We start from the raw sequence: 72,089 nt of genomic DNA, 5'->3' as shown, positions 1-72,089 counted from the left end.
GTTGCCCCACCCCCCTCACCAACCTAACCACGCCCCTTTCTGTAAAGTGGAGAGTGCAATGTATAAATGCCAATTGCGACAACATTTTGTTGCAATGGATTTTGGGTCTGCAACCTTTTGTTCTGCCAGAAAACTGGCAAAGGGGGAATGAGAAATCCTCCCCATCTTTACAGACAAATCATCATAGAAAGTCCTGCTTCAAGCTTTATACTGCTGTACATTTCTGCTGCATTGGTATATTTAGTGTTTCTTAGTAGTTTACAGCCCCCTCAGTCATCCTTATCTCTGTGTTTGTCATTGTTTATGGCTGTCATCATACATTTTACCTTCTCAAGTTTCTCACTTGACCTAAAAGTAAGAGTTTATCTATTCACACTTGTCTTGCTGTTTGAAAAGCAGTAAATATAGTTTATCCTCTTGGAAGTTTGTTTGACATATTATTTATACATTATGCAGAGATGAGCGAATTAAGAAAAAAATAGATTCCGCCGTTTCGGCGAATTTTTATATATTTTTTTGATTCGATCCAAATTTATTCGTGGTGAAACGCGTTAATAAACGGCTATTTCCTGGCTGCAGAGAGCCTTTATAGTGGTGTAGAACACTGTGACTTGCAGTAACACGCATAGGGAGTCTTCTGTGGTAGTGAAACAATACTGTGAGTCCCGTATGATATGCAGATGACAGGCGTCTCTCTTAGAATCACTGCACACTTCACTTATTTGGGCAATATAACTCAAGTGTGAACTCAGCCTTACAGGTCAATGAGGAAGTGCACTCCTTTTACACCGTCGGCAGCTGATTCCACATAGATGTCTACAGAACCTGTTCTATTAAACGCAGTAAGTTTGTGTTGACTTCACTGATTTTCTTGCCCTTCCTCTGATCCGTCAGAACAATAACCCCGAAAAAACAGATGCTGTCTGTGGAGCATCCGCCTTCACTTGGTCAGCATTTGGTCAGTAATCCATGAGTATTGCTAAAGCCAAAAAAAACAGGAGTGGATCCAAAACATAGATGACATGTGAATGGAATATTTGCATGTCTTCTGTGTTATCTACCCACTCCTGCTTTTGGCTACCAAATCATAAGCCAATTCTGATGCAAAATAGTCATGCAGGCCTTACAGCTGGTACACAGGCAGGATCCATTGTGCGTCTCATTTTTCCTTCCTTCTGACAGATCAGAAGAAGGGTCAAATAAATGATGATGTCAGCCAGGTCAAAATGCAAAATAGTGGCCCAGTTATGAAGTGGGGAGGATGGGAACAGCATGAGAAGTCCACAGAGTGGCCCTATGATATAGTGGTGAGGTGGAAGCAGAATGAGGAGACCATAGAAAGGCCCAATGACAGTTTCTGGAGGCGGGAGCAGCATCAGGAGGAGGCCACAGAGTAGCACAATGACAGTGTGGAGGTGGCAGCAGCATCAGGAGGCAACAGAGTGGCACAATGACACAGTATGGAGGTGGCGGCGGCAGCATCAGGAGGAGGCCACAGAGTGGCACAATGACAGTGTAGAGGTGGCTGCAGCAGCATCAGGAGGCCACTAAGTGGCACAATAACAGAGTGTGGAAGTGGCAGCAGCAGCATCAGGAGGAGTCCACAGGGTAGCACAATGACAGAATGTGGAGGTGGCAGCAGCATAATCAGAAGAAAATATAAAAGAGTCCCAATACGTATGACAAAATTGTCGCAGCGGTTCCCAATTGTGAAGTGGGTATAGATAAGATTATGCGTTTTTGAGGGACCTCGCGTTCCCTATCCAGAAGGTTACACCTCTTCAATCTTGAGGCATCCAAGATTTCTGACACAGGCAAATAAATCAGGTCCCTACTGCCAACACTCTAAGGCACCTGTGGGATATCATAAAGTTTGCATATAGTGAAGCACTGCAGGTCACCAAGAAATTCCTTGTGTGATTGTACTCACAAGCGCAGCTTGACATATAGGCACATAGTATAGCTCCACGGCTCTCTTTTTATCCATGTCTCTTTACCACCACTAAAACAAGGATTACTCCAAAAAAATCCTAAAGGGCTTGCATTCAGTGGATTAGAAGTGGGGAAAAATGACTGGCGGGGAGGGGATGCGGTTAAGAGGATAGATCAGCGGGAGGTCAGCTGGATCTATGAGCTGGATACTTTCCAGCCACAGGGACTTAATGTCGAATTGGATCTAAAATCATGCCTGGTGGAATAAAGTATTCGATTTTGAAAAAGTAAAAGATCGATCGTCGCTAGCCAATTAGGTGAGGGGGGTGTGTTATAGAAAGAAGGTTTGACAATCCAGACCAATCAAAATAGGGAGGTGTGTATTAGGGAAGTGGTTGTTAGAACTTAACGTCATGAGCTAGGATAGTAAGTGAGTGATTAAGAGCGGAGTCATGAATGAATGAACCTGAAATTGAATGCAAGTAGAAAGTGAGAAAATTATATTGAGGATGTGATTACAGGTGCTGATGGAAAAAGTTTTAAACTGGTTATAAGTGTTTTATGAATTTTATGGTATTTAATTTTATGATTTATATATGGGGGAAGGGAGGGAGGGTATAAAAAAATGTGGGAGCAAGATTATGGTGACGCCCCTGACGAAGCGTGGAGCGAAACCCGGGTCGGGCAGATTTGAAAAAGACAGCCTTGACTGCTTTATTTTACCTTATGTTTGTGAGTATAATAAATACTTTTATATAGCGATTTGCTAGCGGTGCTTCACTATTGGAGTAATCCTTGTTTTAGTGGTGGTGAAGAGATGTGGATAAAAAGAGAGCCGTGGAGCTATACTATGTGCCTATATGTCAAGCTGCCCTTGTGAGTACAATCACACAAGGAATTTCTTGGTGACCTGCAGTGCTTCACTATATGCAAACTTTCTGATATCCAACAGGTGCCTTAGAGTGTTGGCAGTGGGGACCTGATTTATTTGCCTGTGTCAGAAATCTTGGATGCCTCAAGATTGAAGAGGTGTAACCTTCTGGATAGGGAACGCGCGGGCCCTCAAAAACACATAGCATAATCAGGAGGCCACAGAGTAGCACAATGACAGATTGTAGAGTTAGTGGCGGCAGCATCAGGAGGAGGCCACAGGGTGGCACAAAGACAGTGTGGAGGTGGCAGCAGCAGCATCAGGAGGCCACAGAGTGGCAAGGTCACATAGTGTTGAGGTAGCAGCAGCATCAGGGGACCACAGAATAGCAAGGTGACATAGTGTGGAGGTGGCAGCAGCATCAGAAGACCACAAAGTGGCAAGGTGACATAGTGTGGAGGTGGCAGCAGCATCAGAAGACCACAAAGTGGCAAGGTGACATAGTGTGGAGGAGGCAGCAGCATCAGGAGACCACAGAGTGGCAAGGTGACATAGTGTGGAGGTGGCAGCAGCATCAGGAGACCACAGAGTGGCAAGGTGACATAGTGTGGAGGCGGCAGCAGCATCAGGAGACCACAGAGTGACCCGGTGGCAGAGTGGGGAGGTGGGTGGCAATACCAGTACCAGCTGAAGATAGTGGGTGAAAGAAGGAGCACTTGGCATCAGATGTGTGGCTGGCTGCTGATTGGCTGCATGCATGGCATTGTGGGTGATCCCTCGTTCCCAGAGTTCCTTGCTCCATGTCCTAACACGTGCAGCAGCCATTCCTGATATTCGGATTGAATTACACTTTATCAACTTAGATTCACTCATCTCTAATTATGTATCATTTTATGCATTGTGTGCAGTTTTCCCTCAAATACAAAATTATTATTATTATTTTAATTTTTTTGTGTGGTCATGATATATTGGATTGTAATTCTAGGTTATTTTTGCGTTTTTGGCAGTAAGAATTTGTAACTATTCCTTCCTCCGTATCTTTATGCTTGCCTTTTTATGGGGTCATCTCTCAGCACCATAAGCTTCTTATACCACTGCTTGCAGTGTTTTTTGTCCAACCTCCTCTCTGCATATTTGCTGTGCTGCAGCCGGCTCTCAGCCGGTCCCCATTTTAGTCAATGGAGCCGGACAGACTTCAGGCAGTGCACGGCTAAACACAGTAGTTATGGATCCGGCAGGTCTATCCTCTTCTGGAACTGCCACCAGTGTGTAACAGGCCTTACTAGGCAAGGGTAAAAAAATAATTAATTCTTATGACAGATATGTTCACCAAGCCTTTCTACTGCCTGAGGCGAAAAATGTAAATGCGCCTCTAAATGTGCCAAATTCTGTTCTCACCTACTTTTAGTATATTACACATGGGGACACATTTACTAAGAATTTGTGACTATTTTAGGTGTAAAATAGTCACAAGTCCCATTTTCTAACCGAATGTGCGACAATATTTAGTTGCACGACTGGTTTTCAGCCGTGTCCGCCACTTGGACGTGATGGGGGCGGGGGCATGTCAGGGGTCTTGCCGGGTCTTGAGCCCTAGAAAATTTGCTAACATTTAGGTGTACATGCTAAAAAAAAACTACACCAGCCAGGCGTGGGGACAAATATACGTAATTTATGATGAGATGCTTGTTCTTAGTAAATGTGCCCCATTGATAGATTATAGAAATAGATGATAGATAGATAGATAGATAGATAGATAGATAGATAGATAGATATGAGATGGAGAGAGAGATATGAGATAGAGAGAGATATGAAAGAAATAGAAAGATATGATATGAGATAGATAATGCCCATTATGCCTAAAGATGCCAAGAGTCTGGTGATACTTGTTGGGGGGCAGTGAGCAAAGCTGATGTTTTAATAGCAATACAGTGACAGCACAATGTAGGTGACAAATGTGAACACAAGTTTATTAGCCAATGGCTATGTGTGACATAAGTATTTTAATATCTCACACTTTCATAGGGTCTGCGCTGGGGCAGAGAGGAGACACAGGGTGGAAGGGTTTCTGTCTGGGGGCATAATGGAGATGGGGGCATAATGGAGATGGGGGCAGGGAGGAGACACAAGGTGGCAGAGGCGATGTTGGGGGCAGGGAAGAGATACAAGATGGCAGAGGCGATGTTGGGGGCAGGGAGGAGACACAAGGTGGCAGGGATGATGTTGGGGACAGGGAGGAGACAGGTCCCCCTCCTCCACAGGACTTCTTGCAGATTCTGTGCCTCCCTTCCCATCTTGCATGAGTGAGGGCAAGGTGGCTGATACAAGTCACAAAACTGAATCTGACACCTGTATAGAACAGCAGCAACCTCAGAATCAACCCCAGGATGTAAGAGTTAAAAGAGTGAGACTTACACACTAGAGTCATAAATCACAAGAGATGTTGCAGTGCTCCCTTCCTAGTTAAATAATTCACAGTCTGCAGTTCAGTTGGGCTTCACCTCCTCCATACATGCACATCAAGGAAGAGGGGTGAAAAGAGGGCAGCACTGAGACATAGATGCCTGACTAGGTGACTGCTCAGTGGCACTTGCACCTGACAGCCGCTGCCTGTCTGCAGAGTTCACACATGCTGCAGCACTGTCAAACACATGTAAGAAATGTTCAACCATTCCTGCTTAGGACATGCCCAATTCTCCTTAATAGCTCTGAGTAGGGGCGGCACTGGCACGTCCTGAGCTGGTCTTACACAGTGAAACAGCAAGTGCATAGAGTACGAATACTGCGCTGTTGTCACTGTTGATGGTAGAGTAATTAATACATCCAGAACTACCGCTCCTCAGTAGCACAGTGAGGGGAAGGTCCTAATCTGATCTTCCTCCCTAACACAGCTCATAGAGTACTGTACTAATCAGTACTCTATGTAAAGGATCAGCTGCGCAGCGCTACTGCCCCCCACTCCCCCCTAGATGGTGCCGCCTGAGGCAACCGCCTCACCTTGCCTCGTTAGCGATATGCCGAGGTAAATCCATTGAAATTTCCTGATCAGGACGGGTCTGGATGAGAATTATGGAACCTTATCTAACACACACCAAGAACATTCCTCTTGTTAGCAGTAGGTGTAAAATTTTCTTGGAAGAGGATAGAGTTTTTTATGAATTTCTCCATGGTAAAAGGTTGTTTTTATTTGCTATAGACAAAAGATTTTATGTTAAATGCTCAGCTTTTTCATGTAAGCCATTTTGGCAATGAACAAATCTCTACAAATGATTTTGTTCACCTAACACTAAAGCACAACACAGAATAGGATAAAGTTGGCTAAACCTGAGAACGTTAGTTGACATTGTGTATGGGGACTGTTTTTGTCCAGACATTTTGGACATTTTGTTCCCCTGGTAATTAGACATTGCTATCATTATCTAAACCTTATTTCCCTCTTCCAATTTAAAGGGTTTCTACCACCAGAAATACCGTTATGTAGCTGACTGACATTAGCGATGCGCTAATGTCAGCACTACATAACAGTATGTTTTTGACATTTCTCCCTGCAGTCGTTTTGGAAAAATAAGCACTTTTAGAATAAGCTAATGAGCCTCTAGGTGCTATGTGGGCGTAAAATCAGCACCTAGAGGCTCCGTCTACTCACCCTTTTTCCCGCCCAGGTCCCCTGTTCTGCCTGCCCCACTCCTCTTGATTGATGTGATGGTTCGCAGCATCGTTGATGAAATCCCACGCCTGCGCCGTTCACTTCTGTATTCGGCGCAGGCGCAGTGAGTGAATGATGCGCCTGCTCCGACTACGTCACAGTGAGGAAGCCTGCACCAGGAGAGTGGCCTTCACTCACTGCGCCTGCGCCGAAGACAGAAGTGAACAGCGCAGGCGCGGGATTTCGTCAACGATGCTGCGAACCGTCACATCAATCAAGAAGAGCGGGGCGGGCAGAACAGGGGACCTGGGCGGGATAAAGGGTGAGTGGACGGAGCCTCTAGGTGCTGATTTTACACCCACATAGCACCTAGAGGTTTATTAGCTTATTTTACCAAAACGGCTGCAGGGAGAAAGGTAAAAAACATACTGTTATGTAGTGCTGACATTGGCGCATCGCTATATCAGTCAGCTACATAACGGTATTTCTGGTGGTAGAAACCCTTAAAATAAACTTGTACACTTCACCCAATCCAGGCATGCATGTTTACTTCGAAGTCAGGAGAGAAAGTTATCTAATGACAAACTTTAGGTATAAAGTGGAAAAGAAGTAAGTATATCCTACTAATATCCTGATCACTAAGTGCCTATCCTAAGCATTCTAATTTTACATTATATAATATCACACAGTCATATCTGGCAAGGAATATGTTTGCTCCTTTCCTATTTTGACCATTTAGGGATGGTTTTCATGCTAAGTTCAAAATCTGCCTGAAGAAGAATTAAAATGCGTTTTGACAGCCTGCATTCCTAACCTTTGAAGTTAGACAATTGGGTATCACTTTAACTTCGAACTTTCTGCCTCATTGTTTCTAAGTGGTCTTATCAACTTGAGATGCCACAGCATGCCACAATTAAGGCCCATCATTAGCAGCCACTGCTGAACTGGAGAAAGCTGTCAGCACATACGAGAATGCTAATACACATTATACTGTTGTCAGCTGAACTATATTATAGGCAATTAAAATTTTCAGTAAGATTCTTTGTTTCTACACAATGTCTCCAAATATCATGGTGCATACTTATAATGTTGCAAAACTATTACTTTATGCTTTTTTCATTCAAGTTTTATCCTGCTGTTATCCCTCAAAATGTCTTTCACCTACTGTCACCCTGATGTTTACAATAGGGTGTAGCAGGATGTAAGTGTATGGGGCAGAGATATTTCTTTTTGGCTGTGTAATTGTACACATTTTTATTGAATTTTCAATGTAATAAAAGTTACAAACTTTTATAAATTTCAAACGTAAGTAGAATACTCAGCAAACAAACAAAACATTTATTGGTATAGCAATCTTAAAAGATATTCACCAAGTTAAGAGGGTTTAAAAGATACCACCATAAATAACATGTAACCAGGTTCAAAAGGGGGATAACCAGGAAAACTTGTGGGTGAAGGAGGAGTCTTGATGTTATCAAAATAGGACAACTGGCCCAGATATTTCTTATGGTAGCCCTGTGCCTAGTGCCAAGCTATAAAAAGAGAAGCTTAAAACTGATATGGACAATATGGTTGTAGTGTCAGCACTGCACTGGCACTGTTATGGAGTATCATGGATTGCTTTGCTATAGGAGCACTGACAATCTTTTGGAGGCACTATGGCTGTCACTGCTTTGTGGCACTGTGGACATCAATGGTATGTGTGTTTTACCATGTTTATGAAGGCACTTGATCCTTTGTTCCCTTTCCAAGCATTGGTGGAGAGTACTGTAAAGAGGATAGGTCTACATCAAGTCACTGGATACATCATGTGGCTCAAAATACAACCAGATCAAAATGGGTGCAACTTGGTTATTGCAAAAATGAGAAGAGATCACCAATCCAGGAGAGAGATATACCTTAGTACTTCTCCCAGAGCACTGCACAACTTGGGACAATCAAATTTAATTGGGGTGGGAGGGGGTTAGTAACGTATATAAAACATAACTTTTAATCAATCTAAATAAGAAAATGGCCCCTAGCAAAAGACAAATAGACAAAAACACACAACAAAGGGACCTAGCACTCGGCTCAAGGTACTAGTCAGAAGCCAAGTGCAGGGCCTGAGCCAGAATTGCACAAAGGTTTTGCTGGCGGGACAAAATGACCATAACCATAACGACAACCATAGGTGTCCAACATTAGGTGGATATACATTAAGACTGGTAAAAATGGGTAGATCTTACTGGTCCAGTCGGGTATCGTCACGGAGATATAGATGGGGTGCCAGTAGAATAAAAACAGCTCCAAGGTCTAGAAATCACATAGCAGTTCTTGATGTGGAGCCAGGGTAAGGGATCGGGTGCTATCTCTAATGTACCCCACTTGAACTGGTATTCCCTAGTGACCTCTTAATACGGAGTCATCGCCCGAAAGGGGCGGCCCCGTCCAGAACCTCACCCTGATTTAAAGGCCCTAGAACGCCCTGATTCCCTTAACATAAGGGACCCAGATCGGATGCTCCAAGGCATGCCTTAAATCTCCAAGGATTCACACAGTAAAGAAACTATTTTCCAACACGTTTCATCAATTTGAAGAGTCAGCCCCACGAATCATCAGGGGACACGGGGCTGAGGCTGTCAGGGTAGTGTGAAAGAATATGCAAAATCTCTGGGGGTTCTGCAATATTCCGGGGACGAGCGTATGGCTAGACTCTTGAATGCAGGGACACTGCAAGTAGAAGTGTCCCCATGTTGGTAAGCAGATCTGGCGTTCTTAATTCTTCAACCTGCATGGAGGTATTATTATTTATTTATGCACTTATATAGCACTTCTATATTCCACAGTGCTTTAGGGACATTAGCATCTAGCTGTCCCCAATGGCACTCACAATCTCAGTTCCCTATCAGTATGTCTCTGGAGTGGGAGAGGAAACCGGAGTACCCGGAGAAGACCCACGCAAACACTGGCAGAACATACAAACTCCATGTAGATGTTGTCGGATTCAAACCTAGGACCCCAGCGCTGTAAGGCACCAGTGCTAACCACTGAGCCACCGTGCTGCCCATGTGCTGCTGCAGCATTCAGTTGTATTTCTGTCCTGAGGATGGTGATACAGTTGAATTTAGGAGGCCACCTGTGGCCAGGTACGTAAGTGCCTGATGCTCCCAGCATTAATAAACAGTGAGAGTGTCAGATCATTACGTACTCAGCCAGTGGCAATGTGGAGGACTCAGGTGGCCCCCTGGAAAACTTCTGTGTAGAGTCTATCTATGTACAGTTGTAAGCAGAGGTCAGATGTGCAACAGGCAGAAGAACTTGGCCAGGATACAAATGCACACCAGAGAAACTAGAACTAAATAGACCTACAATTTGGCTCAAGCCCAGGGTACTACAGGAGAGATCCTAATAAAGTGTGTGACACATTGTAATTGGCAGGAGGCAGTGGCATTTATTGCATATTGGCTCTTTGAGGCCAGGGGCCGCCACATGTGCATGATCCATGAGCAGGGCTGAGTGATGCAAGAAAGTAGAGTGCCCCTAGAGAGGTGAGCAAGCAAGTTCTTACACATGCTTTACATTCTAGTGTTTGGAAACATCTGACTTTCATTATTTTGTAACATTTTTTTAATACAGTTTTCTAATGTTGTATGGAGAGAAATAAATGTAATTCTCATCTGCAAGTTAAATATGTTGGAAAAAGTTGTTAAAGAGCCAATGTCTGCTTCATGACAAGTACAGATTAAATAAATTATAAAAATTATCTTTGACTGTGATTTTGGAATAAATTTGGAAAGTGTCTGTCACACACTACAATACAATTTGTCTTTAGCCATTTTCTTGTAAAAGCAAATTTAGGGAGAAATGTATCTCTGCATATTTTACATAACATATTCATTTTCTTTCTTCTTACTAATCTGGAAAAAGCTACTTTGCAAGCAGTTGGACTAAATCTTTGTAATTATTGTAATTGCTGCCTTTGGCATCCCTTGATGTTTAGAGATGGTTTACGTGACTGCTGGTTTCTAGATTGCTAATGGCTTTAGGTGTGCTCACTAACCTCACACGTACTTTGGACTCAGGTTATTTTATGGCACCGCTTAGGCGTTTTATAACCTTTGTGTGGAGAAACTGGGAGACAGGGATAAGGCCTCATGCACACGTCAGTGTGTATTTTGCGGTAGGGCAAATTACAGATCTGCAAGATACGGATACTGTCCATTTTGCATCCACATTTTATTGTAGACCCATTGACTTCAATGAGTCCAGGTCCCCATTTTGTCGCCCAGTATAGGACATGCTCTATCTTTTTGCGGAATGGACATATGGTTGCGAGAAGCACCCAAATCATTTGTGTGTTTTCCTAATATGTATGTCCATTCCTTAAAAAGATAGAATATGTCCACAAACTGCAGACTAAGGACTCATTCAAGTCAATGGGTCTGCAAAAAATGTGGACGGCACACAGACTGCATCTGTATTTAACGTATCCGTGATTTGCGGACCACAAAACGGATACGGTTGTGTGCATGAGGCCTAAGCTGCATGGTAATGGCTTAATGTGTCTGCTTTTATCAATATATCAATCTCTCACCCAACATTAATATACAGACCTGGAATCTACATTAAAGAGGACCTTTCACTTGTATAAACTATGTGAACTGAGTATGCTGCCATATAGAGCGGCGCCCGGGTATCTCACTACACTTACTATTATCCCTGGGCGCCGCTCCGTTCTCCCGTTATAGGCTCCGGTACCTTTGCTCCTTAAGTTATAGTAGGCGGGTCTTCCCTTGTCCTGTGGGCGTCTCCTTCTCCTAGGCTGCAGCGCTGGCCAATCGCAGCGCACAGCTCACAGCCTGGGAGAAAAAAAACTCCCAGGCTGTGAGCTGTGCGCTGCGATTGGCCAGCGCTGCAGCCTAGGAGAAGGAGACGCCCACAGGACAAGGGAAGACCCGCCTACTATAACTTAAGGAGCAAAGGTACCGGAGCCTATAACGGGAGAACGGAGCGGCGCCCGGGGATCATAGTAAGTGCAGTGAGATCCCCGGGCGCCGCTCTATATGGCAGCATACTTAGTTCACATAGTTTATACAAGTGAAAGGTCCTCTTTAAGTTGCTATTTTGTCTGATGTGTATTCTGCTACATTTTTCCCAAAAGAGCAAACTTTATAAGTTGCCTACTGGAAATAACAATAGAAAACAAAATCTCTTGTACTCCGTCACTTCCAGGAAACTATTATAGTCTATGGCATTTCTGTCTATTAATTTCTGATGCCGTAAATCCCACACACCTTGCTGCACTGTCTGTACAGACAATACAGGATTAAAGCATGTACCTCCAATATGGCCGCCCTCACCAAAAAATCTAATAATTTATCCAATACATACTTAACCACCTCAGCCCCCATAGCTTAAACACCTTGCTGCTGACATTTTTACTTTTTTTGTTATTAATCGAAATTTAACGATTTTTTTGCAAAAAAAATGAAATTTTTCACTTTCAGTTGTAAAATTTTGCAAAAAAAACGACATCCATATATAAATTTTGCTCTAAATTTATTGTTATACATGTCTTTGATAAAAAAAAAATGTTTGGGTAAAAAAAAAATGGTTTGGGTAAAAGTTATAGCGTTTACAAACTATGGTACAAAAATGTGAATTTCCGCTTTTTGAAGCAGCTCTGACTTTCTGAGCACCTGTCATATTTCCTGAGGTTCTACAATGGCCAGACAGTACAAACACCCCACAAATGACCCCATTTCGGAAAGTAGACACCCTAAGGTATTCGCTGATGGGCATAGTGAGTTCATAGAACTTTTTATTTTTTGTCACAAGTTAGCGGAAAATGATGATTTTTTTTTTTTTTTCTTACAAAGTCTTGAGACAAAACTTGTGACAAAAAATAAAAAGTTCTATGAACTCACTATGCCCATCAGCGAATACCTTTGGGTGTCTTCTTTCCAAAATGGGGTCACTTGTGGGGTAGTTATACTGCCCTGGCATTCTAGGGGCCCAAATGTGTGGTAAGGAGTTTGAAATCAAATTCTGTAAAAAATGGCCGGTGAAATCCGAAAGGTGCTCTTTGGAATGTGGGCCCCTTTGCCCACCTAGGCTGCAAAAAAGTGTCACACATGTGGTATATCCGTATTCAGGAAAAGTTGGGGAATGTGTTTTGGGGTGTCATTTTACATATACCCATGCTGGGTGAGATAAATATCTTGGTCAAATGCCAACTTTGTATAAAAAAATGGGAAAAGTTGTCTTTTGCCAAGATATTTCTCCCTGCAATCCCTATGCTAAGTGTACCTGTGTGTGGTACTTCCGGAAACACTCTCCTAAGCATAGGGCAGGGTGGTCAGGACAGAAATAGCGGGTGTCACGCCTTATTCCACTCCTGCTACAGACACGACATTTTTTTCGGGGTGGCGGTTGGGTTGAGGTACCAGGAACGACACTGGGGAAATGTCGCTCGTGTAGACGGCTAACTACACTGGTGGTTGGGGCCACGGAACCTCCTGGATACAGGAGGTTCTCGATGATCTCTTCCTGGAATTTGAGGAAGGATCGTGTTCTCCCTTACTGTAGAGAACAAAACTATTATACAGAGCCAATTGAATTAAATATACAGACACCTTCTTATACCAGCGTCTGGTGCGTCGGGAAACTAAATAGGGAGCCAACATCTGGTCATTGAAGTCCACCCCTCCCATGAGCGCATTATAGTCGTGGGCTGAGAGGGGCTTTTCAATGACACGGGTTGCCCTTTCAATTTGGATTGTCGTGTTTGCGTGAATGGAGGAGAGCATGTAAACGTCACGATTGTCTCTCCATTTCACCGCGAGCAGTTCTTCGTTACACAAGGCAGCCCTCTCCCCCATTGCAAGACGGGTGGTAACGAGCCGTTGGGGGAAGCCCACGCGACTAGTTCGCGCGGTACCACAGGCGTAAATCTGTTCTAGAAACAAATGCCTAAAGAGGGCCACACTTGTGTAAAAATTGTCCACATAAAGATGGTACCCCTTGCCGAATAAGGGTGACACCAAGTCCCAGACTGTCTTCCCACTGCTCCCCAGGTAGTCAGGGCAACCGACCGGCTCCAGGGTCTGATCTTTTCCCTCATAAATTTGTGGGTGTAGCCTGTGGCCCTTTCACAGAGCTTATACAATTTGACCCCATACCGGGCACGCTTGCTTGGGATGTATTGTTTGAAGCCAAGGCGCCCGGTAAAATGTATTAGGGACTCGTCTACGCAGATGTTTTGCTCAGGGGTATACAAATCTGCAAATTTCTGGTTGAAATGGTCTATGAGGGGCCGAATTTTGTGGAGCCGGTCAAAAGCTGGGTGGCCTCTGGGACGGGAGGTGGTGTTGTCGCTAAAATGCAGGAAACGCAGGATGGTCTCAAATCGTGTCCTGGACATAGCAGCAGAGAACATGGGCATGTGATGAATTGGGTTCGTGGACCAATATGACCGCAATTCATGCTTTTTAGTTAGACCCATGTTGAGGAGAAGGCCCAGGAAAATTTTAAGTTCGGAAACTTGGACTGGTTTCCACCGGAAAGGCTGGGCATAATAGCTTCCCGGGTTTGCGGTTATAAATTGTGTGGCATACCGATTTGTTTCTGCCACGACTAAGTCCAAGAGCTCCGCAGTCAAGAACAGCTCAAAAAATCCCAGGGCCGAACTGATCTGAGCTGTCTCAACCCGAACTCCAGACTGGGCGGTGAAAGGGGGAACTACAGGTGCGGCTGAAGTTGGTGACTGCCAATCAGGGTTTGCCAGCACCTCAGGGACTCTAGGGGCTCTACGGGCCTGTCTGTGCGGTGGCTGCGACGGGGTAACTACTGCACGTGCCACCGTACCAGCTTCAACTGCCCTTTTGGTGCTCGCTACTTCACCATGTTGTACGGCAGTGCTGGTACTAGGTCCAGAAAGGGCTGCGCTGCTGTTGTATGCCTGACCACGTGATCCGGCAGCGACAGCCCCACTCTGCTGCTCTTGAAGCGGATCCTGCGCAACCTGTGGTCTAGCGACACGGGGCCGGGTACGCCTGGTTCTATCAGGGACCTCCACCTCCTCGTCTGAACTTTGGGTCAGAGAGCCACTGCTTTCTACAGGTTCATATTCTGACCCGCTAGATTCATCAGATGAGGGTTCCCACTCCTCATCCGACTGGGTCAGAATCCTGTAAGCCTCTTCAGAAGAATACCCCCTGTTTGACATTTGGGCAACTAAATTTAGGGGTATTCCCTGAGACTACCCAAGAAAAAAAGCAAGCCTGTCTTACAAAGGGGAGGCTAGCGAAGTACCGGAGGCCGCTGCGGTTGATAAAAAATATCAAAACAGATTTTTTTTATCGCCGCAGTGCATGTAAAGTGAATGTGCAGTGATCAAAAAAATATTTTTTTTGGCACTGCGGTAGGGCGGGCGTGGGTGAACGCACGTGTGGGCGACCGATCAGGCCTGATCGGGCAAACACTGCGTTTTGGGTGGAGGGCGAGCTAAGGTGACACTAATACAATTATAGATCTGACCGTGATCAGTTTTGATCACTTACAGATACTATAAAAGTACAAATGCTGATTAGCGATACGCTAATCAGCGAATAAGGGACTGCGGTGCGGTGGGCTGGGCGCTAACTGATCCCTAAACTACCTAACCAAGGGGCCTAAACTAATCCTAAAACCTAACAGCCAATACTAGTGGGAAAAAAAAGTGACAGTTTACACTGATCACTTTTTGTCTTTCACTAAGTGATTGACAGGGGGCGATCAATTTGGATGATGGGGGTGATGGAAGGAGATCTGGGGCTAAGAACAGTGTTTGGTGTGTACTCACAGTTCAGTCGGCTCCTCTGCTGGATCCAACCGACGAAAAGGACCAGCAGAGAAGCAGAGAAGCCATATAACAGATCATATCTGTTATATGGCTTGTGATCTGTTATATGGCTTGTGATTCGGTTTTTTAAAAATCAGCAACCTGCCAGCGACGATAATTGGCTGGCAGGTTGCTGATGCAATTCTCCTCGAACTTTTGCCGGCCCGCGATGCGCATGCGCGGGCCGGCTGTGACCGAAATCTCGCGTCTCGCGAGAGGACGCGCCGGCGCGTCCAGGCGGAATGAATCAACCACCTCCAGGACGCGTCGCTGCGTTCGGCGGTCCGGAGGTGGTTAAAGTTTGGATGGTTTACATGGATGGTTCTCAGAGAACCATTGTTTGGCTGACAACATATGGTATTAGCTTGTTGCAGTCACCATTTAAAGGGGTATTCCCATCTGAGACAATAGGGACCCGCACCTAAACAGAGAACAGAGCGGGGGAGGTGGTGGCCGGAGGACCCTGGGTTTTACCAGGTACGGCCATCCCTAATAGTACTGAATGGGAGCACACCGGCCACGCTCCCATTCATTGCTATAGGGCTGATGGAGAGCATTATGCATGCTAGCACTATAGGGGGGCATTATACTACCGGGGGCTATGGGGGAGTGAGAGCATTATTAATACTAGATACTACAGGGCGACATTATACTGCAGGCCAGAACACTACAGGGGGCATTATAATACAGAAAGAAGTATAATACAGGAGGTAATACAGGGGACATTATAAATACAGGGAGAAGTATAATACAGGAGGTACTACAGGGGGCATTATAATACAGGGGCCGGAGCACTACAGGGGGCACATTATAATATAGGCTGGAGCACCAGAGGGGCATTATAATACAGGGGGCATTATACAAATGGGCACTACAGGGGATCACAGATGTACTGGCACTATACATTATAATATAGGGTATACAACAGGGGGTCATTATCACTTTCGGGCCTCCGTTCTCAGTGTAGGTGACCTATTCGCTATGCTCCCATTGTCTGAGATGGGAAAACTCCTTTAAGGGCTATCGATCCTTTGGGGGCAATTTTTTTTCTATTAGATTTTACTTATTTCGGGCTATTTTGTTGTTTGATCTTTATTCACAGCTAATTATAGCTTCATTGTTATCAGTCTGATATAAATTTGGCCTAAATGAGTATTTATGACCTGTCATGAGTTAAGAGATAATGGCTACAGATAGCGTCAACATTTTAACTTCCTGATGGATTCAGTGTGAAGCAGAGAGTTTGCTAGATCGCATTGAAACTGAAAGCTGTAGAGGAAAGACTGCTAAAAATATTTAATAAAGACCAAAAAATTATCCTAAAGCAAGTAGAATGCAATAATAATAAAAAAAATCCTCAAAGGTGTCCATACCATTAAAATCTCACATGGGTTAACCCCTTACATCTATATAAACCAAACATTTTCATTTTTTTTTTATCAACCTTCTATTTTATTCAAGACCTTTCCCCCATTTCCATGTTGTCTAAAACATATTTTTATTTCAAAGCCTCAGAGTTTGTTGAGTACAATCTGTTAGCATCCATTTCATATACGAGTCATATTATTATTGCCTGAACGTTTTGAAAACTAATAAACATTGCTACTGGTGGTAATAGGTTGTGTTATTTTGCTTAATAATGGGTTGTGAATTGCTGCACACATTATGGGTGGTTGTTCTATGTTCTCGCCATGCATTTGTCATTGGTCTCTCGTGAATATTTTATCAGCATTTTTGTGGTTTAGCATGTTTGCCTTAATAATAGCTGGATAATAACCAGTTGGACCTGCCAGAATTGCCCGTACACCTGTTCACAAAAGCATGGAGACGGTATGCTGTATTTTGTGGTGTAACCATACTTTACCCAGTACATAATAATCATCAAATTTGGTTTATTATGTTAAAGGGATTGTCCCAAAAATAAAAAATCTTGGAAATGCCTCAAAATGGTATAAAATAAAGAAATAATGGTAATACTTCTTTCTTCGGTGTCGTTCTCTGCGTCGCCAGCCTGGTTCCCTTGTCAGCTCATGTTTACAGACACGTGATGGCAGTATATGGCACGTGATGGCAGCATCAAATCACTGTCCTCAGCGTAATTATACGCCATTTATTATAAGTAATGTACATATACATTTGTTATAAATAAATGTGGAGGTTTGGATAATACACCGGACTTATGAGTATAATATTGGTGCTCAAGAAATAAGATGTTTTCAGTGAAGTAAACCGCAGTCACGTGGGGGTAGATTTATCAAAGCTGGCTTAATTGCCCATAGCAACCAATCAGATTCCATCTTTTATTTTTCAGTGCTCTTTTGGAAAATAAAAGGTTGTTTCTGAATGGTTGCCATGGGAAACTAAGCCAATTTTCCTTTACACCAGTTTAGATAAATCTCACCCATAGTCTCACTTATATGGGTGGATCTGATTCCGTAGTCTTTGGCCCCTTTCACATGGTCAGTTTTTGATCAGTATTTGATCATTATTTGTTAGCCAAAACCAGGAGTGGGTTTAAGACACAGATGAGATGCAAATATTTCCATTACATTTTATTGCTGTTTTAGGACCCACTTCTGTTTTTGGCTTACAAATACTGATCAAATACTGATGCAAAATACTAGCAAAATACTGACCGTGTAAAAGAGGCCTTTATGTGCTGTACAGTGTTTGTGCTTTACATGCCTATTGGATCATTTGTATTTTAAAAATATGTTCTCTTTCTACTGGTGTGTCCATACACATAAAGCACAATTCCAGCTCACCTGTGGGTAATTCCTGGAAGCACAGAGGGCACCTGGATCAGGTCTTGACACCAAAAATATGGAGAAATCCAGCTTCCATAAAAATCTGTCGTTTTTTTAAGCAAAAAGAGAAAAAGACATACACACAGACAACAGAGTCTACGTGTTTCGGGTCATTGCATACAGACCCTTATTACGGGGCACTATACTACGGGGGTAGAGCATTATATATTTATGGGGGCACTATACTACGGGGGGAGAATATTATTTATATATGGGGCACTATACTACAGGGGGAAGAGCATTTATATATATAGGGTCACTATACTAAGGAGGAGAGGCCATTATATATATGGAGGCATTATATTTCAGGGGAAGAGCATTATATATATGGGGGCACTATACTACAGGGAGGAGAGCATTATATACGGGCGCACTATACTACAGGGGGGAGCTTTATATATATGGGTTCACTATACTACAGGGGAGCGCATTATATATATGTGTTCACTATACTAAGGGGAGAGCGTTATATAAACAGAGGCATTATACTAAAGGGGGGGGAATGTTATATATACAGGGGCATTATATATATGGGAACATTATACTACAGGAGGGAGCACATCATATAAATGGAGGCATTATGCTACAGGGGGAGCACATTATATATACAGGGGCAATATACTACAAGAGGAGAGCATTACACTATGGAGGGAGAGCATTATATAAACGGAGGCATTATACTACATGGAGGAGCATTATATATATGGAAGCATAATACTACAGAGAGAGAGCATTAGATATACTGCCATTATAGGGGGACATTGAGCATTATGCATGCTAGCAGTACAGGGGGGGGGGGCATTATACTACAGGGGGACTATGGAGGAGTGAGAGCATTATAAATACTAGTACTACAAAGTGACATTATACTGCAGGCCAGACCACTACAGGGAGGCATTATAATACAGGGAGAAGTATAATACAGAAGGGACTTCAGGGGGGCATTATAATACAGGGGGCATTATACAAATGGGCACTACAGGGGATCACATTAGATTTACTGGAACTACAGTCATTATAATACAGGGTATACTATGGGGGTTCATTATAACTACAGGGGGCACTGCATTTTAGCTTTATTACTACTGAGGCTACTACAAGGGGCATTATAAATACTAGGGAAACAATATGGGGGTTTTATTACTACTGGGGCTCTAAAGGGGTACCTTAAAGAGGGGCCTTGTTACTACTGGGGCACTATAGGGAAGGCCTTAATGCCATATGGGGGCATTATTAATATTGGGGGTACTGTAAGGGCAATATTATTGGGCACAATATGATGGGCATTACTACTAATGGGGTTGCTATTGACGGTACTGTAGGGGGCACTATTACTATTGAGGGCAATCTGTGAGCTATCAGTATGGCACTATTATTTCTGCATGATAGTGTTTGTGGGCATTGGGGAGAAAGCAGGATGACAATGGTGGGGCACCAGGAGGCAGAGGATGGTGGAAAAGTGAGTAACCTAAGATTTTTGTGTGTCAAACTCTTCAGAGACGAGACGCAACTGAAAGAAGTCATCATGGCAGTCTGATCTCCCTGAATGGAGAATATAAGGAAAGAGAAAGTCTATATCAGAGGAGACATTGCTGTAAGAGGTATGTGGTGATGTATTACCCTGTATGTTTTGTAGCGCTGTTAGCATGATATGGCAGATAACAGACGTGCAGCGCAGAGAGGAGGGAAAGAGGATACCCTTTCACTAGGGAAAGCGAGGAGTGGTGACCCCTAGCTCACCTAGCACTAGCACCTGGCTGCCCTGATGTCCCTAGATGGGCTGCTCACCCATACGCTGATCACGTGCCTCGTCCCTGGCTTACCCTGAAGTTAGCCCTAGGTAGTGAGTAGGGCAATGGGAGCATTAGTCCTCACCACTGACACCTAGGGTAACAACAGGGAAAGGACAAACAACACAAACACCACATACAATCCCCGAAGGGAGACAACAAACAGAAGACAACAAACAGGAGAGAACCGGAGATCAGACACCACCAGTTCCAACTGTTCCAACAGCTCCACAGCAACTCCAACTCCACCAGAGGTCAGAATAGAAAATCTGGAATGAATGTCTATATCTGGCAATAAGGGAAGAAGAAAGGGAGAATATATAGTAGCTGGGAATGGCTGAAATGAAAAGCTACCGATTCCTAAACGGGACAAAAAGGATTGCAAACCTAAGCAGGAAAACCTGGACCGGAATCTATTCCCACAACTAGGTCATAGAGCGATCCCTTGAAACTGTCACGGGTGTACCGAGACATACAGACATTCCCCCAACAGGTAGCAGGAGATCTATGAGACTGGCAACACATGGTTTGATCTGACATATTTTCCTTTGTGTTCAAATGAAGTCTGTGTTGTTTCTTTCCCCAGGTGTGGCTATTGTGGTCACTTAACCTTCTCTATTTATTGTTGTTTCTTCCACTATGCTATGCTGTTTATAGCTTCTGTTGAACTTGTGGTTAGCTTGTGTTTGGTTCTCAGCTGAGTTCCTGGTGCTACTAAAGCTTCATTAAAGATAAGTGTTTCCTTTCCCTATATATTTTGTATATATATATATATATATATATATGTGTGTGTGTGTTGCCTTTCCCTGTTGTTTGTCATGAGGCCTGAGGGAGACTCCTGTTTGTCCTTCCCTTTGGAGGAACAGGTAGACTCAGTCCTGACATTAGTTCCAGGGTGCTATAGGGTGAGATAGGATTCTAAGTATCCAGTGTATGAACTTGACTACCTTTGGGGCCTGTTCATACTGGTAGTCTATCAGGACTGGAGTTAGGGTTTTCTCTAGGAGGTGTTTATCTTCCTTCCCTAGTTTCCAGGCCTTATTCTGGTATCCCCTTTCCCTCCTATGCTCGGTGTGGTGTTTTCTTCTCACACATGAGCGTGTCAGAAACTGAGCGAGTAGCCACCCGCTGCGACCTTCTGACCCCAGGCACAGCAGAGTCAGTGATACGTTGTGACACCCTCATGACAGCTGTATGTAATGTCCATCCAAATATGTCCTTGAAGAGATTGTCTCACTTCAGCAAATGACATTTATAGAGTTGAGCGAACACCTGGATGTTCGGGTTCGAGAAGTTTGGCCGAACTTCCCGGAAATGTTCGGGTTCGGGATCCGAACTCGACCCGAACTTCGTCCCGAACCCAAACCCGAACCCCATTGAAGTCAGTGGGGACCCGAACCTTTCGGCACTAAAAAGGCTGTAAAACAGCCCAGGAAAGGGCTAGAGGGCTGCAAAAGGCAGCAAAATGTAGGCAAATCCCCTGCAAACAAATGTGGATAGGGAAATGAATAAAAATAAAAATAAAATAAATAAAAATAAACCAATATAAATTGGAGAGAGGTCCCATAGCAGAGAATCAGGCTTCATGTCATAGCAGAGAATCATGCTTCATGTCACCCACCACTGGATCAGGCCATTGTCAGATATTTTTAGGCCACGGCACCCAGACAGAGGAGAGAGGTCCCATAGCAGAGAATCAGGCTTCATGTCATAGCAGAGAATCATGCTTCATGTCACCCACCATTGGAACAGGCCACTGTTAGATATTTTTAGGCCCCGGCACCCAGACAGAGGAGAGAGGTCCCATAGCAGAGATTCAGGCTTCATGTCACAGCAGAGAATCAGGCTTCATGTCACCCACCACTGGAACAGGCCATTGTTAGATATTTTTAGGCCCCAGCACCCAGACAGATGAGAGAGGTCCCATAGCAGAGAATCAGGCTTCATGTCATAGCAGAGAATCATGCTTCATGTCACCCACCACTAGAACAGGCCATTGTCAGATATTTTTAGGCCCCGGCCCCCAGACAGAGGAAAGAGGTCCCATAGCAGAGAATCAGGCTTCAAGTCATAGCAGAGAATCAGGCTTCATGTCACCCACCACTGGAACAGGCCATTGTCAGATATTTTTAGGCCCCGGCACCCAGACAGAGGAGAGAGGTCCCATAGCAGAAATTCAGGCTTCATGTCATAGCAGAGAATCATGCTTCATGTCACCCAAGACTGGAACAGGCCACTGTCAGATATGTTTAGGCCCCGGCACCCAGACAGAGGAGAAAGGTCCCATAGCAGAGAATCAGGCTTCATGTCATAGCAGAGAATCATGCTTCATGTCACCCACCACTGGAACAGGCCATTGTCAGATATTTTTAGGCCCCGGCAACCAGACAGAGGAGAGAGGTCCCATAGCAGAGAATCAGGCTTCATGTGATAGCAGAGAATCAGGCTTCATGTCACCCACCACTGGAACAGGCCATTGTCAGATATTTTTAGGCCCCGGCACCCAGACAGAGGAGAGAGGTCCCATAGCAGAGATTCAGGCTTCATGTCATAGCAGAGAATCAGGCTTCATGTCACCCACCACTGGAACAGGCCATTGTCAGATATTTTTAGGTCCCGGCACCCAGACAGAGGAGAGAGGTCCCATAGCAGAGAATCAGGCTTCATGTCACAGCAGAGAATCATGCTTCATGTCACCCACGACTGGAACAGGCCATTGTCAGATATTTTTAGGCCCCGGCACCCAGACAGAGGAGAGAGGTCCCATAGCAGAGAATCAGGCTTCATGTCATAGCAGAGAATCATGCTTCATGTCACCCACCACTGGAACAGGCCATTGTCAGATATTTTTAGGCCCCGGCACCCAGACAGAGGAGAGAGGTCCCATAGCAGAGATTCAGGCTTCATGTCATAGCAGAGAATCAGGCTTCATGTCACCCAACACTGGAACAGGCCACTGTCAGATATGTTTAGGCCACGGCACCAAGACAGAGGAGAGAGGTCCCATAGCAGAGAATCATGCTTCATGTCATAGCAGAGAATCATGCTTCATGTCACCCACCACTGGAACAGGCCATTGTCAGATATTTTTAGGCCCCGGAACCCAGACAGAGGAGAGAGGTCCCATAGCAGAGATTCAGGCTTCATGTCATAGCAGAGAATCAGGCTTCATGTCACCCAACACTGGAACAGGCCACTGTCAGATATGTTTAGGCCCCGGCACCCAAACAGAGGAGAGAGGTCCCATAGCAGAGAATCAGGCTTCATGTCATAGCAGAGAATCATACTTCATGTCACCCACCACTGGAACAGGCCATTGTCAGATATTTTTAGGCCCCGGCACCCAGACAGAGGATAGAGGTCCCATAGCAGAGATTCAGGCTTCATGTCATAGCAGAGAATCAGGCTTCATGTCACCCAACACTGGAACAGGCCACTGTCAGATATTTATAGGCCCCGGCACCCAGACAGAGGAGAGGTTCATTCAACTTTGGGTTGCCCCGCAATATAATGGTAAAATAAAAAAAAAGAGGATTGAATGAGGAAGTGCCCTGGAGTACAATAATATATGGTTAAGGGGAGGTAGTTATAAATGTCTAATCTGCACAAGGGATGGACAGGTCCTGTGGGATCCATGCCTGGTTCATTTTTATGAACGTCAGCTTGTCCACATTGGCTGTAGACAGGCGGCTGCGTTTGTCTGTAATGACGCCCCATGCCATGCTAAATACACGTTCAGACAAAACGCTGGCCGCCGGGCAGGCCAGCACCTCCAAGGCATAAAAAGATAGCTCTGACCACGTGGACAATTTGGAGACCCAGAAGTTGAATGGGGCCGAACCATCAGTCAGTACGTGGAGAGGTGTGCACACGTACTGTTCCACCATGTTAGTGAAATGTTGACTCCTGCTAACACGTTCTGTATCAGGTGGTGGTGCAGTTAGCTGTGGCGTGTTGACAAAACTTTTCCACATCTCTGCCATGCTAACCCTGCCCTCAGAGAAGCTAGCCGTGACACAGCTGCGTTGGCAGACCAAAGTAGATTCAATGCAATTTAATAATTAGTTGATGTTTTACATCATTTCATATTTCATATGTTCACATATATGTGAACATATGAAATATGAAATGATGTAAAACATCAACTAATTATTAAATTGCATTGAATCTACTTTGGTGTGCCACGGATTTCTTCACTTACTACGTGACGACCCCTCGTCCGCCGTGGGCACCCTTCACCTAATAGGGTGTGCGGATCTCATTACCTCCTACAGCTGCGTTGGCGACCTCTTGCTTCTCCTCTGCCTTCGCATTGGGCTTTCACTTGTTCCCCTGTGACATTTGGGAATGCTCTCAGTAGCGCGTCTACCAACGTGCGCTTGTACTCGCGCATCTTCCTATCACGCTCCAGTGCAGGAAGTAAGGTGGGCACATTGTCTTTGTACCGGGGATCCAGCAGGGTGGCAACCCAGTAGTCCGCACACGTTAAAATGTGGGCAACTCTTCTGTCATTGCGCAGGCACTGCAGAATGTAGTCGCTCATGTGTGCCAGGCTGCCCAGAGGTAAGGACAAGTTGTCCTCTGTGGGAGGCGTATCATCATCATCCTGCGTTTCCCCCCAGCCACGCACCAGTGATGGGCCACAGCTGCGTTGGGTGCCACCCCGCTGTGAACATGCTTCATCCTCATCCTCCTCCACCTCCTCCACATACTCGTCCTCCAGTAGTGGGCCCTGTCTGGCCACATTTGTACCTGGCCTCTGCTGTTGCAAAAAACCTCCCTCTGAGTCACTTCTAAGAGACTGGCCTGAAAGTGCTAAAAATGACCCCTCTTCCTCCTCCTCCTCCTCCTCCTGGGCCACCTCCTCTTCCATCATCACCCTAAGTGTTTTCTCAAGGAGACATAGAAGTGGTATTGTAACGCTGATAACGGCGTCATCGCCACTGGCCATGTTGGTGGAGTACTCGAAACAGCGCAACAGGGCACACAGGTCTCGCATGGAGGCCCAGTCATTGGTGGTGAAGTGGTGTTGTTCCGCAGTGCGACTGACCCTTGCGTGCTGCAGCTGAAACTCCACTATGGCCTGTTGCTGCTCGCACAGTCTGTCCAGCATGTGCAAGGTGGAGTTCCACCTGGTGGGCACGTCGCATATGAGGCAGTGAGCGCGAAGGCCAAAGTTAGTTGTAGCGCAGACAGGCGAGCAGCGGCAGGATGTGAACACCGGAAGCGCACACAGACGGACCGCACTTTGTGCAGCAGCTCTGACATGTCGGGGTAGTTGTGAAAGAACTTCTGCACCACCAAATTCAGCACATGCGCCAGGCAAGGGATGTGCTAGTCCCAGAGCTGCGACGAGATTTCGCCCATTATCGCACACCACCAGGCCGGGCTTGAGGCTCACCGGCAGCAACCACTCGTCGGTCTGTTGTTCAATACCCCGCCACAACTCCTGCGCGGTGTGGGGCCTGTCCCCCAAACATATGAGTTTCAGAATGGCCTGCTGACGTTTACCCCGGGCTGTGCTGAAGTTGGTGGTGAAGGTGTGTGGCTGACTGGACAAGCAGGTGGAAGAAGAGGAGGAGGAAGCCGAGTAGGAGGAGGAGGCTACAGGAGGCAAAGAATGTTGCCCTGCGATCCTTGGCGGCGGAAGGACGTGCGCCAAACTGCTCTCCGCCTGGGGCTCAGCCGCCACTACATTTACCCAGTGTGCAGTTAGGAAGATATAGCGTCCCTGGCCGTGCTTACTGGTCCACGTATCTGTGGTTAGGTGGACCTTGCCACAGATGGCGTTCCGCAGTGCACACTTGATTTTATCGGATACTTGGTTGTGCAGGGAAGGCACGGCTCTCTTGGAGAAGTAGTGGCGGCTGGGAAGAACATACTGTGGGACAGCAAGCGACATGAGCTGTTTGAAGCTGTCTGTGTCCACCAGCCTGAATGACAGCATTTCATATGCCAGTAGTTTAGAAATGCTGGAATTCAGGGTCAGGGATCGAGGGTGGCTAGGTGGGAATTTACGCTTTCTCTCAAATGTTTTTGAGATGGAGAGCTGAACGCTGCCGTGTGAGATGGTTGAGATGCTTGGTGACGGAGGTGGTGGTGTTGGTGCTACATCCTCTGTTTGCTGGGCGGCAGGTGCCAACGTTCCTCCAGAGGCGGAGGAAGAGGCCGAGGCAGCAGCAGAAGAGGTAGCAGGGGGAGCCTCAGTGAGTTCCTTGTTTTTAAGGTTTTTACTCCACTGCAGTTCATGCTTTGCATGTAGGTGCCTGGTCATGCAGGTTGTGCTAAGGTTCAGAACGTTAATGCCTCGCTTCAGGCTCTGATGGCACAGCGTGCAAACCACTCGGGTCTTGTCGTCAGCACATTGTTTGAAGAACTGCCACGCCAGGGAACTCCTTGAAGCTGCCTTTGGGGTGCTCGGTCCCAAATGGCGGTGGCCAGTAGCAGGCGGACTCTCTTGGCGGTGGGTGTTCTGCTTTTGCCCACTGCTCCCTCTTTTGCTACGCTGTTGGCTCGGTCTCACCACTGACTCTTCCTCCGAACTCCATTCCATGTGGGGTCTAGGACCTCATCGTCCCCTGCATCGTCTTCCACCCAGTCTTCCTCCCTGACCTCCTGTTCAGTCTGCACACTGCAGAAAGACGCAGCAGTTGGCACCTGTGTTTCATCATCAGAGACGTGCTGAGGTGGTAGTCCCATGTCCTCATCATCAGGAAACATAAGTGGTTGTGCGTCAGTGCATTCTATGTCTTCCACCGCTGGGGAAGGGCTAGGTGGATGCCCTTGGGAAACCCTGCCAGCAGAGTCTTCAAACAGCATAAGAGACTGCTGCATAAGTTGAGGCTCAGACAGATTCCCTGATATGCATGGGGGTGATGTGACAGACTGATGGGCTTGGTTTTCATGCGCCATCTGTGCGCTTTCTGCAGAAGACTGGGTGGGAGATAATGTGAACGTGCTGGATCCACTGTCGGCCACCCAATTGACTAATGCCTGTACCTGCTCAGACCTTACCATCCTTAGAACGGCATTGGGCCCCACCAAATATTGCTGTAAATTCTGGCGTCTACTGGGACCTGAGGTAGTTGGTACACTAGGACGTGTGGCTGTGGCAGAACGGCCACATCCTCTCCCAGCACCAGAGGGTCCACTAACACCACCACGACCATGTCCGCGTCCGCGTCCCTTACTAGATGTTTTCCTCATTGTTACCGTTCACCACATTGAGAAAAAAATTATTTGGCCCAATGTATTGAAATCAAATTCAGGCCTTTTTTTACAGGCACCTAACACTATCTAGCTATCTACTTAGGTACCGTATTACACTAATACAGGCACAGCAGTAACCACAGATTTAGCTGAATATAAATTGTAGGCCTAGTATTTAGGCGGTGGATGACAGGTATATGTTTACGGACAGAATTAGACTTGGTGATGCACGGTAGCGTTTGAAATTATTGAGAATGACCCTATCCGCACCTTCAATCTAATATACCCTTTTATGGATAGATTTAAACTTGGCATGATACAGCAGAAAACAATTATTTAGGGATTTGCTAAGTTGGGAATTTTATTCAACCCAGAACAAAAACTGTGCTTTGGCGGACACTAAATAACTTTGCCAGGCACAGCAGTAACCACAGATTTAGCTGAATATAAATTGTAGGCCTAGTATTTAGGCGCTGGATGACAGGTATACGTTTACGGACAGAATTAGACTTGGAGATGCACGGTAGCGTTTGAAGTTATTGAGAATGACCCTATCCACACCTTCAATCTAATATACCCTTTTATGGATAGATTTAAACTTGGCCTGATACAGCAGAAAACTATTATTTAGGGAATTGCTAAGTTGGGAATTGTATTCAACCCAGAACAAAAACTGTGCTTTGGCGGACACTAAATAACTTTGCCAGGCACAGCAGTAACCACAGATTTAGCTGAGTATAAATTGTAGGCCTAGTATTTTGGCGGTGAATGACAGGTATACGTTTACGGACAGAATTAGACTTGGTGATGCACGGTAGCGTTTGAAGTTATTGTGAATGACCCTGTCCGCACCTTCAATCTAATATACCCTTTTATGGATAGATTTAAACTTGGCCTGATACAGCAGAAAACAATTATTTAGGGAATTGCTAAGTTGGGAATTGTATTCAACCCAGAACAAAAACTGTGCTTCGGCAGACAGCAGACAGTATTACAATTGGCTAGCCACAGCTGAAACACCAGATTTAGGGTACTGCTATTTTGGCAATTGTATTTTACCCCTCAATAAAATAGCAAGCACAGCCAAGCCCCTGATGTAGGATATAGCAAAAAAAACAAACACACTATTGATGGTTAAAAATGGACTTGGTGGCAGCTTGTGCTGGCGCACCACAAGACACAAAATGGCCGCCGATCACCCCAGAAAAAAGTGACTGAAAAACGCTCTGGGCAGCCTTAAAACAGTGAGCAATTAAATAGCAGAGGTTGAATGATACACAGCTGTACATCGATCACTTCAGTAAGTAAATCCCTGCCTAATCTGGCCCTAACAGCAGCAGCTGCATCCTATCCCTACACTGATCAGAGCAGAGTGACGTGCGGCGCTACGTGACTCCAGCTTAAATAGAGGCTGGGTCACATGCTGCACTGGCCTATCACAGCCATGCCAATAGTAGGCATGGCTGTGATGTCCTCTTGGGGCAAGTAGTATGACGCTTGTTGATTGGCGCCAAGAAAGCGCCGAACACCGAACCCGAACCCGGACTTTTACGAAAATATTCGGGTTCGGGTCCATGTCACGAACACCCCAAAATTCGGTACGAACCCGAACTATACAGTTCGGGTTTGCTCATCCCTAGACATTTATCATATAGAAAAAGTTAAGACAAGGCACTTACTAATGTATTGTAGTTACCCATATTGCTTTCTTTGCTGGCTTGATCCATTTTTCCATGTAATTATATACTTCTCATGTCCATGGTTACGACCACCCTGCAATGGTGGCCATGCTTGCACACTATAGAAAAAAACTTTGGCCTCTCTGGTGGCCGGGACCATAGGAACGTGCGTAGGCCGGTGCTTTTTCCTATAATGTGCAGGCACACGAGATGTGTATAATGTGATAGAAAAATCCATCTAGCCAGCAAAAGAAGCAATATGGATAATAACAATAAATTAGTAATTGGCTTGTATTAACTTTCTCTACATGATAAAGACTAGTTGCTGAAGTAATAAAACCCCTTTAAGGCTTCATGCACACGACTGTATTTTCAGTCCGCATCCGACAGATTAAATGTGGACCCATTAATTTCTAAATCCATGTGCTGTCCACATCGTCGCTGCCGGGCTGCAAATTATGGAACATGTCCTACTCTTGTACGTGTTGTAGACAAGAATAGATATTTCTACAATGGGGTCAACAAAAAGTGCGGGTGCACCAGGACCTCAACTGTATTTTATGTATCCGCGATTTGTGGACCACAAAACGGATATAGATGAGGCCTAATAGTAGAACTGGGAGGAGGGGTTGGATTGCGAATTTGTCAAGGGGTGGGGAGGGGGGCACCATTTCAATTTTCACCTCAGGCAGCAGAAAGGCTAGTGTCACAAACTTACCTGTCCAGGCTCTAGTGGCGAGATCTCCAGCTTCAGTGCGACTGCGCAAGGAGAGATGGGCTGCTAAACATGCCTCCTGGTTATGCAACAGCGTCATTAGCAACAGAATGCAATGCTCTTTCTTCCCACAGCAGGCGTGTGCTATAGGAGACTAGCAGTGGGCTGATTGCTCAGCTGATCTATTCCTGTGTGCTAGTGTTCTGGAGTGCCGAGTCATGACCTATCAGGTTCTGATTCTGTGACTCGCTCTATTTAAACCCCTTCTGGCCTTATACCAGTGCCAGTGATAGTCACTGCCTCTCTAGCTATGCTCCTGGTTCCGGTTCTGTGTTTGGATTGCTTCTATTGACCTCGGCTTTCCTTTGACCACTCACTGTCTCGTGTTTTAGTACTGTGTTTCTCATCTGGTTCTGAATTTGGTTTGGCTATTTGACTTCCCCCTTGTCTTGTGATTTGGTACTTTATTGTCCGCTCTGTTACAGCCAATTTCCATATGACTCCGTCTCTGTGTTGTTCTGTCTCTGTGTGAGTATGTTTTGCACTTTAGCAGAGTAGGGAATGTCGACCAGTTGTGGACTTGCCGCCTAGGGCTTGCACTGTTAGTAGGCAGGGAAAGCAGGTTGGGTTCCAGTTAGGGCTCACTGTCTGTGTATTCTTTCCTACTGTCGTTACAGCTAGAATCAACCCTGAATCAACTTGTGACTTCAACAATCGGCTATCGTTCCAGGTGGAAATTGTCCCCATCTCAAACGACCCTTAGTATGACCAGAGGCTTGGCCTGGTATTAATTTGAGGAAAGTAATACTTAATCATTAGGTATTCATTGTTTTAATACTAGGCCCTGTTCTGCACAGTCAGTAGTTAGTCCCATCAAGAACTGGCATCTTTTTGAAGGTGTCTGAACATTTCTCAGACACTGGGAAAAAAACATTCAATATATTGCTGCATTTTAATATCTGGACAAAATAATCTCTGTCTGAAAAGTTCAGTGTTATGTAAACTGGTAATTCTTAAACAGTATTGTGTTGTTAATTAATAGACATCTTTTATTTGACAATTGTCTGCAAAAAGTTTCTCTGCTGTAAGATTGCTCCATAAGCTACTATTTCCACAGATGTATTTATAACTAATCAAATAAAAATGTTAGGGTACAACCACATGGTCAGGTTTCCTGAAGCAGTTTTTGAAGCCAAAATCAGAAGTACATCATAAAAGGAGAGAAAGTATAAATGACAGGTACAACCTTCTCTTTCTTTAATCCGCTTCTGGTTCTGGCTTCAAAAACTCCATCAGGAAACCTGACTGTGTGGTCATACCTTTAGGGGGAGATTTATCAAGAACCGCACAGAAAGTCCCCTACACTGCTAGAGGCCGTTCATAAATTAGGTGCTTCCTCCTGCAGTCCGTGCTCCTTTACTGAAATTTACGGTGTCTCTGAGCTGCCATAGATTTTTGGCCTAATTTGAGACAGAAAACTGGTGTAAATGAAGATAAATTTGTCTTGGGTGTTGGCCGTGCCCCTTTCCATGTCTCATTTTGAAAAAGTGGCAAGAGCGGCGTAAAAAGAGGCACTTACAACTTTTTGTATTCAAAAAGTTGCATTTAAAAAGTCACAACCACGCAGCTTGCAACTTTTTAAAGCCACTTTTCTGGCGCAAGGGAGATGATAAATCTCCCCCTTGGGGTTTGTGTCCCATATTATATCAGTGCACTTATTTGTATTGTTGGGGCCCCATAATCTACCATTAAGGGTGCAGTGGCTGGGTTTGGGGTGGCCCCAACGCTACGCTGGGTCCGCCGGACACCGTCAAGGTGTCACCACATCTTAACCACCTCCCGTCTGCCCATAGACTATAAACGTCCGGGAGGTGGTTCTCTATTTCTGAATGGACGTTCCAGAACGTCCGTTCAGAAACTGCAGCTGCAAATCGTGCAGCTGCTGATCGGGTTGCCCGCTGTCAGTGACAGCAGGGCAACCCAGAGAGAAGGCAGGGACAGTTCCCAGGTGTCCCTGCCTTCTGGATCGCTGCATACACCGAGCGCTGTGTATGCAGAGCAGGAAGCGCTATGCCGTGTGACCGCCATGACCAGAGAGTGCAGGAGCAGTGTGAGGTCTTTCACAGACCTCGATCAGCCCTGCTCTGAGGCTGTACAGCACAGAATTATGCTGTACAGCCTCTCTGGGGGGTGTATTTCTCCTGTAACTGGGGCTACTATGTCAGCCCCAGTTACAGGAGAAATCAACAGTGAAAAAAAAAAAAGAAAAAGTGAAGTAAATGCTCAGAATCATTTTATACTTTTATATGCATGATACTTTTTATCTATGTGAGTATAATAAAACCAATTGTTTAATGAAGTGTTGCGGTACCTCACTATGTTCAGTCCTCTAATTTAACATCCAGGAGGTGAGAAACCTAAATGTGAAGGGAACCTTAAATCCAGTGATCGAGTGCATCTAAAGATACCATCCACCTACCTTATTTATCCATGCTCCTATGGAAAGAGTTTGAGCTGCGCAGTCTTTTTTTGTACAAAGGACTGAGTGTGAATTGGAACCTACTTCACTACAGACCTGCTGCACTCCAAGGGACTTTGTGGTTTGGGACAAATTTTATATACAAACTTTGTATATTTGTGTTAGGAGCTTCCATCTGAGACAAGTCAGCAGGAGTCTGAAGAGGAGTCAGAGGAGGATGATGGCTGGGGGGAGGAAGAGGAGCAAGAAGAGCAGGCTTTGAGGGGGACTTTAAACTTTTTGGGAATCCCTGGTGTTGTCCATGGCTGGGGGGAGGAGACCGAGAATTATATTCTCCTGGGCAATGAGCAGGAGCCAGGGCGCTCCACCTATTCCAATTTAATACAAATGGGGGCCTTCATGCTCCAGTGTTTGAAGAGGGACCCCCGTATAAAAAGCATAAAGGGCAAGGACCAGTACTGGGTGGCAACGTACTTAGACCCCAGGTACAAACACAAAATGGCGGACATTTTACCAGCATCACAGAGGGCTGGCAGAATGCATCATTTCCAGGTCTTGCTGTGAGAGATGCTGCATTCTGCTGTTGCGGGCGCTGGCAGAGGAATTTCCACCCACAGAAAAACAGTTGTGGGTACCAATCCTACCACGCCTGCAAGAAGAGGGCGGTTTGAAGATGTGTTGGTCACTTCGGATATGAGATCATTCTTGCAGCCAACCCATTGACAGCCCCCTCCCCTATTTTGTTAAGGTGGTGGGACCATTGTAATAAACAAGCATTTTTTACCTTTTGTGTCATCCCTATTTCCTCATAGATTGTAAGCACTTGTGATCAGGGCCCTCGGTCCTCTTGTTATAATTGTTGGTTGGTTTTTGTTACTATATGATGACTGATTTTGTTTATGTCCATTTACTGATGTACATCCTCTGATAAAGTGATGCCCAATATGTTGGTACTATACACATAAAGATTATTGTTACGATGCATTGCACCTTCTTTCCCTGTTTGGGAAGACTATATTATGCAAAGGGTTAATGTGAACTTTTTGTGCATTTCACTTATTTTATTCTGACGTGTACCTTCAATAAAAGATGCTTAGGGATGCTGATGTGGATGGTGGTTTTCCATAATTAGTTTAGCCATAGTTGGTGGCCTCTTGGCCGAGGAAAAGGGACTTCTAGTGGCTAGAGTCTATAGTAGTAACACTACTAGGAGATGGAGCTAAACTTTGGGAAACTATAATAGGTGTTACTCCTGATAAAACTGTCTGACAGAGGCATGGGATGATGTGTGTGAGGTATGAGACTTCTGACTAGCCCAATAATGCCCTAGTTGTGGCTTAAATGGAGGGCCAAGCCACAGTTTTGGAGTGTAAGTTGGCTAAGAGTTTGACTAGGAGGCCTAGTCAAGAAATTGACACCAAGGAAGACAGAAGTTCAGAGGACAGAGTGGGCATGCCTTAGAGAGTGGAGGAAGGTTTCAAATCGAAATGCGCGTCGGGGTGTGCAGTCTTCCTGTGGATTTATTATTACTTCATACACGGTATGTGACCTCACTCTATTTACCTGCTTACCTGTTATACCTTTTGCGTTTTTTTTGCTTTCTGATCAAACACTTACCATGTGTTTTTTCTTGTAACTATTGTGTAACTTGCACATGCACTTTACTATCCGCCTAGACTAATTGAATAGGTATAGATATATATATATTCAAAGACCCACATTGGAGGGTTACCTCTCCTCTCTTTTGTTTATATATATAAGCTTGCACTTGCACTTTATATCTGACGATATTATTTGTACTCCTACCAATAGTGGGTATTCTTTCAATATATACTTTATATGGTAGCTTTGCTCTATTTGGATGTATTTACATTTAGGTCATTTCTGCTTTTATATATTTTTTGTACTTTATCAACTCTCCCAGGATTGTGCTGCACTTTGTGCATTTGTCTGTCATCTCTCTGTATGTTTTTAATTACATATTCAATAAAATAATATTTTTATAGCTTATTAGTTCTCAGTGCTCTTTTGTAGGTTCTCTATTAGTTTCTGAGTTAAGCTCTTGTGAGGGGCCTTTACTACGGCTTTACGCCACTTCTTGTGTAATCTATTTTTGTACTAATTTGTGCCCTCTAATCCTAGAGTGAATTTTAACTGCCATGCTTATGCTCCGCTGTGGAGTAAAGTCTGCTTGTGCTTGAACTCTATTGACTGCTTATTACCACACTATTGCCATACCTCAACTAGTCCTGTTATCTTGTGGAGATGGTCCCACACTGCAAACCTGAGAGACCTTCTACACATGAACAGCTAAAGTCCATCAAAGCAAAAGCATCATATGCTGGCACATACAGGGGGTTTACAAGTGAGGGATGATCCCTCTGTCACCTTTAGAGCATATGGACAGGGGATGTCCTCATGAGACATCCTATTTAAAGGGAACCTGTCATCAGGATGTAGGCCCTCAAACTGTCACCAACCTGTTATGCAACCTGGTGACAGCTTCTGTCACCGCCAGCTCTCTGAGAAGCGGTGGCAGACGTTCTTCTGTACCTTTTGCATGATGTTCTTTGTTTTGGTTTCACTTTGTCATCTCTTTTCCTTCTCCCAGCTGTCATCTATTTACACTGATTGCCTCCCTTTTTATTCACTCCCATACTGCCTCACTTTGCGGTTTATACTACTTCCTGGATTGTGTTCACTGCAAGAGGCTGCAACTGCTGGTTCCTCAGATAAGTCTTTTCCTTTATTTGTGTTTCCGTGCTGGCTTGATTCTAGGTGACCCTTACTCCCTCCGTATTAAGTGCAGGGAGCCGGTGGTCATGTCCCCTCACTATTATAGGGTTTTCAGGTGTCACTCAGTCTAGGTACGAGGGCATGCAATTGTCTATCATAAGGATCTTTGCATGGGCAAAGCAGTCAGGGAGAGCTCTAGGGGTTTTATAGGGCTCACCCATATGTTCCTTAGTTTGGGATCAAGTCAGTCGGATGTTTATTTATAACTTCCAGTTTTCTGCAACACCATCCGTGACAGCTTCACAATGATGATCTTCTATATTCTGACTGATTTAGCATAATTCAGAAAAATATGTTTGTTGTATTCCAATGCATATCAGGAGTCATTTGAGATGGGCTGCTCTTTGGAATATTAAGGCTGGCTGGTCCTCCTCCTGCTTGTTTGACGTCTTGTAGGTCAGTTACTGTCACGGAACCATGAACCAGACGTACAACAAGAGATAAGTGAAAATAAGAAGGCTTTATTGAAAATAAAGCTGTAAAGCAAAAAGTCCAAACGGATGGTGAAACCGAAGCAGAGTCTTTGAGAGGCCAGGGGTCAGGAACCAGAAGGGTAGTCAGACGAAGCCAGGATCAGGAACCAGCAGGGTAGTTAGACGAAGCCAGGATCAGGAACCAGCAGGGTAGTCAGACGAAGCCAGGATCAGGAACCAGAAGCAGCAGCAGTCTTAGAAGCATGTGAACACAGGAGGACCAAGCAAGGAACTGAAGCCACAGACCTCCTATATATATGAGCTAGGCATCCAGCTCCTCCCAGTGGGAAGGAGGAGCCGCAGGGTGGAAGGCTACAAGAAACCCAGAAACCAAGATGGCCGCCAGCACATGTCAAACGAAGGAGAACAGCAAGAAGGTAAGACCATGACAGTACCTCCCCCTCAAGGGCCCCTCCTCCGCGGAGCAAAAAACGGTTTCTGAGGGAAGCGTGCGTGGAAGGCTCGGAGCAAGGCAGGAGCATGGACATCTGCGGAGGGAATCCAGGAACGCTCCTCTGGACCATAACCACGCCAATGGACCAAAAACTGCACCCGACCGCAGACCAGGCGTGAGTCCAGGATATTGCTCACCTCATACTCCTCACGATTGCCCACTCGGACCGGGCGAGGCCGAGGAACCGAGGAAGTGAAACGATTACACACCAGTGGCTTCAACAGGGAGACATGAAACACGTTAGAGATCCGCATGCCAGGAGGAAGCGCAAGGGCATAGGCTACCGGGTTTACCCTGCGAAGCACTCGGAAGGGACCAACAAAGCGAGGCGCCAGCTTGGGAGTGGGCACTCGAAGGTTGAGGTTGCGGGTGGACAACCATACACGGTCTCCGACCTGGTAGGAAGGAGCAGGCGCTCGTCTGCGATCAGCCTGGAGTCTCTGGCGCTGCGCAGAGGCCTCAAGGGAATTCTGGATCTGTACCCAAGAAGCACGTAGGACGGAAAGGTGATCCTCCACAGCCGGAATATCCTGGGGAGAGAATACCTCCGGTAACACGGCAGGTTGGAACCCATAATTGGCCATGAAGGGAGACGTCCCAGAGGAAGAGTTCACCGCCGTGTTCCTGGCAAACTCAGCCCAAGGCAGGAGGTCAACCCAATTGTCTTGGTGATCGGAGACATAGCAACGAAGGAATTGCTCCAAGGCCTGATTGGATCGTTCTGCGGCCCCATTGGACTGAGGGTGGTAGGCCGAGGAGAAGGAGAGATGAATCCCCAACTGGGAGCAAAAGGCGCGCCAGAACCTGGACACAAACTGACTCCCCCGATCCGACACAATCTCCTTGGGCAAACCGTGCAACCGGAAGACCTCCCTGGCAAAAATCGTGGCCAGCTCTTGTGCAGAGGGTAACTTCTTGAGAGGAACACAGTGGCACATTTTGGAAAACCGATCCACAATCATGAGAATGACCGTATGGCCTCGGGATGCAGGGAGGTCCACAATGAAATCCATCCCCAGGTGTGACCATGGGCGCTCCCCGGTGGCTATGGGTTGCAGAAGGCCCAACGGAAGGTGCCGAGGGGACTTACTCTGGGCACAAACGGAGCATGCCGCTACATATGCGGCGATGTCGGAACGTAGGGAAGGCCACCAGAACAGACGTGAAACAGCCCAGGACAGCTGATTCTTTCCAGGATGCCCCGCGGTCTTGGAGTTATGGTAGGTTCGCAACAACCGAGTGCGCAACTCCTCAGGCACAAAACATCTGCCGTTGGGTCTCCCAGAGGGAGCACCAGATTGAGCCGCCAAAATCTGCTCACCCAGGGGAGAGGTCAGGCTGGTGCGAATGGCGGCCAGGATCTGATTCGGAGGTATGACCGAAGTCGGAATCGACTCCTCCCTGGACAGCTCGGAGTACTGCCGTGATAGGGCATCCGCCCTGATGTTCTTGGAACCGGGTAGGTAGGAGACCACGTAATTAAAACGTGACAAGAACAGAGCCCATCTGGCCTGACGTGGTGTCAATCTCTTGGCCTCAGAAAGGTAGGTCAGATTCTTATGGTCCGTCAGGATGAGAACCGGAACCACCGAACCCTCGAGCAAGTGCCTCCATTCTTTAAGGGCCTGCACGATGGCCAATAACTCCCTGTCACCAATCTGATAGTTGCACTCCGCGGAAGACAGTTTCCGGGAGTAAAACCCACAAGGAAGCAGAGGACCCTCTGGTGTTCTACGCTGAGACAGAAGGGCGCCTACTCCCGTCTCAGACGCGTCCACCTCGAGGACAAAGGGCAACCCAGGGTTGGGATGCGACAGAATCGGAGCCGACACAAAAGCGGACTTTAGGGCCTCAAAAGCTCGGATGGCCTCGAGCGGCCAGACCTGGGAATTACTGCCCTTCCTGGTCAGATCCGTGAGAGGCTTGGCCAGCATGGAAAAGTCCCTGATGAACTTCCGATAATAATTGGCGAAGCCCAAAAAGCGCTGCAGGGAACGAAGACCACTGGGCTGGGGCCACTGTAAGACAGCCGAAACCTTCTCAGGATCCATGGAGAACCCCTCAGCGGAAATGATGTAACCTAAGAAGGTTACCTGGGATCGGTGAAATTCGCATTTCTCAAGCTTACCGAACAGCTTGTTCTCTCGTAACCGTTGCAACACTCGTCTGACATCCAGAATGTGGGCCTCCATGGATTCAGAATATACCAAGATGTCATCCAAATAGACCACCACACACTGCTGCAACAGGTCACGGAAAACCTCGTTGATGAATTCCTGAAAGACTGCGGGCGCATTGCACAACCCAAAGGGCATAACCAAGGATTCATAATGACCGGTCCTGGTGTTAAACGCGGTCTTCCACTCATCGCCCGCCTTGATCCTTACCAGGTTATATGCCGCCCTCAGGTCGAGTTTGGTAAAGACCGTGGCCCCTTTAAGGCGATCGAACAGCTCGGAAATCAAGGGTATCGGGTAAGCGTTCTTGATCGTGATGCGATTGAGACCCCTGTAATCGATGCAAGGCCTCAACTCACCGCCCTTCTTTTTCACAAAGAAAAATCCAGCCCCTGCCGGGGACGAGGATTTGCGAATGTGTCCGCGTGAAAGCGCCTCCCTCACGTACTCCTCCATGGCCTCATTCTCCGCTACCGACAGTGGATAGACTTTGCCACGAGGAGGAACGGCACCAGGTTGTAACTCTATGGCACAATCGTATGGGCGGTGCGGAGGTAGGGCAACCGCGCGCACCTTATCGAATACATCCCGGTACTCCTCGTATTCAGGAGGCAACAGAGAGTCCGAGGAAGTACACAGCAACTTGACAGACCCATGGATGCAACTAGCCCCACACTGCGGTGACCACGAGAGGATCTCGGCCGATCTCCAATCGAAAGTCGGATTATGCTTCTGGAGCCAGGGGTACCCCAAGACCACCGAGTAGTGTGGAGACGAAATAACCTGGAGGCAGACCGACTCTCTGTGAACGGCACCAATGGCTATCCCCACTGGAAGGGTCTCATGAGTCACGTGTGGCGGCAGAAGGGGTCTGCCGTCTATCGCCTCAAGAGCCAGTGGGGAACCTCGAGCCTGCAGAGGAATGGAATTGGCGGCAGCGAACACACTATCAATGAACAAACCACCAGCACCAGAGTCCACCAACGCCTGGGTCGTCACCGAGCCCCCGACCCAGGAGAGGACAACAGTGATCAGTGGTTTGTCAACACGGGAAACCGGGGACGAGGAGACTCCACCCAAGATCTGCCCCCGACAGGATCTCAGGTGCGAGTGTTTTCCCGGACGGTTCGGACATGCCAACCGAAAATGCCCACCGAGACCACAGTACATGCATCGGCCCTCGCGTCTCCGGAGTACCCTCTCCCCCTCGGACAGGCGAGCAAACCCCAGCTGCATGGGTTCACCCACAGACAAGTCATCCCCAGGAGGCGTGGGAGGAGAGGGAGGCACGGGTGGGACAGCAAACGTAGGCGCCAATCTGTTAGAAGACCTCCGCAGGCTCTCCTTAAAGGAAGGTCTCTGCCTGAGTCTGGTGTCAATCAAAATCAGAAAAGAAATAAGAGACTCGAGCTCCACTGGTAGGTCCTTAGCTGCAACCTCATCCTTCAAGGCATCCGAGAGACCATGAGAGAAAGCAGCGACCAGAGCCTCATTATTCCAGCCCACCTCTGCTGCCAGGGTACGAAACTCAATGGCGTATTCAGCTACGGATCGTGAACCCTGTCTGATGGACATAAGGAGCTTCGCAGCAGAGGCAGCACGAGCCGGCACATCGAATACCTTCCGAAGAGAAGCAACAAAACCGGAAAACTCGGCAACCACCGGATTGTTGTTCTCCCATAAAGGGCTGGCCCAGGCCAAGGCCTTGTCCGAGAGCAGCGAGATCAAGAAGCCCACCTTTGATCTCTCAGTAGGAAAGGCATGTGGCAGCAACTCGAAATAAATGCCCACCTGGTTAAGGAAACCTCGGCACTGAGTTGGCTCTCCCCCAAAGCGCTGTGGAAGAGGGGCAGAACCGGTCATACCCCGAAACACCGCAGGCGCAACAACAGGTGTCGGGGTAGACTCTGGCGCAACAACCGGAGCGGCAGTAGGAGCGACAACCGACCCATCGGCAACGGGAGCGAAATGAGCCGTGCGTTCAAGCAGGGTTAGCAACGCCACAGCGAACCGACCCAACAGGTGATCCTGCTGATCAAGTCTGGCAACCAGCATGGGTAGCGAGGATGGCCCTGTACCGTCAGAATTCATGGCTTGGTCCTAATGTCACGGAACCATGAACCAGACGTACAACAAGAGATAAGTGAAAATAAGAAGGCTTTATTGAAAATAAAGCTGTAAAGCAAAAAGTCCAAACGGATGGTGAAACCGAAGCAGAGTCTTTGAGAGGCCAGGGGTCAGGAACCAGAAGGGTAGTCAGACGAAGCCAGGATCAGGAACCAGCAGGGTAGTCAGACGAAGCCAGGATCAGGAACCAGCAGGGTAGTCAGACGAAGCCAGGATCAGGAACCAGAAGCAGCAGCAGTCTTAGAAGCATGTGAACACAGGAGGACCAAGCAAGGAACTGAAGCCACAGACCTCCTATATATATGAGCTAGGCATCCAGCTCCTCCCAGTGGGAAGGAGGAGCCGCAGGGTGGAAGGCTACAAGAAACCCAGAAACCAAGATGGCCGCCAGCACATGTCAAACGAAGGAGAACAGCAAGAAGGTAAGACCATGACAGTTACATTATCAGAAACCACTTTCAGTGGCATAAGGTTCCTGTGCGGTGAAGCAAGGGGACCTGGAATTCATCTGCGAACTGCACATGCACTGGATTCTGCTGGTGGTGGCTTGTGATGACATACCTGACATATCCAGCCTGTGGGCCAACTGACATGTATTGGAATTCAGCAATCAAACTTCTTTTTCTGACTTAGGCCTCATGCACACGACCATATGTATTTTAATCCATGTGCTCTCCACATTCGTACTATTCTTGACTGCAAAATGCGGTTCATGGACCCATTGAAGTCATCACATGGATGTCATTTGTATTTTGCATGAGGCCTTATGTCATATTGCTCAGATTATACAAGATCATCATTGTGAAGCTGTCACTGACCTTAATATCAAGTTATTAGCAATTTGGGCACCCTTTAATATCCAGTAAACTAAAAAGCTATTCAATTGTTTTGTAGAATAGGTGGAACTCTTCCTACAACAAAATTGGCATAAGCCAAAGCTACTGAGCCAAGCAGAAGCTAGAGGTTATTCATATTTCTCTCTTACTAACAATATAAAGTAGGGCTATAAAAGAGATCTTTGCCAACTCTGATTTCAACACCTAACACTAGATTTGGCACAACCTGTTTGTTATCTGTCATTACACCATATCTGACTTATAACAATATCCAATGTCAAAATGGAACATTTTATTCTTTGTATTTTTATGAGGACACATGAAGTAGGGTTAATGCCTGGGATGTGCCTCTATTATCATATGTTTTCATTTACAGATTGATCAAACTATTCTTGTACTGTAGAGTAAGAGGGGGGAACTCCCTCACTAAAACTTCCATCTAGTTATTTTGGCAGTTTGCTCCCCATTTTATCTATCCAAATCTAAAGTCATATGTATCCAAATCTAAAGTAGTGTACACAGTGCCAGTAAGTCCCAAGATATAAGATTTGATGATGATCTCACAGTTTTGTCTCTCTGTTAGGTGTTTTTGGAAACAAAAGGACTGTTCCTTTCATCTATCTCTTCAGCTCTCTCTAAGACAGGTTGGATTTCTGCGTGAAGTATTACCTGAGGTTGTACAATTTGGGTGTGTAAAAGGAAGAACAGGAAAACGAGTGGTCGCAAAAGAGGCAGTATATTATATAGTCAATGCCAGGCCCTAATGAGTACCAACTGATGATAAAACAAGTCAACCGACACTCATTTAAAGAACCTTTACACAGTTGGATGGAGACCATATGACAGACAAAAGATAATTACTACGTTTGTTCGTCTCCATACAGTTTATATTATGTCGTCAGCACATCTGCTCTTTACACAGGAAAATGTGCTGCCAATTAGTGATGTGCTACCAGTAAAAGATCTGATCAGGGACAATCGATGGGGTATTTAGCGACAATCAGCCTACTGAGTGCACCTACGAGTGCTCTTTATTGATTTTCAGCTAGTGTAAAAAGCCCTTACATGACTCACTTCCATTGGAAGAAAAGATTTCGGACATGCTTAGAATTCTTGTGATCATAGTAAGTCACTTGTAACACTGTCTCTCATAGAGAAACTCGGAAAGACATGCGAAATTACATACAGTTTATGCCATGAATTTACTGTAATTTGTAGGCAACTCCATAATGGAACTGTAGCCTTTTTGGGGGCAATAATTGACTGGGCTGAGAATAAGCTACTCTACATTTGGCACCCAGGCCTTCCTGCGGACCTGGTGTCCCACATACTCTGTGAATAAACCACACATTGGGACGGTACTCTGCAATATGAAGATAAGTTCTTTACACTGGTCGGTCAATTTGTCAGGAAATATGATTTAGGAGACAACAAGTAAATAAATTAATTCAAGCCATATTCAAAAGCCAATTAACCTATCAGTAGGTTTTAAGTACGGAAGGAAACTGTGGTTTACATATTTCTCATTGCTTATATTCTGCCATAGTGTGGTGTACAAAACAAATCAGTCACATAGTTAAAACGTTATTAGTATTAACTTATACTGTATCTCTAAAATCAAAGATTATACATCTATATAAAAATAATTTGTGTCCCCATTAGAGGATTTATTATAAAAGGGTTAAGAAATCTAAACTCTCTCTATATATATGGATACTGGTGCTTTTTCGACTTAACATCTTGACTCTCTTTTCTCCCTAGGGTCCCTTGGAATGCCTTTAATCCCTCTAATTCTCAAACAACATGGATGCCTGTTACGTGCCTTAATAAAATATCTCCTGACATAAGTTTTGACACTTCTCTTTGTTGTGTCTGGAGCTCTGCAGGAAGGCGACTTCTTTTGGTCACAGCAAATACCGTAATATCCAATGGCTTTTAAATGAATGCTGTGTAGTTTTCAAGCTCCTATTTGCAGATAGTATGTTTTTGCCAAAGCAATTGTTTCCAGTTGTGCATTGTTAAAATATACAATTTAAATCCATAAGTGATGGCAAGCTATCCAAAAACATGCTGTATACACATATAGGGAGACATTTATCAAGATCAGCATTTTCATTGCTGGTCTTGATTCCCCCTTCGCAGCCAGAGGATGCACCAAAGTTACGTTGTCATAAATTTGGCGCATTATCCTGCACGCTGTGCGAGAGACTAAAATCTATGGCAACCTCCCAGAAAAATGGTGTGGATGAAGAGAAAAGTGCCCAGATCGTATTCTCAAATTGACGAATTCCAGAGACCCCTGATGATGTGCTTTAAAAGAGCAGATAATCTGCGTGATAAGATAATCAGAGCAGATATAGGCAGTAACCGAATTAGCCTGAGACAAACTACACTATCCACCCCGAGACAAGGCACATTCCCATGCTTAAATTGTGTGAATTGTTCGAGTGTCATCAAGGGTAGCTATTTTTCACATCCGCATTCTGGTGAACAAATCCCAATCAGTTTTCACCTGTGATAGTCGATTTGTAATTTACATCCTTAAATGCCCCTGCGGTTTATTGTATGTGGGGAAAACTTCCATGAGAATCAAAGATCGATTAAGCAAGCATAAATCGACAATCAGAAAAGAGAATCTGTTACTCCCACTACCGTACCATTTCCACCAAAAGGGGCATACTATATCACAATTACGCTATCAGGTCATAGAAAGTGTTTCATTACCTCGACGCGGTGGTGACAGAAACAAATTGGATCCATCAATTACAAACCATGGATCCGAAAGGCCTTAATCGAGATTACAATGTTAGTGGTTTCATATGATGCGATTATCTGTAACCATGTTTCCCTTTTGTTTTTTCTATAGCGAAACTAGATGTTTCGGAGAATACACTTCACCTGTGGGATTGTATTGATTTACGTATACTCCGTAGAAATTCAGCTGTGGGAGGAGTCTAACAAAATAATGTGATGTCATTTCCTTTGTATTTACTTGTATATATATCAGAGCTAGTGGTAGGATGTATACACACAGTCTGATGAAAACACTTAGTTGCTGAAACGCGTCACTATGATGTAATATGTGACTGAATAAATTTGCAAGTTTATTCATCAGTGCGAGTGGCGGTCTTGTTCTTCACAAATTACTCACTGGGATTCCTGCCCGCAGACACGTGCACCGCCAAACTACTCGAGCAGTGCCGACCTTTTTTGGATATACGCTATTCTCTGGATAGATCATCAATATCTGATCGGGTGTTGTTTGACGCCTGGCATCCCCAACGATCAGCTGTTTGAAGAGGAGGCGTCACTCCATGCGAGAGCTGCTTTTTCTTCATTACACTGCTCATCGTCTTGCAAGCAAGTGTAACTACAAGTACTCGCTCCATTCACTTGTATAATATGTAGTGTAATGAAGAGAAAGCAGCACTCACACAGAGCGCTGACTCCTCTTCAAACAGCTGATCAGCAAGGGTGCCGAGTGTCAGACCCCAGAAGATCAGATATTGATGATCTATCCTGAGGATACGTCATCAATATAAAACTCCTGCACAACCGCTTTAAAAACAGCCATTCTATTAATAAAAAAGACTTAGACTCCTTAATATTTTATGGAAACAATCTATAAGCATGGCACATCCAAATACAAAAAATGTATTATGGCCATTTTTTCCCTGCTTAGTAATGTTCTTAGTCAGTCTGCTGTGCAAAGCACTTCCAACAAAGAAACAGTCACTTATGCACAGCCCCATTGGCTTGTGCAGGGAAAAAGCTAAAATGACCCCTGTTCTCATGATTTGCGGGGGTTCCAATAGTCAGATCTCAACTAAACTTAATGTTATGTCATATCTCAGTGATATTCCGTAAAACATAATTAAAGGATACACCTTTACCTATGTTATACTATGCTAATTTATCAGAATATCATAGGATGCTGTGTCATTCTATCCTTAAAAATATACTGTAGATAAATGAAAGAAAAATGATATGCTTTTATAAAAGCAAATGAAAATACATTTAAAAAAACTGATCATAACAGATCATGGTAGATCAGACATATAGGCCATAGCAAAACAGGACAGATTATCAGTTGTGCACTCGGACGGACGGCAGTGTGAGTCTACAGACATGTTTACCTAAGGAGGTGGCCAAGGCAAAGAGATGGATCATTTTAACTTCTCCTTTTTATATGGAAACATTCTGAACTAATGTATTTGGGCTATTTAGCATGACCAGTCCTGCACAGGCCTTTTACTACAGAGAGGATAGATTTTCAGCCATAGCATTAACAGCTGCTTTACATACGTAAGAGTCAAGGGAAGTGATGGTATGAGTCTTCTGCCAAATTAAAGCATATTAACACTAACTGGGAAGGGAAGCACCTGTGAGGGTGTTCTGCCAATGGCAAACAGCTTTTGCTTCCTCGGATATCACACTCCCAGTTCAGGGGGTTGGAAAATACATGTTCATTAGACTTCATCATCTGTCAGTGACTATTATACCGGTTATGATGGTCACACAATCTGAATACAATAGTACTCTGAAACTATAAGTAATGAGCAAAAGTTGGTAAAAAAACATCACTGTTAGGGTCCATTCACGGATCTGCAAAACACTGACACTGGCCATGTGAGCATGACCGGCACTATAATAGAAAATACCTATTCTTGTCTGCTATTACGGACAAGAATAGGACATGTTCTATTTTTTTGTGGAGCTACGGAACAGATGTTCGGGGCCGCGGAACAGAAGAGCGGATGCAGACAGCACACTGTGTGCTGTGTGCATCTTTTCCAGCCCCATTGAAAATGAATGGGTCCACACCTGTTCTGCATAATTGCGGAACGGATTCGGACCATTCAAACGGATATCTGAATAGAGCCTAACTGCATTAAATGGGTATTCCGGTTGTGACAAGTTATCCCCTATGCACAGAATAGGGGATAACTATTGGATCGGTGGAGGTCCGACCACTAGGAAACCCACCAATCACAAGAACAGGGTATCCCATACCTCTCAGAGCCCCCAAAAATGAACGGAGTGGCAGGTCGAGCATGCGCACTGCTGCTCCACACATCAGTGGGGTGCAGGGTCCCTGCTCTCGTGCTCAGTGGTGGTGCCAGAGGTAGGACTGTACCATTCTAATAGTTATCCCGTATCAGGTGGATAAGGGAAAACTTGTAACAACTAGCCCCCTTTAACCCCTTGGTGACCACCCATATGTGTTTCTACAGCGGTCACTAAGGGGCTTTAGGCTGGGCTGCTGCTTTTTTACAGCGGCCCAGTCTAACGGAGACCCGTGCAGCGGGGAGCGGGGACCCTGCTCTAACAGCCCGGACCAGCAGGAGTGCCGATCCTGGCTGTTTAACACTTTACATGCCACGGGCAATGGCGCCCGCCACATGTAAAGTGCTGACAGAGGGAGCGGACTCCCTCTGTCTCCCATCGGCACCCCGCAAGTGTGATTGCGGGGTGCAGATGTGTGTGAAGGCTGCCTAGGGTCTGGTGTAGGCCCCAGACCAGCCTTCAGTAATTTGCAGCAGGCTGCGCCTCTCTGGCGCAGCCTGCTGGTCAATGTCAGAATATATGGGGATAATGCATTGCATTGCATTTCATTTTAAAAGCAATCAAAAAGCTGTCTGTTATAGTCCCCTTGTGGGGCTATCAAGTGGTAAAAAAAAACCTCATTTATTCAATAAAAAATCTTCCCCATATGTTTGGTATTGCCGCATCCATAATGACCCAGACTACATAAATATCATGTAAATCCACTATGGTGGACGCCGAAAATAAATAAATAAATAAATACAGAATTGCTAATTTATTCTTAGTTGTCATCGAAAAAATTTAATAACAAGCGATCAAAAAGTGCCATTAACTCCAAAATGATACAAAAAAAATATATACAAGTCGTCCTGCAAAAATCAAGCCTTCACACAACTCCATAGTAAGAAAAAGAAAAATTATGGGTCTTGGGAAGCAGCAATGCAAAAACATTTTTTTCTTTAAAAAAAAAAGGTGTTTTATTGTAAAATAAATATATGTATTTGGTATCACTGTAATTGTACTGACCCAGAGAAGAAAGATATTATGTTATTTATACCGAAAAATGAACCTGTAAAATTTATAACGTAAAAATGCAGTGACAGTATTGCTGTTTTTCCCATCTCCCTCCCAGAAAGAGTTAATAAAAGTTAATCAGAAAGTTATGTGTACCCCAAAATGGCACCAATAAAAACTACAGCTTGTCCCGCAAAGAAACAAGCTGTCATAAAGCTATATAGACAGAAAAATAAAAAAGTTATTGCTCTTGGAACGCGACGATGAAAAAAAGGAAGAAAAACGCTTAGTAAGGCCCAAAACAGGCTGGTCACTAAGGGGTTAATAAGTCTTATTGGATGGCTTTAAAATTGTAGCTATTATTGCTGTCATTACCAGTGTGAAATAATATTTGCAACAGTGGGACCAATTACATTCGAACAACAATGGAAACAAAGAACATTCAAATCATATCCGTACTTGATGCCTCTATGTCCCATTATACATTGGTGCCCAGGTTACACAATCATGGGATGCAGGATGGATGGGAGGGAAAGAAATCTCATCACTTATGGTCAACTTTAACGATTGCACAATGCAAATTTTAACAAAAGAAGCTAAAGGGGTTCAATGAATAATCAGACAATAGACAATTTCAGACATTCGACAAAAGTGGACAAACTATAAATTCTATTCTAAAGGGTTACTAGCTTTTCAAAAAACATTTGATATATCATCAGGGGCGGACTGGGAACTTAAAGTGGCCCTGGAAAATAAAATTAAAGTGGCCTCATGTTGTAGGCGGATCCAAATTGACAGAAGGCGGGGCAACACAAGTAGGAAGACCAGCAAAACTATATCACAAAATACCATCTAATCAGAGAATCATATACCACAGTGCAGCTCAATATACTCTGCCCCAGAAGCTGTCCCTTTGTGGTGGTCATCAATAGATGCCATATTCCGTCCTTCTCCTCCAGTTGTCTCTGATTAGGATATGGAGCAGGGGGCATACTTTAGGAGGTGAGATGTGGGCCAAAGTTGAATTCAGGAGGGCTTGTGTGATGGATGTCCGGATACATGAGTGCCTGATTCTCAAAGCTTTAATTACCCCTTAGAGCTCATTATGTACCCGGCCAGCGGCAGAGAGAAGGGCTTAGATGGCCTCCTAGGCATCGGCCCACCGGGAAATTTACCTGTAAGGTCTATGGCCAATCTGACCCTGTATGTCATAGAGACATATCAAAGGTTTAGATCAGTGGGGGTCTGAGCGCTGAGGGTCCATCTTAATTTGGTCCTCAGCAGCAAGGAGAGAGAGTGCGATATGAGTGTGTTTCTCTCCCCTTGTTCTAGGGACAAAATGCAAAAACGTTTCTGATGTTTTTCTTCCCTGACATCATCATCTACTGGGAGTGTTTCAGGTCACCATACACATAGGCTGTAAATCGATATTGTAGGTTCAGTAGTATAATGTTTTACATTGTAACACCCGGCATCAGTGTTCACCTTCACTCATTTTCTTGTGGTTGTAACGACATGAAACCTAGGTCCAATTCTAGTTGAAAACTTTTCCAGAGGAGTGGTGAAAGTAGAGAAGATTAGCTGTAAATTTAGTTTGTTTCCTTGAATCAGTACATAAAGCTAATTCTTATTCATTTGCCTTTTGCTCCAAGGATTCTCCATAAGGGATTTGCCCAACCCTGCACATTATCAGTAACATCTGGGCCCTCGTCATCATGTCAGGTTACTGAGATTACAAACACATGTCATTCCCGATTGTATAACAGTGGGTGGAGTGCATTAGCTGATCGTTGACTCCTATCTGAAAACTGATAGCGATGGATGATTTGTATCTGTTTTCGTATCCTTTGCATGATGCAAACATAATAAAATAAGTAAAAAAGTATGAAAGTTCATCATTGTGTGCCAGGTTAATCTTTGATTACAAGTGCTTGATATATCACAAAACCTCACCTTTCTACAAAGCCAATGTTCCAGAAATCCTTTAAGTCATGTTTAATCATTTACAAAATGTTCCTTCCAAAAAGTTTTATGACATGAGTTATTTTGTCACTGACAGTGTACTTAAAGTAGTAGAACTGTCACACACTTTATTGACTGTGCGGGACTCATTGTTTAAATTTTCTTTAAGCATCTGCTCTGCTTTCTTAAAGGGGCTTTCTGAGATTTTAATATTGATGGCTTATCCTCAGGATAGGCCATCAATATTTGATCGGTGGGGGTCCAACACCCTGCTGATCACCTGTGTTAGTGTAGCTCCAGGGCCAGAAGTCTCTTCAATGAGATCAGCACTGCAGTTTTGGCACCAACTTCCTGCACCATTACTTTGAGACAGCTGATCGTTGAGGTTGCCTGGTGTCAGACTCCCGACGAGCACATATTGATGGCCTATAATAAGGATAGAAAACCTCTTTAAGGCTCCTATAGACACTTGGATTATTATTTGCAAAATCTAAATACTCAGCAGATTTGCACTGTACAACGGACAGAGCTGTGTAGTTTCAGCGCCAACTTCCAGCGCCGGAGTTACTCTGAGGTGGCTGACCGGTGGGGGTGCTGGTTGTCAGACCCCCACCAATCAAATGCTGATGGTTCATCCTGAGGATAGACTATTAATATTAAAATCCCATAACATTTCTTTAAAGCCCCTTTAGACATTTAGATAAGTATTTGAAAAATCATAAAATTTGATGATTAAATGCACAAGTAACAAGGTTGCCAGACATACGATCTGTTAAGCGTTCGAAAGAGAGGAGAACATACACAATAATCCACTCATATAAAAGGTTGACAACTCACTCATCGTACAGTGGCATCAATTTTCCACATGTCTAAAGGGGCTTTTTATTTCACATTCAATATATAGGTCATTGATTTATGGCTATTGACTCCAAGCTGCCAGGAGAATTTATACTGAATACAGAATTTAAAAAATATATATATACAAACTTAGTATTGTCCTTAAAAATTTACTATTGTTACTTATTATGTCTAGAGTATTAAACACCACAATGCCCCCCCCCCCGCAAATCCACTTCTTGTACTGATGTGCTGTGATGTGTCATTCACTGTGCCAATAAAACACAGCTAATCACCATTATTGGCTTGCTGTGGTCATGTGATGTTTAGTCAGACTTCAAGTCGTATCACACCTGTGTAAACAGAGGAGTGGCAGGGGAAATTGCCAAAGATAAGAAATCAGTAAGGTAATTGTATGACGAAATTGTTATTTCATATTTTAAAGAGATGATCTACTTTTTTTATTTTTATTTCCACTACCTCTAAAAAACGAAGCAACTCTGCAAAACCTTGTAATGATTTGTGTCTGCTGCTCTTGGTAACAGACTACAAAACAACTCTGAATAGCGTGATCTTGTAGTCGTATTGTCTTACAGCTAGCCTTCCTGATGTAACTTATCTGATTACTACCAATATTAGGCTTTTCACATGAGCAATACTGAATGAGTCCGGTTCTGTTCAGGGAAAATCTGATAGCTTGGCATGCAAGTCTAGGTACGATTTAGACGACTGTATGGCCACGGTGCTCGTACGGCAGACCATAAACAGCCATTGACTTGAATGGATAATGGATCCTGGATCAGCAAAATACGGCAAAACATAGTAGAGTCCTGATCAAAAGTTTAAAGGATAACTGTCACACTTAGACCCTAATTTCAATTTTCATATATGTAGTTAGTAATAAGATGATATTCCAGAATCAGTTACTATTAGACTGACTTACCCCATATTTAATAAGATTCAGCCCATAGCAACCAGTCTGCATAAAACTGCAATTTCACTATTCAGTTAAGATGGCCGCCACTGCCCTCACCCTGAGGCTAATCCTGCCTGCCCTCACTAGCCAGTAACAATAGCCCCCCAAAAGTGTCAGTAACCAGAGCCCTCCCCCCTATAGGGTTAATCTGCAGCACAAAGGGGTCCTCTTACCACATGTTGCTTTCATTTATACACTGAGCAGATGGCAGATCTCCCTTCCCTGGTCTGCGCTGCACCAACTCTACTTCTCCAGCTCTGCTGAGTGAGGGAGTGTCTGCCAAGCGCAGGGACAGGGAGAAGTGCACACAGCCCAGGCACTGTTATCAGCTGCTGGAGAGGACCTGGCTTTAATCATTTGCTTACAGTCCCTGGCTGTCAGTAATGTGATCCTGCACGCAGCCTGCTTCTGCGTCCTCCGTCCTTCAACAGACAGACGGACCATGCCTAGCAACCCTATTTTAAGCACAGGTAAAAATAGGCAGTACAGGGAACAAAAATGTGGAATTAAGGGGTAATTGAATACACAGTGAAAAGTTGAAATAGGGCCACCAAGGAGATATTAATCACCACAATCCAATACTCCAAAAAAAAAAATAAAATACGACAGTTATACTTTAAGACCACTTGAAAAATAGCAAAAAATCATATTTTACATTGTTGGATCTTAACAAGGTTCCAAGTAGAGCTTCAACATGCAACAAGAAGAAATGAGAGTGAGACAAAACATTTTTTGAGCATTCAATTAATTGAAAATAATGATTAAACTGAAACAGGCTATTTTTCAGCTGATCCAAATTTTAGGACCACATGACTTTAAAGGGCCAAATCTGTGCAAAGATGTGGATTCATTGTAATTTTCTGTTAGGTAGTCACACGTTGTGATGGCAAAGGCAAAAGAACTCTCCCTTTTTGAACGTGGTCGGGTTGTTGAACTGCATAAGCAAGGTCTCTCACAGCGCGCCATCGCTGCTGAGGTGGGACGCAGTAAGACAGTCATTTGGAATTTCTTAAATGATCCTGAGGGTTATGGAACAAAAAAGTCAAGTGGAAGACCCAATAAAATTTCATAAGCACTGAGCCGGAGGATCCAATTGGCTGTCTGTCAAGACACTGGACGACCCTCGACCCAAATTAAGGCCCATACTGGTGCTGACTGCAGCCCCATAACCATCAGACGGCATCTGAGACTAAAGGGCTTCAAAAACAAAAAACGCCTTCAAAGACCTCGTTGTCACGAGGGTATCAAGAGCCACGTCTGACTCCGTTATACCCGGGGTCAGGAAGTCGCAGCGGGTGGCTGCGCGCTCTATATCTAAAGATCACGTTGTTCTTTAGTGATTGTTTTCTGTGTTTGCCTTGCTATCCTTTTTGTCTCTCTCAGGGATCCGTAGCTTCTCCTCCTCAGCTGTTTCTTGTCTGCCACTCCCTACCTCCTTATATTCTCCCCTCACACTTCTCTAGTTGCCAGTTATAGAGCTTCCTGCCTGGACATCTATACTGACCCACTGGAGTGGTGAATCCTGCTTGTCGTTCCTGAGTGCTACCCTCCGGATCCCTGTTGGGCTTATTGTTGTCTCCTGTTGTCGTCCACCTGGGAATATATGTTGTGTCTGTGTTGTCTGTCCTCCCCTTGGTGTTTTCCCTTAGAGTTAGTGGTGCGGACTAGTGTTCCCATCGCCCTGTTCACCACCTAGGGCTCAGCTCAGAGAAAGCCAGGGCTTTAGGCACGTGATCGGCGTACGGGTGAGGAACCCATCTAGGGACGTCAGGGCAGCCAGGTGCCAGCCGCCAGGTGAGTCAGGGGTCACCATCTTCCCTCTCACTTGGGCAGGGCCTTCCTCGTTCCCTCCCTCTGTGTCACGTATGTGATAGCCACGCCGACCGTGATACTCGTCTCCTTGAACGCCACAGAACTGCTCGTTTGGACTTTGCAAGAGAGCACCAAACATGGGACATTCAAAGGTGGAAGAAAGTTTTATTCTCTGATGAGAAAAAATTTAACCTTGATGGTCCTGATGGATCCCAACGTTACTGGCATGACAAGCAGATCCCACCTGAGATGTTTTCTACGCGCCACAGTGGAGGGGGCGCCATAATGGTCTGGGGTGCTTTTTCCTTCAGTGGAACAATGGAGCTTCAGGAAGTGCAGGGGCGTCAAACGGCCGCTGGCTATGTCCAGATGTTGCAGAGAGCATTCCTCATGACTGAGGGCCCTCTTCTGTGTGGTAACGACTGGGTTTTTCAACAGGACAACGCTACAGTACACAATGCCCGCAGGACAAGGGACTTCTTCCAGGAGAATAACATCACTCTTTTGGCCCATCCTGCGTGTTCCCCTGATCTAAATCCAATTGAGAACCTTTGGGGATGGATGGCATGGGAAGTTTACAAAAATGGACAACAGTTCCAGACAGTAGATGGACTTCGTGCGGCCGTCTTCACCGCTTGGAGAAATGTTCCCACTCACCTCATGGAAACGCTTGCATCAAGCATGCCGAAACAAATTTTGGAAGTGATAAACAATAACGGCGGAGCTACTCATTACTGAGTTCATGTTTGGAAGTTGGATTTCTGTTTTGGGGGGGTTTAGTTTTTTTGGGGCGGTGTGGTCCTAAACTTTTGATTAGCTGAAAAACAGCATGTTTCAGTTTATTCGTTGTTTTCATTAAATTGAATGCTGAAAAAATGTTTTGTCTCACTCACTCATTTCTTCTTGTTGCATGTTGAAGCTCTACTTGGAACCTTGTTAAGATTCAGCCATGCTAAATATGATTTTTTGCCATTTTTCAAGTGGGCTTAAACTTTTGATCAGGACTGTATATGTTCTATCTTTTGTGGGGTGGACCCGGAAGCACATGGAAGGGCTTCTACGAGTTTCCATGTGCTTCTGATCTGTACCTCCGCACTGCAAAAGATTGAGCATGTCCTATGTTTTGCTGTACATTGTGAATAGCAGTCCACACCGCAGTCCGCAGCACAAGCATGGCACCCATACCATTGTCTGAATGGGGCCTTAATCAGTTTCATTTGTGATTGCGTTCAGTGTTTGTTTTTTTCCGCGCAGATGCAAAAAGTCTTTGATGCGTTTTTCCGAAGATAAACTGAAGACTAAAAATATTCAACCATCAGTAAAAAATGCATTGCATCCAGATGCCTTCTGTTTTTCACGCAGCCCCATTAATTTTTATGAAGCCAGGGCTGCATGAAAAACCCACAGTATAGGGTTGTTGATCAGTGATAAACAACCCTCATGTGCACAGACCCTTTAAAATGAATGGGTCAGGACTCACTCCAGATGCTATCTTTTCCCACCACGGACTGAAAACTTGCTTGTGTGAAAGAGGCCTTAATCTAAAGGCTAATTTACAGCCATTAGAAAATGTCCTCCCTGAAACATGTTTGCCAATTAAGAGACACATTGAAGTTAGTATAATTCGAATCAGACTACACAGGCTTTGTTGTCTGTTACCATGGAGATGCATAGGTCTGCATAAGAGCTGTGGATACAAACTCATAGATTTTGGATGCATTGAAACAATTAAAAACAATTATAGAGGTGGTCCTTCATTTTTAGTCCTCTTCACCAATGCATAAAAACCCTTTTCATTTTTTCCCCTCATATGGACATTTAAAGGGCTTTTACCAGTTATATATTGATAACCAATGCTGAGGATATTTCGGAAGCCTATTTTTGAAGGACTTGTCCTGAATGTCTGGTACCTATTGAAAAAAAGAAGGTCCCCCAAACTCCCTTTCTTCAAGTAAAGGCAACCTCATCCAGACAGAAACAGAATTGAGATGTTCTCCTGACCCTTTTAAAGTTTCTAGATCATACCAGAAAACCCCTTTAGCTTCCTCTTTCAGTTGATTGCCATCATTCAGACAAAACATCAAAACAGAACAAAATTGCAACTAAGTGCAATTACTATAAAAATAGAACAAAAATGACTGTACAATGTATGGTATCCACGTTTATGTAGGACACATATCTCACTTCAGGTCTACAGTCTGTAAGCTTTCTTTCAAAAGTCCCACAGGTTATTCATTTCCTGCCTCTGAAGCCAGCCAGGCGGCCTAATAATGAGGCTGAGGAAGCATTCAGAAGGATGATATGTCAGCAGCTGCACAGTGAAAGACTTTATCATGGATGTTCTGGTTGCTAGGAGACCTGGACTGGCATGGCTTGTTTCTCAGACTTGGATTGGTCAAAATACACCTGCCATTTGCAGCTTAGGCCCATTTTCAAAAAGCTTCATTTGCATTTAAGATATATGGCTAATGACATGTATTTACTATGATATAACTGCTCTGTCTAGTCCGATAACTGTGCTTTGGATCTGCCTGCTCAGAGCCAGGGTGCACCTGAGGAACACAGATTTACTTTTCCTATTACTCATCGGCAGCAATCACACATCACCACACAGAACCACATACTGCATGTACTTACCTGTCTTTTCTAAAATAATTGTAGTGGTAGAGAGATTGATAGGGGATAGATAGATATGAGATAGATAGATAGATAGATAGATAGATAAGAGATAGATAGATAATAGATAGATAGATAGATAGATAGATAGGAGATAGATATGAGATGGATAGATAGATAGATAGATAGATAGATAGATAGATAGATAGATAGATATTAGACAGATAGATAGATAACAGAGATAGATAGATAGATAGATAGATAGATAGATAGATAGATAGATATGAGATAGATAATAGATAGATATGAAATAGATAGATAGATAGATAGATAGATAGATAGATAGATATGAGATAGATAGATCATAGAGGATAGATAGATATGAGATAGATAGATAGATAGATAGATAATAGATAGATAGTAGATAGATAGATACCGTAGATAATAGATAGATAGATAGATAATAGATATTAGATAAATAGATATATAGATATATAGATAGATATTAGATAGGATAGATAGATAGATAAATAAATATATATTAGATAGATAGATAGATAGATAGAAGGGATGAGTGAGCCCGTGGAAGTCCGGGTTCGCCAGGTTCAGCCGAACTTCAAGTCAAAGTCTGGTTCGGGACCTGAACTTTACCCAAACCCCATTGAAGTCAAAAGGGACCCGAACTTTACTTTATTATTTTCCGTTATAACATGGTTATATCAGAAAATAATGGCATTCTTAAGACAGAATGCAAAACAATATGGCCATTTAGGGGTTAAAAAAAACCCTCACATCATCCACTTGATCGCGCTGCAGCAGCTTCTTCTATCTTTACTGAACAGGACCTGCCAAAAGACCTGCGATGTGAACGATGACGTTACCACGTGGGAGAGCTGTGCAGCGCGATCAAGATCAAGTGGATGAGGAGAGTTTTTTTTTAACCCCTAAGTGGCTATTTTTATTTTTTTGCATTCTGTCTTAAGAATGCTATTATTTTCCGATATAGCCATGTTATGACAGAAATGACTAAAATCCCCCGAACACTGAACCCGGACTTCTGTGAAAAAGTCTGAGTTCGAGTCCGGGTATCCAAACTTGCAAAGCTCGGTACGAACCCGAACTTTGCAGTTTGGGTTCACTCATCCCTAATAGATAGATAGATAAATAATATAGATACGAGATATATACAGAGATAAATAGACAACATATACATTGGATAGATGGATCAATGGATGGAATGATATATACAATAGATATAAGACAGATTGATAGATACACAGGTAGGTAGGTAGAATACATAGACAACATATTGACAGATTATCTATCTATCTATCTATCTATCTATCTATCTATCTATCTATCATAGAAAAAAGAGGCAGCAATCCTAAATAGGTGAGTGGGTGGTGGACCCACCTTAATAACACCATACAAAGTTTCAGTTCAACACAATAAGGCCTTTCTGAAGCCATGTAGCGCGTGCCATTGTGAGGTATATATTGTACAAGCCTGATAGTAGTGTTTGTGACTTTTTAGACACCATTGCGACAACTTTTTTACACCTCCCTCAACACTTTTCCTAAAGAGGGGGTGACAAAGTTATCTTCATTTTCACCAGTTTTCTAGTAAAAATGAAGATGGGTAGATTTTTGTTTGAGTGAAAGGACTTTTGGAGGATGTGCCTTGTCATAAATTAGGCGCAGGGGATATCAACTTAGATTGTGATCCCCACTGGGGACAGCTGAAGTATGTAAAGCGCTGAGGAATATAGCAGCGCTATATAAGTGTATAAAAGAAATAAATAATATCAAGACAAATCGCCCCCATAATGTCTATTTATGTATTAACTGCAGATTGGGGGACAGTTATAAAGACCGGTGCTTTCTGCTCCAGTCTTGATTTCCCCGGCGCTGCCGAAGGATGCACCTAATTTATGGCGAGGCGTATGTCTGGTCATAAATTAGGCTCATCCTCCTGCAGTCCATGCACCTAACTAGAAATCTACAGCAGCTCAGAGCTACCGTAGATTTCTGTCTTCATTTACACCGCAAAACTGACATAAATTAAGATAAATTTGTCGCTGCGTCTGACCTTGCCCCTTCACTGCCCTTGTCACACCCCTTTTTAGAAAAGTGGCAAGGATGGCAAATTTTTTTCACACCTGTGACTTTTTAACTCCACTTTTCTGGCGTCAGTAGAATGATAAATCTCCCCCATTTTGTCTATTTACGTATTATTGGCACAATTATTATTATTAACTATTATCATGTGTATATATAACTCACAATGGCACTAATTGTGTTAGGAGATGATGTGTGGGGTGAATAAAGCGGGTCCACCACCCTACTTCGGAGTGCTCCCTCTTATTTTGGATTATCTATTGATCTACAAGACTATGATTTTGGAGGGATTGCACCCATAGTCCCATGTATTGACAGTGCTGCTGTATTATCTATCTATCTATCTATCTATCTATCTATCTATCTATCTATCTATCTATTTATCTATCTATCTATCATATATTATCTATCTGCCAATCTATCTATCTATCTATCTATCTATCTATCTATCTATCTATCTATCTATCTATCTATGATCTATCTATCTATCATCTGTCTATCATCTATCTATAAAATATCTATCTATCTAGCTATATGTCTTTGGAGTGTGGGAGGAACTCGGAGAACCCAGAGGAAACCCACGCAAACATGAGGAGAACATACAAACTCCATGCAGATGTTGTCCATGGTCTGATAGGACCCCAGCACTGCAAAGTGATGAATGGATATCTATCTATCTCATATCTATCATCTATCAGCTAAACTTTGAGCAGAAACGAAAAAACGATTTTGCCTGTAGTCAACTTTCAGTTGTTTTGCTGAGATCTTCAAATTTCTTCCACCCAGCTGCCTCCATTGTATGAGTACTAAGCAGCATGGGAATCTACATAAGAAACATTCCTTTGCCAGACCCTGTGCTATCCAGCAGAGGGAGTAGTTTTTTGCAGACCTAAAGGTCGCACATAACAATGCCCCCCAGTCCAAATCACTCATTAGTTATGCATGGAAGGTAAGTGGCACCCCATGAAAGTGAAACTTTAGAAAATGTGAGAGGGGGATTTCAGAACTATTCATTCTGTAGTGCAATTCCTTTCCAGAAGGATTTTGTAGCTATTACTGGTTGTTTAATAGCGGTTTCACATATTTTTTCTGTTTGGTCTGTGATTTATAGACCAATGAATACTAGTGTTTTGTTACTATATGTTAATAATTACATGTGGAGTTTTAGGCCATCTGTCTTTGGTCACCTGAAACATACATGAGCGGAGAGAGGCAGTGGAAGCGGTGCCTACATAATATATAGGTGATTGATGACTGTCCAATGGATATCTAAAATTTATGCTATATTCTAGTCTTAATCGTGAAGCCTAGCAAGAGCTTTTAGATATCCTGCTATTTTATATATTATTCAAAATGACCCATATTATCGCAAAAGCACAAAAGGAGTTATGAAGATGGTCACAGGTATGTGATTTATGATGGTGAATCCACAAGATTTTTGTATTTTGATTTTGACCTGCCTAGTTCTATGTTTCCCCCAAGATATATGATGCCAGTGGTAAAATCAGGGAGATAGTTGTGTCCTATGTAAAGGGACACTACTATCAAAAATTTTCATCACATATTCAGAACCGTCTGTTTTATGGATATCATTTTTTGAAGTCACTCCATGTAATCTGCTTCCTGTCCTGGCTTTTAATTTCCTATTTCATTTGGACTTTATGCAGGTCAAACGCAGCCTAGCTTGACTTTATCAGTCAGACCATTCACAGTGGTCAGAGAGAGAACCCCTGTAGTGGCTCAATTAGAGCTCACACTTTACACTGATAAGTGCAGTACTCGTCTTTGGGCTTCATTATCTAAGCCTACTAAGAGAGCAATAGAGCTGGTATACTGTTCTCCCATTCTATACCTACCATTATATTGAGCATTACCCTGCAGATAATAATAGCCTCCCCTTACAGCAGCCATAAACTGACAATCTGGATTGCCTATCTATATAGGAGGTCTTATCATTAGTATTGACTGCTACAAAAGGACACTGTTTTGTATTTCATTTTCAATGGCAAAGTACGGCCAAAATGAAATAGAAAAACAGGCAGGAACAGTTATAAAAATTGAGTAAAAAAAAAAAAAAACTGCTGACGGAAGTGTCCTTTTAATTAAATTCAGTAGCAAATAGTGGTAACATGGAAGGATTGCCTACTTAATTGTGTAATAAAAGCTAAAATGAAAAAAAAAAAACAACAACATGAAAATTTTAAATAGGATGACAAACTTGCCCAAAAATTCTAACATGACATCATCTTACTTCCAATAGAAAATCTGCATTTGCTTCCTAGGGGCATGTCAGTTTATACAGTGGATGGAAATTGCCAGAAGACCAATGCAATAAATACCATATTTATTCACCTCTGAAAACTGATTGCATTGCCAAAAAATGATATGCCTCTCTACATGACGTATTATGACACACAACTGACTGGGTAAAGGAGTTGCCCCACTTTTGATGAGACATTACAATTACAACTACATATATAATATTTAGTAAGGGCCAGTTCACACAGTTTTTTGGCGCCTCAAAGTCAGCTTAAAAAATGCCTTAAAACAGCCTCCCATTCATTTCATTAGTGAGCAGCACTTTTCCATATGGAAAAAGAAGCAGCATCTTCCATTGACATGAATGGGAAGCATAAAAAACCTCTCCATATGTGTCCATTCCGTTTCTGCAGGGTTTTTGGCATGAATGCGTGCCAAAAACCACAAGCTGAAACTTCCATTTTGTATTGTTAAAGTAAAACATGATGAAAAACCACTTTAAAATGCGTCAAAACCACATGAAAAAGCACAAAAAACAGCACTGAAAAAAACCATATGCAGATTCTGCATAGATTTTTTTAGGTGGTTTTAAAAAATCGGTTGTGTGATACGTAGGGCTTTATTTTTGTAATTTTTATTTTAGTATTTTTTTTATTTGATTTCTTATAAAAAGAAAAAAATTACAAAGGGTGAAAAATAAGTCTGTTTTTATTTTTTTTTATTGTTTTTGTTAATAGCTCAACATGCAACTAAATTTTTTTTTTTTATTATTTCCACTTTCCATGACAGGCATTTTGATATATGGGATATATAAATTGTGGTCGCCAGGATCAGGGTTAGAAGCTGCGTTGTTGAGTGTGGTGGAATTTTTTTCATTTTTTTTAATGTTTATGAGGTTCTACCCCCTTAGAGAGGTTGTACATACTTTTACAACTTCTCTGAAGATGTGATCTGGGTCTGATAGGACCCAGCCAAGTCCGCAGACTCCTGGCTGTCCGATGACCACTAGGACCAGAACAGGAAGCGGTATTGCTGCATCAGTGTGCCCGCAGAACGAGCGTTTGCTTGTAAATTGGGCATTAAGAGGCAGTATTAGACTGCCAGATGATCACTAATCAGCGTTCATAGGAACGCTCGTTAGCAATCATCTGCCAGAATATTTGGCAGTCTAATACACCCTTAAGTTAATGCCATCTATAGGATTAGTAAATCTGCCCCATAGTGTCTAGTGCAGGGGAGGTGCATGACACAGGGATACAACTAACACCAAACAGAGAATCCCCGTGTTATGCACCACTCCCTGAAGCTCAGCACTAGGCATGACACAGCATTTTACTCAAGGTGTTCCTTCAATACTTCTATGTTATACATTGAGAAATCCATTGTTCTCACTATGTCTATGCTTCCACTGTCGTCGTAAAGTAGTGAACATGTAGGATCAGATAGCAATTGTTCTTCTAAAGACATTTTTTTCTATTTAGACCCTAGCATATTGACCAAAAATTATAATACCAAACTGCCCATTACAGTTGAAGAAGAGGTGTAATTTCCATATACTATTCATGTACTCGTCTATTGGAAAACCTGGCAGTAACCCAAGAAGGGACAAGTCTTTATTGATTCCACCTGCCGCAGAGCTCTAACATTCCAGATGTATGGTTTTTGCTAGTCTCACAGACACTCTTTAAGCTTAGCTTTTGTTGCTGTAAGGATCAGTTTCTGCTATCGTAAACTTTAGCTGCCATTGGAAAAGTCAGCTATGAGTGTTATTACAACAACTTAGGGTTACATAACCTCAGGCTTCACAAAACTGCAAAGCATACAGTAAGTATGATCCTACTAGTGTTTATTAGTTATATGGTAGAGAGGGCACTGGGGAACAGTTTTTGATTGAGTGGTCTCCAATAAACAGTCCTGGCCACATCCTGTCACATGATTAATTATGGATCTGATGATTCCTTCTGGCGGTGTGTCACTCAACTTTCTCTCACTACCATGGTAGATCTGACCATTCTCCACAGTCATGGTGTGTTGTTGTGACAAGTGGCCAAACCTGAAGACATCAGCAAATTGTGCAGTGTCAGTTTTTATGTAACTTCTGTTCTGTCTCTTGACATTCAGCTCTCGTTTTAGTTCCTGTCTAGTTTTCATCCCAAAAATGCTTTCTTTAGGCAATTCCGGTACAATGCTACTTTAGTTCCTGATGCCAGTTGACTCTGCATACTGTATATGACTATACCTGTGATAACACACGATGTTCCTCTGTCACGTTGTAGCCACTACCAGACAGGTAGAATACTGTATGTTGCTGGCGAGCAATGGGTATACTTGTAGAGATGAAGACCAAGAATATTTATTACAATGTTGACCTTTAGTTTTTCCTGTACAGTATATACTTTTTTTTTTCTCTGTTTTGGGGTAAACTTTTACATTTTATGTATGATTTACATTTTCCCACTTCTTTTGAGATATATCCCAATTCCTTTATGTTGTGCACAGAAAATACTGTCAGGAACCATCCAAGCTGGACACACATATTTCACAATTGATAGCTAAAATTTTTTATTTTTTATTTTTTTTTAAGCATATTTTGATGTATAGAGCTTCAAGTTCAAGTCATACTGATTTGCAAAAGATGGTGCCTGTTGACCAGATGTATCAACCAAAACACATTCTTTAGTTATTGTCTTGGTTTGTGCATCTGGAAGTCAGTCAAGATATTTGATATTCTGCAATACTTGACCTGAAGTAGAAGTAAATACTTGAATTTTTTTTTAAACATTCACTTTATATAAACAAGTTTTTTAATTAACGGAAATAAGTTTTATACATGCTCTCTAAATAATTTCCAAACATCATTTTTTAATCGGTTTAACTTAATTTTATACTTGTTAAATTGATTATATATTTTTTATCTTTAATAAAATGCTTATTTTACATAGTGACTGGCTTTATTTTTTATATCTTTTATCTGACATCTCTATCAAACTGGTTGGCAGTAGCAATTGCTTTAACAATGAAAAATCTTTCTTATGTAAATTAATATATTAATCATATGTAAAGACAAAAGGAAGGACAGAAATACAGGGAGTGCAGAATTATTAGGCAAGTTGTATTTTTGAGGATTAATTTTATTATTGAACAACAACCATGTTCTCAATGAACCCAAAAAACTCATTAATATCAAAGCTGAATATTTTTGGAAGTAGTTTTTAGTTTGTTTTTAGTTTTAGCTATTTTAGGGGGATATCTGTGTGTGCAGGTGACTATTACTGTGCATAATTATTAGGCAACTTAACAAAAAACAAATATATACCCATTTCAATTATTTATTTTTACCAGTGAAACCAATATAACATCTCAACATTCACAAATATACATTTCTAACATTCAAAAACAAAACAAAAACAAATCAGTGACCAATATAGCCACCTTTCTAAGGACACTTAAAAGCCTGCCATCCATGGATTCTGTCAGTGTTTTGATCTGTTCACCATCAACATTGCGTGCAGCAGCAACCACAGCCTCCCAGACACTGTTCAGAGAGGTGTACTGTTTTCCCTCCTTGTAAATCTCACATTTGATGATGGACCACAGGTTCTCAATGGGGTTCAGATCAGGTGAACAAGGAGGCCATGTCATTAGTTTTTCTTCTTTTATACCCTTTCTTGCCAGCCACGCTGTGGAGTACTTGGACGCGTGTGATGGAGCATTGTCCTGCATGAAAATCATGTTTTTCTTGAAGGATGCAGACTTCTTCCTGTACCACTGCTTGAAGAAGGTGTCTTCCAGAAACTGGCAGTAGGACTGGGAGTTGAGCTTGACTCCATCCTCAACCCGAAAAGGCCCCACAAGCTCATCTTTGATGATACCAGCCCAAACCAGTACTCCACCTCCACCTTGCTGGCGTCTGAGTCGGACTGGAGCTCTCTGCCCTTTACCAATCCAGCCACGGGCCCATCCATCTGGCCCATCAAGACTCACTCTCATTTCATCAGTCCATAAAACCTTAGAAAAATCAGTCTTGAGATATTTCTTGGCCCAGTCTTGACGTTTCAGCTTGTGTGTCTTGTTCAGTGGTGGTCGTCTTTCAGCCTTTCTTACCTTGGCCATGTCTCTGAGTATTGCACACCTTGTGCTTTTGGGCACTCCAGTGATGTTGCAGCTCTGAAATATGGCCAAACTGGTGGCAAGTGGCATCTTGGCAGCTGCACGCTTGACTTTTCTCAGTTCATGGGCAGTTATTTTGCGCCTTGGTTTTTCCACACGCTTCTTGCGACCCTGTTGACTATTTTGAATGAAACGCTTGATTTTTCGATGATCACGCTTCAGAAGCTTTGCAATTTTAAGAGTGCTGCATCCCTCTGGAAGATATCTCACTATTTTTGACTTTTCTGAGCCTGTCAAGTCCTTCTTTTGACCCATTTTGCCAAAGGAAAGGAAGTTGCCTAATAATTATGCACACCTAATATAGGGTGTTGATGTCATTAGACCACACCCCTTCTCATTACAGAGATGCACATCACCTAATATGCTTAATTGGTAGTAGGCTTTCGAGCCTATACAGCTTGGAGTAAGACAACATGCATAAAGAGGATGATGTGGTCAAAATACTCATTTGCCTAATAATTCTGCACGCAGTGTACACTTGGTAAAGCTAACTCCAAATCATGGATACCGACTGTGTGCGCTCCACATATTCCCATTCCAAACGTCCCGCTTTTTGTTAAAAATGCATACATTTTTTCTGTTTTGTGGGGTGACAGAATGGACACATGGATGCAGAAAGCACACTATGTGTTCTGTCCGAATTTTTTGCAGCCCCATTGAAATGAATGGGTCCACATCTAAACTGCAAAAAAAAAGGGGCATAAATCTGTAATTTAAAGCATTTGCCATAGATATCTTTTAAAGCAAATTTAAAAGGGTTTTCCAGGCTACATATATCGATGACATCCTTGGGTGGGTGTCTGATACCTGGCACCCCCACCGATCAGCTGTGTCAGACTGCTGTGACTCTTGTGACTTACAGTGTACAAAGTGGAATTAGAAGGCTCTGTATACTGTGAAATTTTCAATGCTGGCATACTGAACCTTAGCTCCTATCCACTTGATCTGCAGTATCTTGACTTGGCCAATACACAGTGTATGGAGATGTTTGCTTCCAGTTCTGTAATCTGGTGCATCTGCAGCCTGAAATAGCTGTTTGGTCAGGGTGTGAGGTGTTGAACCTCCACCGATCTGATATGTATGACCTATTCGGTGGATAGGTCATCAATCTGTAGCCCGGAGAGCCCCTTTAATGATATTACTATATAGGTCCAGCCATATATGAATGTTTCAGCCATATATCACTGGAGTAGCATCATATACTTATTATCAAATACAAAGGTGTTAAATAGACACTTCTGTCAGAAAGGGGTATTTTTTTTAAACTCAATATTCATAAAAAACTATTTTTAAATAATTTCTGGCTGTTTTTCATTTCTGCAGTAATACACCATTAAAAAATTGAAAATTAAATTAAACACAAAATACTGTCCTTCTGTTGCAGTGAGCAATCAGAGAGAATAAACTACTATATAGATAGGGATCCCATTGTTATTTTAGTGCTGGTGAGAGGGAAAGATGTTATCTGCCACTCTAATAGTAGATGTATAATTTAGGATGACAGTATGAAGGCTCTTGTTTTCTCTAGATATGCATAGCTATATATCCACTGTAGAGCATTGCACATATCAATGTATTGTGTGAGTCAATATAGTGGAGAAGGGGGTGAGGGCAGCATGTATCAGGACAAGTGCCCACCATAGCGCCGGAGCCCTAGCACACAACAGTGCGGGGCACTTGTCCTGATACAGGCATTTCTTAATTAGCTCCTGAAGATACGTGGCGAACACATGTCACGTGGAAACGCGTAGAGCCGATGTCATTGTTCAGGACACGGTTCTCTAGGCAGAGTGTGCATGAGCTGTGAGAGTTTACCTCTTAGCTAGGTGATACTGACCGCAAGATAGTGGCTGTTTGAGAGGTTGGCCTAAACACTGACGTGTATGAGGGTATGCATGTGTCCACATACATTGAACGTGAATCACACGGTGCATTGTATCCTGGATGAGTGGTGTTATAATCAAACCGTTCCAGACATAGCCGTGTGGTGTGTGTGTGAGTGCTGTCTATTGAAAGTACTATCTCCAGTTCAAGTTGGCTTCAAATGGACCCCACTGTGGACACCCCACCATATTATTCTATATTTTTTTTATATAATATCTTATTATATTATATCATATCATATCTTATCATGTATCACCTAATGTTGTATCCCTTTGCAAATTCCTGCATTATACAATGATCATGTCCTCCTAGGGATTCTGTTAATTTCTCCACTAAAATGAATCTTGTTAAATTTTATGTAACATTTAATTTCAATTTGTGAATCTTCCTTTTTGATTTGTACCAATATTTTCCTTTTGCTTCTATGCACACCCCAGGCTGTGAACAAGGTCTAGATTTAGACCGAAACGTTGGCTAGTGGCTGCAAATATTTTCTTTTGGATGGATAAAATAATTATAATAAAACACGAGAAGTTTATGCAACAAAACCAGTGAGTGCCGTGGTCTTTCGGAATATATTTCTCTGTGAACGGTCTGAGTAAAAAAAGTAAAGCAAGGATGTTGGTTGAGCTAAAAGTTCAAACAAAAGAGGAAGTTAAAGAGCCACGACAAGAAGTATAATACATGGAGTGGCTTCCAAAAATTATATCCAGAAAAACAATTTCATAGGATAGTCACATAAAAGCTCTTAATGTGTGATAACATAAATGTCGATGGTAGTGTCCCTTTAACAATGAACATACATTGAACCATGTTGTCCTTTGGCCGTTCATAATAAAACATCATCAAATTTTCAAATAAAGGTAAAATGTTTAAACCAAAAAGAAATACATACCCGTGATACATGTATCCCATAGCCCTTGTCTCATATCTCTTGAATTATATTTTTAATTAAAAAGTAATTCCGTCAATAACTTTGTTGTTGAACTTTTGACTTCCACACCCTTTCTCCTCTTCTTACCCCCTGTGTCATAAGTCAAATATTTGCCGGGATCTTTCTCTTCAAAATTGCTGTGATCAATGAGTTCCTCTCTTCCTTCCTTTATATCCTATCATCCCCTCTGAGGAAACAATCTTTTAGTGCCTTTCAAATGCAACAACAGAATCATGTTCAAATTAAATGTTCATCGTTTAAATGCAGCAGCCCTGTCCTTGTCATGTATTTAACTCATTAAAATTTTACATGGATACCTTTCACTATGAATAAAAGCTTTATGATGCACGGAAATGTGTTTGCTGTGTATTCCAGATAACAATAGTTTTTTATGTTCTGTTTAAAATTATGCCCCTGCTAGCCCTTGCCAAAAAACATAAGCTAGACATTCTCAAACTATCTCAAATCCTATGACATATAATACAGTTAGTGTATTGTATACTGGGCTTGTAGATCACCTGCTTACAATACCCTCAACCCCTTTACTACAAGTCAAGGATGTACTATGGGATTCCACCTCGGAGTTTAGGTCCACATTAAATGAGTGCTGCAAAAATAATACAACAGCGATATGGGACATATTAGGAACAAACAATAGTGCAATACACCCCAGTGCTGAACCTTCTTCATGTTCAGGTCTCACTAGTTTCCATCGATTACACCTTTCTCAGACTCTTAAAAAGACACATATTCCTAGTGGAAATACTCCTACGTGCTTTGAGCAGATGGCTATGGGTAATAAAGAACCTATTAGGAATAGTTATATACCTACCTCCTCCCTAGGGACATACTTCAGAAACCCCTGTTTATTACTCACTGGGAGAAAGACCTAAAAATCACATTCTCTGACGATGAAGTGAGATCGCTGCTAGCACGTACCTCTAAGGTTTCTAGATGTGCCCGTCTCCAGGAAAACTATTACAAAATGCTTACCAGATGGTATTATACGCCGGAGAGACTGCACAAAATGTTCCCTTCTACTTCCCCAATCTGCTGGAGGTGCCGCCAGGGAGCGGGCACTTTCCTCCATATTTGGCGGACATGTCCGCTAATAGTTCTTTTCTGGTCCAATGTATGTGACACATTGGCCAAAGTGCTCACAACACATGCCACAGTTCTGCCTTTTGGGGATGATGTCGCTGGCCATGTGTACCAAACTGGAGGAATGCCTGTGCCAGCACTTGTTGGCGGGAGCAAGACTACTAATAGCTACGAACTGGAAGGTGACAGCTCCCCCGGCAATATCACATTGGGTAGTTAAGTGTGACCAGATCTACCGCTTGGAGCAGTTAGCCCATTGGGAATCTAATACCTCACACCTTTTTGAACGTATATGGGGTGCTTGGAAGTTTTACAGAAAGCTTTGATAACTGCTAGTAATAAAGACCCGATTCGACACACTTACCCCATTATGTCACTCAGCTGTTTCAGTTTTAATTGTTATTAGTTCATGTATAAATGAAAATAAATGCTTTAAAAGACTCTTACAGCATAGTAAAGTACAATTGTAGTAGATTGTTAACGCAAATATGTACAGACAGATAACCAAGTGTTTGTATGATCTATCCTGTATTTCTGTACTATTGTGGTGCTGATATATACTATGTTTTCACTTTGTAACATCAATAAAATGTTTTAAAAACTAAAATTATGCCCCTGGAATACTGGAGTGAACACCATTTTCAACTGTATCTGCATTCTCAAAAAGGCTCCTTACCATGCCATTTTTTGTCTTGTAGTCCATAGGCTCTCTAGGTCTGTGGTCTAGAAGATGTCAGGACCACGCTCATGATGTTACTGCATTGCAACATCTGCACTAGGCCACTAACTTTATGGGTATCAGCTTCTCCAACTGTTGAATTGAGGTTAGATTATTAGATTATTTTTTTTCTGGAGAACAAAAGTGGGATTTTTTTTCCATTGTAGGAAGGTGCAAATTACTCTTTTGGGGCACATGGGAGATGTTAATTTTAAGGAGCACACAGGGGCCATTATAACTTTTCAAGGAGCATACAAGGGTATTATCACTAGTGTTGATCGAGCATGCTCGGCAGAACACCAGTTCGGCTCGAGCATTGCGATGCTCAGCACATGACGGTGTTCGGTCAAATACCACGTGTGCTCGAGCGTGATGCTCGAGTCTCCTTCCCGAACAATTGTTGGCTGCTACACAGCCAATAAACATGCAGGTAAGTAGTGCCACTCACTGTAATTCCGTAGCCATGTTGCGTGCAATTGTAGAGACCCAAAAGGACTATTGTTGTATCTGGCAGCAATATATATTTTTTCGCAACCTGTGCTAAATAGCTTGCAATTGTTTGGCCCCTGCAGACAGCAACATTATCTGCGCTACATCTACTGTGTAACGTGTGCGCAGCCTAAAAATATCTGTGACGTCCAGTGTACTTTTTCCGTAGATGATGCGGGCAGTGACATTATCTGTGCTACATCTCCTGTTTAACGTGCGCGTATACTAAAAATATCTGTGACATCCAGTGTACTTTTTCTGTAGACGGTGTCTGCTGTGGACAGCGACATTACCTGCGCTACATCTCCTGTATAACGTTTCCGCATCCCAAATATCTGTGACATTGACTGTAATTTTTTCTTAGTCGCTGGTGACAGCAGTGACATTACCTGCGCTACATCTCCTGTATAACGTTAGCAGCTGATGACAGCAGCGACATTAACTGCGCTACATCCCCTGTATAACGTTAGCCACTGGTGACAGCAGCGACATTACCTGTGCTACATCTCCTGCATAACATTAGCCGCTGGTGACAGCATCGACATTAACTGTAATACTTCTCCTGTATAACGTTAGCTGCTGGTGACAGCAGCAACATTACCTGCGCTACATCTCCTGTATAATGTTAGCCACTGGTGACAGCAGCAACATTACCTGCGCTACATCTCCTGTATAATGTTAGCCACTGGTGACAGCAGCGACATTACCTGTGCTACATCTCCTGTATAACGTTAGCCGCTTGTGACAGCAGCGACATTACCTGTGCTACATCTCCTGTATAAAGTTAGCCGCTGGTGATAGCAGCGACATTACCTGCGCTACATCTGCTGTTTAACGTTTGCACATCCTAAATATCAGTGACATTCAGTTTAATTTATTTGCGCATACACTGACAAAACCTACGCTACTGTACGTGGATTTTAATTATTGCTGCTATTTGATTACACCAATGCACCATTTGCTGAGTATTTGCTGCTGCTAATTTATTTGCTGCTATTTTATATGTCGCTTTATGTATTATTGATGCCACTTGTTTTTTATGCTGCTATGTCACATTAGATATTGCTGCCATCTATCTTTTATGCTGCTATGTTATATTTTTAATAAACAATCAAATATTTATATCTCGGTTGTGGCTACATATTTAGAGTGCCTGGTCTATCTCTCCATTTCTTGATTACTTTCCTGTGGCTGGGTGGGCCACAAAGACCAAGAGCACCTGTTCCATATTGTCTAGCTGTAGGGAACACAGATACTCTATTTTATTACTCACACACATACCATGCCTAGCCCACGTGTTCAACTTAGTGGTTCAGCGGTTTCTGAAAACCTATCCCAATTTGCCTGAGCTACTGGTGAAGGTGCACCACATGTGTGCCCATTTCCGAAAGTCATCTACAGCTGCCGCCGGTCTGGCAACACTGCAGCAGCACTGGAAATTGCCAGCTCGCCGACTGTTGTGCGACGTGAGCACGCGCTGGAACTCCACATTCCACATGTTGGCCAGGCTTTGTGAGCGGCAGAGGGCAGTAGTGGAATACCAGCTGCAACATGGTCATCGCCTTTCCAGTCAGCTTCCGCTCTTCACAAGCGAAGAGTGGCCATGGATGTCCGACCTCTGTGATGTTTTACGCAACTTTACGGAATCAACACAGTTGGTGAGCAGCAATGCCGCTATTATCAGCGTAACCATCCCACTTCTGTGTCTACTGAAACGCTCACTGCTGACAATGAAGGCAGATGCTTTGCATGTGGAAGTGGTGGAAATGGGGTATGACAGTACACAGGGTGATAGCCAGACCACCCTCCGTTCATCTTCTCAGCGCAAATTGGATGATGATGAGGAGGAAGAGGAGGAGCAGGAGACGGTTGCCTCTGCTACAGAGGGTAGTACCCACAGCAGGTTTATTCCATCTGTTCAGCGTGGATGGGCCGAAGAGGAGGAAGAGGATGAGGAGATTGAGAGTCATCCTCCTGACGAGGACAGCAAAGTCTTGTCTGTTGGGACTCTGGCACACATGGCTGACTTTATGTTATGCTGCCTTTCCCGTGACTCTCGCGTTATATGCATTTTGGCCAACACCGATTACTGGTTGTTCACCCTTCTCGATCCCCTCTACAAAGAGAACTTCTCATCTCTCATTCCTGTGGTGGAGAGGACTAGCAAAGTGGTGCAATACCAGAAGGTCCTTGTGGAAAAATTGCTTCAAAAAGTTCCTTTGGCAACCGAGAAGGGGAGACGAGGGGAACACACAGCAGTTCCAATAGAGGCAACGCAACACTCTCCAATGCGTGGGACAGTTTCATGACACTCCGCCAGCAACGTCACCCTAATGCTCGGCCTAGTGTCACAAGGAGAGAAAAGTTTTGGAAGATGTGAAGGAGTACGTAGCAGACCGTTTCAGCGTCCTCAGTGATCCCTCTGTGCCTTACAACTATTGGGTGTTCAAGCTGGACACGTGGCACGAACTGGCGCTCTACGCCTTGGAGGTGCTGGCCTGCCCTGCCGCCAGCGTTTTGTCAGAGCGGGTATTTAGTGCTGCTGGGGGCATAATAACTGATAAGCGCATCTGCCTGTCAACTGAAAATGCTGACAGGTTGACTCTTATCAAAATGAACAAGGCCTGTATTGCCCCTGACTTCTCTACTTCACCAGAGGAAAGCGGCTGAACATAAAGGCACTTTAAATGTGACTTTTATGGTGTATTGAATACACTGTATTCCCATGCACCCTTTTTACTACAAAAAAGGGTATATGGTTCAATCTTCCTTTTCTCGTCGTCCTCCTCCTCCTCCATCATATCAACATGCTTATTAGGCTGCCCTCGCTTCTAATGTTTTAGAGGGTTAGCTCAGCAGCAGGCCCTCAACCATAATTTTTTTCCATGGTCACATCAGCAGCAGGCGCTCGCCCCTAATGTTTTAGAGAGTACGCTCGGCAGCAGACCCTCACCCCTAATGTTTTAGATGGTTAGCTCAGCAGCAGACCCTCACCCCTAATGTTTTAGATGGTTAGATCACAGCAGACCCTCACCCCTAATGTTTTAGATGGTCAGCTCAGCAGCAGACCCTCACCCCTAATGTTTTAGATGGTCAGATCAGCAGAAGACCCTCGCTCCTAATGTTTTAGAGGGTCACCAGCAGGCCATCAATCATAATTTTTCAAGGGTGTGGATGATGCCCTCCTTTATGTGTAATAAAGGGTGTATTGGAGTGCCGGTTCCTTGTAATTTTTGGCAGCCCTTTCACTTAGTGCATAGGCTTTATGAGTGTAGGAGTCCCACTACCTGAACAATTGTACCA

The sequence above is a fragment of the Bufo bufo genome, chromosome 4 (genome assembly GCF_905171765.1).
Source record: "Bufo bufo chromosome 4, aBufBuf1.1, whole genome shotgun sequence".
Taxonomy (NCBI): domain Eukaryota; kingdom Metazoa; phylum Chordata; class Amphibia; order Anura; family Bufonidae; genus Bufo; species Bufo bufo.
This window is presented reverse-complemented; position numbering follows the sequence as displayed.